Source organism: Sarcophilus harrisii, chromosome 3, assembly GCF_902635505.1.
Source record: "Sarcophilus harrisii chromosome 3, mSarHar1.11, whole genome shotgun sequence".
In the NCBI taxonomy this organism is placed as follows: Eukaryota; Metazoa; Chordata; class Mammalia; order Dasyuromorphia; family Dasyuridae; genus Sarcophilus; species Sarcophilus harrisii.
This window is the reverse complement of record NC_045428.1, coordinates 180,361,965-180,434,053: the sequence shown is the minus strand read 5'-3', so window position 1 is coordinate 180,434,053 and position 72,089 is coordinate 180,361,965.

Sequence of the window (72,089 nt, the reverse complement as noted above, 5' to 3'; positions counted from 1 at the left end):
TAAATAAAGTCCATAGGCAATTAAAGAGCATAGTAATATATTTAATGGACAAGCAAATGTTTCAAAGGAATACCTATAATTATTTATAAAGATTAAAAATCAATTCTGATCACTCTTATCAGCTGTTATTACTCTGGCCTGATGCCAAGAGGGTGAAACAGTGGCCACAGAATGGAAGTTCTGCCAATCCACCCAGCCTCCTGGACCCTCCCCCACCATAGCCAATGGGAAGTTTGGTAGCCCTCATCCAGGTTTTCATAGAGGCTCTTAGGGCTTAAGGGAACCAGTGATTCCACGTGCCTGAGCCTCCTACTTCCTTTCTGTGGAAGATGCCTAATAAGAGGAGGTCCAGGGCCCAGGCCTTGAACATACCTACATAGCCGTTGGGGCTATGAAGACCCAGAATCTAGCTGGGGAACAGGTTACAGGGACCATGCCAAGAATGGTACTCCCAAGGAATGGAGAAACCTCAAAAGGGACAATAGTCACTATTCATCTAAGAACATCCCCTGGTCTAAGAACACCCTTCAATTTAAGGATGAAGTCCAAGAAGGTGATAGAACAGATAGATCTAACCACCAGTCTGCAGACACTTTTCAAATGACCACTGCCTTTATTTTTATTTTTTACCCTTATTTTTATGTCAAATATAATATATGTATACATATCCATACAGTTATTTTGCCACACGAGAAAAATTGGACTTTGAAATAATGTACAATTGACCTGTGAAGGAAATCAAAAATGCAAGCGGACAAAAGCAGAAGGATTGGAAATTCTGTGTAGTGGTTCACACTCATTTCCCAGAGTTTATTCACTGAGTATACCTGGTTCTATTCATTATTGAACGAATGGAACTGATTTGATTCATCTTATTGTTGAAGAGAGCCATGTCCATCAGAATTGATCTTCATAGAGTATTGTTGTTGAAGTATATAATTATCTCCTGATCCTACTCATTTCACTCAGCATCACTTCATGTGAGTGTCTCCAGGCCTTTCTGAAATCATCCTGTTGGTCATTTCTTATAGAGCAATATTCCATAACATTCATATACCATCATTTATTCAGCCATTCTCCAATTGATGAGCATCGACTCAGTTTCTATTTTCTGGGCAATACAAAGAGGACTGCCACAAACATTCTTGCCCATACAGGTCCCTTTCCCTTCTTTAAGATCTCTTTGGGATATAAGCCCAGTAGTAACACTGCTGGATCAAAGGGTATGCACAGTTTGATAGCTTTTTGAGCATAGTTCCAAATCGCTCTCCAGAATGGTTGGATATATTCACAATTCTACCAACAATGTATCAGTGTCCCAGTTTTCCCACATCCCCTCCAGTATTCATCACTATCTTTTTCTGTCATCCTGGCCATCTGAGAGGTGTATAGTTGTATCTCAGAGTTGTCTTAAATTACATTTCTCTAATTAATAATGATGGTGCATTTCAATTTCTTCATCTGAAAATTGTTCATATCCTTTAACCATTTACCAATTGGATAATGGCTTGATTTCTTACAAATTAGATTCATGTGAAGACCGAGTTAGCACCCTGGATACCTTAAAATAACCAGAGTCAGGGGAAGCAAAAGTCCTTAGTCTTTATTCTTGGTCTTTAGGGGTACAAGTGAATTGGATGGACACAGTATCTCCACAAAATCTCCTCTTCATCTCCCATCCAAAACTGACTCTGGCTAGTCTTACTCCACCCCCTACTCCCTCCTACAATTCTCTGTATACACCAATTATTGAGCCAGAACAGAATAGTGGGAAGGGCCATTTTCCAAGCATATGCTAATAGAGTATTATCCAATCAGCAATTAGCCTTAAGTGCTTGGTTGTCTGACCTCAGTGCATCAACTCAAGAGTTTCCGCCCTTTACAGATTCAATTATCTATACATTTTGGAAATAAGGTCTTTATCAGAACCTTTGACTGTAAAAATGTTTTCCCAGTTTATTGTTTCCCTGATAATCTTGTCAGCATTAGTTTTATTTGTAAAAGAGCTTTTCAATTTGATATAATCAAAATTTTCTATTTTGTGATCAATAATGATCTCTAGTTTTTCTTTGGTCACAAATTCCTTCCTCCTCCACAGGTCTGAGAGGTAAACTATCCTATGTTCTTCTAATTTATTTATAATCTCATTATTTATGCCTAGGTCAAGAACCCATTTTGACCTTATCTTGGTGTATGGTATTAAGTGTGGGTCAATGCCTAGTTTTTGTCATACGAATTTCCAATTTTCTTAGCAGTTTTTTGTCAAAAAGTGAATTCCATCCCAAAAGCTGGGGTCTTTGGGTTTGTCAAACACTAAATTAATAAAGTTATTTACTATTTTGTCCTTTGAATCTAATCTATTCCACTGATCAAATACCTATTTCTTAGCCAATAGCAAATGGTTTTGGTGACCGCTGCTTGATAATATTGTTTTATATCTGGTACAGCTAGGATAAATTCATTTGATTTTTTTTCATTAGTTCCCTTGAAAGTTTTGACATTGTTCTTCAGGATGAATTTTGTTGTTATTTTTGCTAAGTATTAAAACAGTTTTTTGGGAGTCTGATTGGTATAGCACTAAATAAATAGATTAGTTTAGGTAGTATTGTCATCTTTATTATATTTGCTCACCCTATTCATGAGCACTTAATTTTTCCAATTGGTTAGATCTGATTTAATTTATGTAGAAAGTGTTTTATAGTTTTGCTCATATAGTCCTGACTTTCCCTTGGCAGATTGATTCCCAAATATTTTTCAATATCAACAGTTACTTTAAATGGAATTTTTCTTTGTAACTCTAACTGTTGGATTTTGTTAGTAATATATAAGAATGCTGATGACTTTTGTGGGTTTATTTTATATCCTGCAACTTTGCTAAAGATGTGGATTATTCCTAATAGCTTTTTAGTAGTACATCTGGGGTGCTCTAAGTATACCATCATATAATCTGCAAAGAGTGATAATTTGGTTTCTATATTACCTACTCTAATTTCTTTAATCTCTTTCTCAACTCTTATTGCCAAAGGTCACATTTCAAATACAATATTGAATAGTAAATGGTGATAGTGGGCAACCTTGTTTCATTCCTGATCTTATTGGGAGTGGTTCCAGTTTATTCCCATTACATATGATGCTTACTTATGGTTTTAAATAGATGCTACTGATTATTTAAAGGAAAAGTCCATTTATTCTTGTACTTTCAAGTGTTTTTTTTTAAACTGGAATGCATGTCAATCAACTTCTATTTGGAACAATTAATCATTCTGCTGATATTTCTATGGTTATATTGATCTTTCTGAAAATGTCCTTAATATCAAGTCCTTTCCTTCAGAAGATCCAGCCCTTTTTTATATCTTCCCTAACTCTTACTGTCCATGTTATGTTTTAATTTTTATAATTCCTAGAATTAGATGAAGTCTCAGCATTCTTTGGCATGGATTTTGTTTAGTCTGTGTAATGGAGGTCCTTTGGAAGGGCCTTGGTCTCAGCAGGATAGATACCACAAGAATGGACAAGAATAGAGTCCAAATTCTTTATTGTCTGTCACAGTCTTATCCAGTCTCAGTCTGATCCAGTTTCCTCCAGCAGTCTGACAGTCTGACAGTCTAACAGTCTCAACCAGTCTCTCTCTAAGTCTGACTTTGTCCCCAGTTTAAATACCCTATTACAATTACATCATTACAATATAGTGAGTATAAGCCAATCTAGAATGATTATATCATTATATCAAACTAGAGTGATTATATCATTATATCATACTACATATATGTGAACTAGAGAATCATTATCTCATCAATTCCACTGAGTTAACACTTTGTTTCAAGTATACTTCTCCAGAGTTCTAGCCCTCTAAGGTCTGGAAGTTTCTTATAAGGACATATTTCTAAATTATAATTTCCCTTATTCCAAACTTTTCATAAGGTGTAGTATAACTGTGCTATAGGTATTTCTGCATCTCATCTTTTTTTTCCCATTACCATTGTTTTTTTCTCTGAAGACAGCAATTATATTCAGTGAGTTCATAAAGTCCTTAAGAATCTAACAGTTTCTGCTGAGGAATTCAGTCATAAAATGAGTAGAATCTATTGGATTTTTTAAACATTTTTTGGCATTGTATTGCCAATGTCCAGCCATATGTCTGGAATAAAGTCCAATGTCATAAAAATTAATGAAGGCAAAGTAAAATAATTAAATCTCTTGATGTAAAATGCCCCTTAACTTTTTTTACATTAAAAAAACCTGAATGTTTAGAACATTCTCCTTTCTTGCAATCACTAGGTTTACAAGGCTTGACCTTTAGTTCACAAAATTTTGACACATAATTTTAGTTATTCATCATGAGAACATATTGCACTAGACACTGAGCATAATTTTGATGACAGTTCATTTTTTTTTCCTGGTTTATCTATCCTTCATTATAACCTAGAAGTTATTTTTGGTTTTGTTTTTGTTTTTTTTCCAGTGGTGCTTATATCCATCAAATTCCTAGATTAGGAAAGCATATTTATCTTAATATCTTGCATTTTTGATGTAATATAGTACTAGTTTAATTCTTATCTGATAATTACTGAAATTTGAAGATGATGAAAATGATGATTATAAATAGAAGTTATATAGCACCCTGAATTTTCAAAAGTAATTTAAAATTTTAACTCATTTTTATCCTTACAGCAACTTTGGAAGATTAGTACTATTATTTACTATCCTCATTTTTTAGATGATGAAACAGATGGAAAGATTAAGTAACTTTCTCAGAATCACACAGCTAATAAGTGTCAAAATTGGGTAAATCCAAAAACTTCTAAATTTAAACTTCACTAGCTCCTGCCAGGCTATCTCTAACAGGCCAGTGGAGTGATACTTTAATTCAATAAATAAAACATAAACAAAAATCAAATACAATCAATGAAGACATTTCTTTTTTAGAATAAAGAAATTAATATTGTTACATTATCATGATGAACATAAAGCAGTGAAGAAAAAAAAATTCTCTCCCTACCAGATATCTTAACCTAAACATCAAATTTTAATTTACAAAATAGTCAAAATATAATTTGTATGCTATATTCTTCAGTCTATAATTTCATAGTCCTCTGATAGGCTAAGGCAAGTTAAATAGCTGTGTTTAGAAAAAAATTCTTATTAGCTCTTATGTGATAATTCTTGGACTAAAGGAATATTACTTATGTTATCACTCAGAATTTTTTTGGTCCTGATTCATGATATTGAGAAATCATAGTATGAACTGTGAAAAAAGAAGAAGAAAAAGAAGAGTAGTTAGGAAGCTGTTTGGAAAATTATTCTTCAAAAGAAATATATAGAGCATTCAACATGTTGACTATAAGAAATGAATATGTCAGGAAAAGAGAATGACAAGGATTCGTGTTTTATCCAAAACTAATTAGGATAAAGGTGAAAGAATGTATGTAAAGTAAAAATAAATGTATATGACTTTTATTATGAATCTAGAATAGAATAGACTATTCTATTTTGTCACCTAGATAACTGACTGAATTATCCATTTCTTTTACCTAATCTTAATTTGAACTAGTTCAAAGTGATATATATCCTCCATTTATTCACAGAAATTATGATATAAATACTTTTTTAGGAAACAATGTGCTAAGGTAGACATTTCATAAGACTTGCATACAAGACCTGGTTTTGTTACCAGTTGGGTTACATGAAATATATCCTTTTCTAAGACTTTCTTTTTGTCAATTACCTCACTTTGAAAATGTGAATCAAAATAAAATTTATAATATTTGTTTCAGAGGGTTGCATAAACTGAATTGTTATAGATGATTGATAAATGTAATAGTGCTATTTTAATGAACTGCCTGAAGAACAAATACTAAAAAAATACAAACATTTTAAAGCACAATATTGATTTATGTTATTAAGTGAAATTATTTCATTTCCATCATAGCCTGGAATCCTTCTCAATGTCTGTCTATGTTGCATTGTCTTATAATCATGTACATACTTACTTGATGCTCAATTTGAAGGTTATAAAAAACTATATTAACTAATTAATAAACATCTATTACATAATTTATAACTGCCTAAGGGTAGCTCATTAACATTTTATATTATATATGTGTTGCCTAATGTTTTTAAATGTATATACTAAATATTTGGGGTTTTGATCATAGAATGTATTTTCTTTTTAATGTTTAGTGAATGAGCAAAAAAAAAAACCTAATAAGTAAAATGCAGATATGCAAATTAATTCTACAAAATCACAGGGAAAATATCTATTATCATTGAAACATTGCTTGTCATGAATATTGAACATAGTCAACAATTATATTATGTTGGGCATTGAAGGAAACCAGTGTTAAGCTGGCAAAAATGCTGCTTTGGCTGAAGTCTCTTTCAATTCTTTTATAAAAATTGGCCCCATAAGAGCTTCCATACACTGAAGCAAGGCTTTAACAAAATTCTATTTTAATCTTGATCATTTGTACATTTTGATGATGGAGATAAACTAAATTTGTAGAAAACAATCCCTCCATCCCAGATATCTTAACCAAATGACATTGAATTTAAATTTTCAATAATAGACAAAACATTCTCTGTGTACCATATGTTTCATTCTATATTAGTGACATTTGAGTTTGAATAAACATATGTTGTTTTGTGGATATATCTGTTTGGTCCTTCTTGAAGTATAAAAAAGAAAGTATACAGTTTGTAGTTATTGTTTTTCAGCATCAGAGTGAAGATCAAATGAGGTATGTGTATGTATGTGTGTGTACATATGTGCAGAAAGATACACATTGTGTATGTATATATTTCAAGATTTGTACAATTTTATATATGCATATATAAATACATAAATTTATTATATATTAACACACATATGTATATTGTGCATATATGTATGTATATGTATATATATATGTATGAAATGTTCTGAGAAAACCTTGAAATGCTATATAAATCATCACTGTCATCATCTTCATTATCTTATTCTCTAATTTTCATGGAGTTCAGAAGAAAATACTCATGAGACAAGCCATCATCTGTTATATTCAATATATTTAAATTGTTATATAAAATGAATTTTAATAATTGAATAAATGTATTAGAATTTTAAATTCATCTTCTGTAGACTCATGAAAATGATTGCAGTAGCAAGAAGTACAAAGGGGAAGATAACATGTTCCCCCATAAAATTGATTTCTTTTGTCAGGTCTTTATATTTTAAAGATTTTTCCTTTTTATTACCCAAAGCTCACGAGCACTTGGAATGACAATATCTTTTTTAAAAAATTTTATTTAATTTTCATGGAACAATGTAATTTATATCTGAGTGATTATGGATATGGATATGGATAATAGGGAAGAACTTAAGACTCAGAGAGCCCAGATCATTTGTCTGAAAGTATCAATGGCAATGCTAGAACTAAGATCTAGTCCTCTGATTCTAAATCTAATGTTTATTGTTGATTGTATTTTCATTCTATGAATGAAAATTAATAGCCACCCAAAAATATAATATATCAAAATAATACACGGCATGCATTTATTTCAATTTTTATACTACATATTATTAAATAATCACACATTGCATATTATGAAAGAAATCATACACTTAGAAATAATATTCATTGAATTTATATGTGTGTGCAGCAGCATATAGAAATCTTTCCTTTCTAGATGCCTACACAATTAATATCTCTGATCAAACTTTTGCTTAGAGATGTTCATGTCTAACACCTGAGTCAGAATCCTTCATATTGTTTTTACAATATCATTATGAATTAGCTATCATAGATTAAAGCAGAATACCTGAACACAGGATTTAACAGGATTTAACACATTTTAAAAAGTCTAAACTCAATCTATTTAGAAACTAATACATTATAAGTTCGTGGTGTATTCATAGGGTCATAGGAATAACAGAGAATTTGAGAATGAGATTATACAATTTCTTTATTTCTTGGTAAAAGTGCAACTGAAAAATCTCATAAAGATATTATCTATCATTTTTTAGTAATTACCAGAGAACTCCATATTATCATGATCTTTATACTCAACATATTTTTAAGATTTATACCAAATGTTCTTTTCCCATTTATGATGTTGTTTTCACTTGACCAAAGAAAATATAATAACTAACCTATATTGCACAGTTTATCACATAAAATTAAGACTCCCAAAATTGCACACTACCAAACACAAAGAAAGATTTCCCAGACCTTAACTTGCAGCAATTGCTTGCCAGAAAATAGTTGCAATTTCAGGTTAAGTTGATCTTAGACAAGTTTGCAACTGGGCTCATTATATCCAGTGTTCAATTCAATTTCAACACTTATATTGCAGGGGTTCTTTACCTTTCTGTATCAAGACTCCATTTCAAAATCTAAGGAAATCTATAGAAACCTCCGAACTTTTTAATGCAATAGTAAAATATATAACATTGCATTCTTTTGAAGTACAGTTATGTATTTAAAAATAAATTAATATATACCCAAAAGACTATAAAATAATGGAATACCTTTTCATCCAGCAGTGTCTCTATGGCTTTGTATCCCAAAGAGATCATAAATGAGGAAAAAGGACTGACATTAAAAATCTTTGTAGTAGCATTTTTTTTTTTGGTGGTAAAGAATTGGAAATTGAAGGGATGCCCATTAATGGGGGAATGACTGAATTATAGTATATGAATGTAATAGAATACTATTGTTCTATAAAAAATGATGAGCAATCTGATTTCACAAAAGCTATGAAAGACTTACATGAACTGATGCTGAGTGAGGTGAGAAAAATCAGGAATCCATTGTAGCAGTAAGATTGTGTGAGAGAACCAAGATGTCAGAGTAAAGGCAGGAAGTCACCCAAATTCTTCATCAAACTGCTTCAAATCCTTTAAATAATGATTTTAAACAAATTTTAGCGCACCAAGACAGACAAAAAGACTAAGTAGAATATTTTTTTCAGTTGAAGGCAACTTAAAAATTCAGCAGAAAAGGTTTGTAACACCAGAGTGCAAGTCCAGTATGCAGTCCCAGTGCAGGCCACACAAGTGCAGCCCTAGATCCAGGCCCGGCCCTGGACCCAGATTTGGCCCCAGCAAGATCTCTGAATCAGCGGCAGTATTGGTGGCTTCCAGACCTCTCAGCTCAGAGATACCAAAGAGAATCTGGAAGGTCAGCACAAGAAGTCTGTGGAATCAGGGTGGAAGTCTAGCACATAATCCCAGGGCAAACTGAACCAATGCAACACCAGACCTGGCCTGGCTCTGGCCCCAACCCAGGCCCTAGCCCCACTCAGACCCCAGTCCCAGTCCCATCCTGGACCCCAGCCATTAGTGAGGTAGGACCACTGAATCAGCAGCAATTCTGGAGGCTTCTGGACCTCTCAGTCTGGAAACAGTAGGGAAGACTTTAGAAGGTCAGCTGAGAAGCTCTATGGCAATGGGGTTGGGAGTCCATTGTGAAGTCCCAGAGTAGGCCACACTAGCTCAGTTAGGGCACTAAACCCAGGCTAAGCAACATAAAAGCAAAACTGTTGATTTAGCACACTATATCTTACAGCTATAATGGAGAAGGACAATTCTAACAGTTCCAGGACAGAAAAAAGTGCTTGTGGGTCAGATCCCTAGAAGGATTTTTGAAAACGGTTCCATAAAATCCCTGAAGCTTGAGACAAAGTACACTCTATCCTGGAATCAGAGGCCTACTTTTTACAAAGAGTTAAAAGCTGAGTAATAGGCTAGGAAAATGAGGAGACAACAAAAAAGTTTCTGACCATTGCAAGTTATTGAGGAAGATCAAAACACTTAAAAACTTCTACATTCAAAGCCTTCAAGAAAAAGAAGAATTGGACTCAGGCCATGGAAGAGCTCAAAAGGGATTTTGAAAAAGAAGAGAAACAGAGGAGAAATTAGAAAAACAGTTGAAAGTGGCATAAAAGGAAATGCAAAAAAGCTAATGAAGAGAAAAATGTCTTAAAAAGCAAAATTGGGGGATAGCAAGGTGGCACAGTGGATAGAGTACCAGCCCAAAAATCAGGAAGACCTGAGGTCAAATATGACCTCAGACCACTTAACACTTGCCTGGGCAAGTCACTGAGGAAAATAATTCCTTAAAAAATATAATAAAGCAAATAAAACAAAACCAAAATAATGAAAAAAAGTTTAAATACTTCATTGAAAAACAAAAAAGATCCAGGAGAAATAATTTTAAAATTGTTGTTCTACCTGAGAGTCATGATCAAAAAAGGAGCCTGGAAATCATCTTTTTAGAAATTATCAAGGAAAACTGTCCTGATATTCTAGAACCAAATAGTGCAATGGAAATTGAAAAAAAAAATACACTGATCTCTCCTGAAAGAGATCCCAAAATGAAAACACACAGGAATATTATAATTAAATTTTGGAACTCCCAGGACAAGAAGAAAATATTGCAAGCATCCAGAAAGAAACAATTCAAGTTTAATAGAGGCCCAGTCAGGACAACACAAGATTGACCAGTTTCTACATTAAACGACCAAAAGGCTAGGAATACAATATTCTGGAGAACAATGAATCTAGGATTACAACCAAAAATCACTTATCCAGCAAAACTGAGTATAATATTTCAGAGGAAAAGGTGAATGAATGAAATAGAGGTTTTTCAAACATTTGTTATAAAAAGACCAGAACTGAATGGAAAATTTGATTATCAAATACAGAACTCTGAAGAAGCATAAAGAAATATTATCAGGAAGATGTTATCATAAGGGACTAAATAAGATTTATCTGTTTGCATTCCTAGATGGGAGCATGATAATTGTAACCCATAAGAACTTTCTCAATATTGTGGCATGTAGAAGACTCCTTCTTCTGTCTATATATAGACAGAAGGCACAGGGGTGAGTTGAATATGAAGGTATAATATCTTTTTTTAATGATGAAATTAAGGGGTGAGAGGAATGTACTAGGAAAAAGGGAAAGAGAGAAGTAGAATAGTGCAAATCATCTGCCATAAAAAAAAAGGCAAGAAAAAAGCTTTTACATTGAAGGGGAAGAGGGAGAAGGGAGGAAGAGAACATGAAACTTAATCTCATTAGAATTGGTTCAAATAGGAAATAATATACATACTCAATAAGGGTATAGAAATCTATCTTACTCTGCAGGACAGTAAGAGGGGAATGGAATATGGGAATGGGGAGCAGGAAAGGTGATAAAAGAGAGGGCATATGAGGGGAGGGAGTGGTCAGTACCAAAATGCTTTTGAGGAGAGACTGGGTAAAAGTAGAGAAAGAAAAAATGGGGGAAATTATTAGTAATAGTAATTGTAAAAAAGAATTTTTAAAACCAAGCCTGTGAATAGTCTGATAGAATGAAACCATTCTCCAGCTCAATATAGACTGAAAAAAAAACTTCAAGAAAGAAGTTTCTCACTGGGGTGAAAATGGTGTTCAAGACAAATCATATAGACTCGGGGAAAATCAATGAGAGGGTCTTGACCACAGCAAAACAACAACTAAGACCCTCAAAACTGGCTCAATAGAAAAGCAAATAAGTGGGGCAGGCCCAAGTATGCTCAGAAGGCAAATTCTGGGAAACCAGGCTATTTCCTGCAAAGAGCAGCCAAGCTACCTCATACAAACACAAGGGGCATCTGTGCACAAAGCCAGCTCAGAGCTGAAAGGAACCTTGGGACAATGTCCCTTTTACCCCAAGAGCAGAGCTTGACCTTAAAAGTAAAAAAGAGGAACTACCAAAAGAAAAGGAAAGAAAATGATCAAGAAACAGAAAGGGAACTTGACCATAAAAAGCTACTATGATGTCAGGGCAGACCAAAACACAAGCTCAGATGAGAACAGAATATTAACAGAAAAAATCTCAAAAGGGTAGATAAATTGGTTTGGAGCCCAAAGAAGATTTCAAAAAACAAATAAGAGAGGTAGAAAAAAATGAGAAAAGAAATGAGAGGTATACATGAGAGAGTCAACAATTTGGAAAAGAAAGGGAAAAAATTGTCTAAAGAAAACAATTACTTAACAATAGAATAAACAAAATTGGAAAAGAGATAGAAAAGGTAACTGAAGAAAATCAAGCATAAAAAATTAGAACAGAACAAATGTATGCTAATTGTGAGACAGCAAGAATCAGTCAAATAAACTAAAAAGAATGAAAAAATGGAAGAAAATGTGAAATACCTCCTCGGCAAAACAGCTGGTTTGGAAAATAGGTCCAGAAGAGACAATTTAAAAATTTTTGACATACCATAAAAAGAACCTGAATCTACCTGAATTCTATCATTCTATAAGAGATCATTAAGTAAAACTGCCCTAATATTCTAGAAACAGAGGGGGAAATACTCATTGAAAGAATTCATTGAACTCCTTCAGAAAGAGATCCCACAAGGAAAACCCCATTTTTGCAAAACCCCAAAACTATAATCTCAAGAAAAAAATACTGCATCTGAAATGTAAAACTACATTTGTTTCTTCTTAAAAATATTCTTTCCTTGAAATTCTACAGAACTTCTACAGTATTTACAACCAGAGACAGAAAATTGCCTGCTGATGCATCTCATAAATTCAAAACATAGCAGTATATGAAATTCCCAATGAAGGACTTTCAGTGAATTTTAGTCTATGATTAGTAGTATGAACACAACAGAGGAAAAATTGAGTTAGATCAAAAATTCAATCCATTAAACCATTAAATAATTAATGAATAATTAAAATATCAAGGAACTACATCAGTCTCTACAATAAAGAATTGGAGAGTCTGGAATAACATATTCTGGAAGGCAAAGAACCTGGAGTTATAATCAAGAATTAACTGCCCAGAGAGATTAAGCATTATCTTTAAGGTGAGGAGATGGACCTTCAATGAAGTAAGAGACTTCCAATCATTTCTATTGAAAAAAAAAGAACCAAACACAAAATTTAATCTTCAAACTCAGAATGTAAGAGAACCATAAAAGCTAGATGGGGAAAATACATATTTAAGGGTTAAACTGTTTACATCCCTAGATAAGAAAATAATATGTGTAACTCTTGCAAACTACATCTGTCACTGGGGCAAAGAAGGGCATCCCATTGACTGAGGGTGTAGTTGTGAATGGACTCAGGGTGTAGTTGTGAATGAACTCTGATGTGATAACATCAAAGAAAAAGACATTAAGGGGTAAGACTGTTCTGGAAAAAAGAAAAAGGGAGATATAATAGGACATTTAGTTCATATGGAAAGGTGCAAAAGATCTATTATCACTGAGGAAAAGAAGGGAAAATGAGCACAGTGTAAAACTTGATCTCATAAGTTTTGACTTTAAGAAAGAATAATTTAATCATTCAATTGATTATAGAAATTTATCTAACCTTACAAAGAAGTAGGAGAAAGAAGAAAAGAAAAGGGAGAGACAGGATAGAAGAGAAGGCAGAAATACTAGAAACACAAAAGGGGCAGCTAGTAATAGTGGATAGAGAAGTAGCCCTTAAATCAGAAGGACTTGAGTTCAAATCTGGTCTCAGACACTTAACACTTTACACTTAACACAACATCGTTACTACTCCCAATTGGATCGTTTAGTGAGGTCCTCAGATCGGCCAGCCAAGATGGACCCAAGGCCCTGGCAGAGCCCTAAAAAAACGGTCAAACTTTACTACCTAGAGGAAGTAAAAGTCATAACACTTAACCCCAATTGCCCCAGCAAAAAAAAAAAAAAAAAAAAAAAAAAGACTTAGGATGGATCGAAAGAGAGAACAAAATTATATTTAGGGAAGAAAATAGGATGAAGGGACATTGTGCCTCTCCAGGCAACAACACTTACCTAGCAACACCTGCTTAGCTGCAGCATTCAAAATTGTCTTGACCTGACTCTGAATCCACCTTGAGCCCCTAAAATGTCAGCTGTAATGGGCTGAAGCTCAAGTTGATGCACTGAGGTCCCAAGCACGTGAGGCTAAATAGTAATTGGACCATACTCTATTAATATATATGCTTGGAGAAAGAATGGTCCCCGCCCACTCTTTGTGCAAGTCCTGATGTGTTGTATAGGAAATTACGATTTTGGTGGGTTGGAGGCAGAGGGGCACAGAGAGGAGCAAAAAGAGACGGCTGGCTGGCTTCTTGTCTGGCTGGCACAGACTTGCTGGCTTCTTGACGCAGCTGCACACATTGCTATTGCGATCCCCCCTTCACCTCCAATCCCCCTTCACCCCCGATCCCCCTTCACCCCCGATCCTTCTTCACCTCTACTGAGAATAAAGATTGAATATTTTCCCTTAACCTGAATTCCTGACTCTGGCTGATTTTAAAAGAATTCATATATAAAAAATTGAATAACACAAGACTATTCTGTATCCATTAAAAATTAGAGGGAAAACTGTATTGAGGTATTCCAAAGAGCAAAAAAGGTCAAACTGTAACAAAAATGAATACATTACAAACCTGAACTTGATCACAAATGAAAAAAAAGTGAACATATAATAAAAATACATTAGAAGCATTATTTTAAAGAAAGCCAAAATGTGGTTTATTTTTGAAAAAGAAACTAAACAATAGGAATTCAAGAAAAGTATACAAAAGAACAACAAAGGAAGGCACAGGAAATACAAGTAATTATCCAAGAACAAAAGGGAAGAAAAAATAGAAATAAAAATATATAGAATTCTGACAGAAACAATCACTACAAGAACATAACAAAAAGGAGGAAGGGGGGAACTGAATATTTTCCTTTTAAAACTACAAGAAGGAGAAAAGAGTTAAAGGGGAATGAAAATGAGAGAATTGAAAATGGAAGAACAGCTCTAAAACACCATGTACTAAAACTTACAACAATCTATCTAGAGATGAATTTAATCCCTTCCCCTGGGAAAATATGTGAATGCCATTTAGTCAGCAGTAAACAATGAGAGGAAAACAAGTACAGTCTCTCCCGAAGGAAAACAAAAACAAAAAAACAAGAAAATGGCATGGAAGGGATTGGATAAGGAGGAAAGAAAGAAGAAAATCTTAATTTAGTGATGGAAGTCAATCCCGCTGTAGAATAGTCTCTTGAGAGTAGAAAGAATCTATGATAAAAGTTAGTAACTTTACAATGGGAGGTATAATCTGCAGGAATTTGGTGCTCCAAGAGAGACTTATACTTCTGAGATGATATTGTTCCTCCATGAATAGTATCTTGTCTGGGTATGACTGACATTTACCAAAGTAGGAAGACATAGAACCATAGAGCTAATATCCAAATAAATGAAAGGAAATAGTCATGAGGAAGGAGCATTAATGAACTGCACAGTCAGTGACACAGAAAAAAAAAATTATACCATGTAAAAATACTTTTTTCTTTCTTTCCTACAGAACTTGATATTTCCACAAATGAGGCACCAGAGAAAAAGGAGGCAAGTGATAAGATCTATAAATCAATAACATGATGGTGCTTATTGTCTTTCATACTCAAAACCTATCAAAATAACACCACTATATTGGTATCAATATACAACATATCAAACTATGACTGATTAGACCAATATGAGCTTGGAAGGCTCTACCACAAGTCAGGCATAAATAGTCCATGTGATCATTGGTTGTGGATTCTCTAAATGTGTGCATCGCACATTTCTTTTGAGCAACTTCAATTCTGTTTTGTTCATACAGCATAGCACCTACTTTGATGAATGTAATGGGCTGAGGTTTGAGCTGATGCACTGAGGTCCCAAGTACATGAGGCTAGATAGTAATTGGGCTATACTCTATTAATATACATGATTGGATAAAGAATGGTCCCTGCCCACTCTCCTTGCAAGTCCTGATGTGTTGTATAGGAAATGACGATTTTGGTGGGTGGAGGCAGAGAGAGAGGGAAGAAGACAAGCTGGGCTCAAACCTCAGCCCATTACATAATGTATTTATTTTTTCTTGTCTTCCTTTAAGAATATAAAAATATAATAGAACTATGCCTAGGCCTTCTGATGGAACTTATATCTTCTCCTCTTGAAATATAAACACTTCATTATCCTAGTTTAATCTCTTTTTATTATTATTTATATTTTGTCTTCTTATGTAGAAGCCAAAGTTTCAAAATTTATATTTCATGATTTTTACTCAACCAGAGTTGAGTGTTTTTATCTTGAATCCCAGGAAATACTTTTTTTTAAATTAACACCCATGTTTTTCTTGTAGGCGTATACTTAGTTTTTCTGGGTAAGTAATTCTCAATTATAAATCCTATACATTTTGCCTTTTGGAGTTTCTTATTCCTAGAATTCCACTATATTTTTTGATGAAGGAATCAAATCTTATGTGGTACTGATAGTAATTCTTCATTATTTGCAATATTTATTTCTCTTGGATTGAAGTATTCTTTCCACTTTGACCTAGAAGTTCTGAATTTTGGCTATGTTATTGCTGAGAGTTTTAATTTTTAGTTTTCTTTAGAGGATGCTTTCTTAACTTTCCAGAAATCTATATTGATCTGGATGACAAAGTTGAAATTGCTATCTAATTCTCTCGATGAATAGCTGTTGAAATTGCCCCTTGTCTGGTGAATTATTTTTTTTTACCTTGATACAAACTGAGATAAAAAAAAAAAAGTTGCAATGCCAAGTGATTCTAGCTCACACAGCAAGTTCTATTGCTTACAATTTAAAGCAGTGAGTAGTTGTTTTTCAAGTTAATATTATGACCAACAAGTTTCCAGTTTTAACATGATATATGACAATAATAAGAAATATCCATTTCTTGTACTCATTAAGCTTTTTTAAAATTGAATTTCCTTTTTGTTTTTAACCCAAACTGGAAGTGCAATTCATTGTGCCACTCACAGACCTAGTTCTAATACTGTTAGACAAAAAGGATTAATAATACTCAATTTTTCTGTGAAGGTCACTTTTCCCCTCCTTAAACAGCTTACCATAATGGTACTGGAGTTAGTTCAGACATCTGTTCAGTTTTAGCCTTACTGTATCTCAGAACTTTTAGTGATTCACCAATTTCAGTCTTCCCAGAAGTATGGACCAATCTAGTACTCTGGTAAGTTTATATACAATTTTTTCCTAAGAGTTTCTAGAATGTCTCCTCTCTTCCTTGTTTTTTCACATTTAAATACATTTTTAAAAGCATAAAAATAAACTAATTAGTTGGAATTTAAACAGAATATAAACATTTGATCATTATAAGGGAGGAATATGGATTTGCTAAAAAATAGGAACACATTATTCAAGGTTAGCATTAATTAATTTAATTAATTTGTACCTTAATTCATATCTCTGAGGTTGTAAGGACTGCATGCCAAACTCTTTAGGTCAAATATCTTTTAAATAGAATCTGAAATCCAAGGTTGAAGGTCCTTGAATCCAAAGGCAATAAGGCACTTGGGTTTCCTGGTGAGCTCCTTTATCAGCAAATTTCAGGGATATCTCTTTCTTAGTGTATTTAAGTCAATATTCTAAACCTGGGTTATATAGCCTTAACACATAATTTCTCATAGGAATTGAAAAACTGAATATATTCACAAATGCCTTAAATTATTGTTTTCCAGTCATTTCTGACTCTTTGTGACTTATTTGGGCTTTTTCTGGCAAAGATACTGGAGTGGTTTGCCATTTCTTTTCCTAGCTCATTTTACAGGTGAGGAATTGAGGCAAACAGAATTAAATGATTTGCCCAGGATTACAAAGCCATTAAAGTATCTGAGGCCATATTTGAATTCACAAAGAGAAGTCTTCCTGACTGCAGACCCAGCATTGTATCCACTGTACCAGTGTTTTGTGCCATTTCTCAAGATCATATGACTAAAAGGATAAATAAGAGACTTTGGAATATATTACTCAATTTAAACCAACTGTCCTGAAACTATAGATTCTGTTGCAATTAGTAAACATTATAATCAATAGAAACTCATCAAATAAATAAATTATACATTGTATAACCTTTTTTATAAGGTTAAGACTTTTTACACTCACTTTGCACCCCAAATGAATCAAGACATGCATCTAATTCTCTATAGGAATTACCATAGTCTCATTTGGCAATGGGTAAGGATCTAGGTGTGTAGAGGACATTAGTTCCCATACAGGCTCATACTTAAATCTATCTATCAATCTATCAATCAATCTATCTACCACACACATATATGTATATATCATATGTGTATATATATAAATGGCTTATATCCATGTATCCTTTTAATACTATGTATTGAGTTATTTCAAATATTATAGTACTTATCAACATTACCAACATCTGGTGTTATCAAAATTAGGTCTGTAGAGTGTATATATATATATATATATATATATATATATATGAATATACATGTATATACAAGAAAGTTATATGGAGATACACATACATGAATAGATATGTTTCTTTCTATACACAGATATGTATGGATACATATAATATGTATAGAAAAAGCAGAAAAGAAAGAGACAGACAAGCATGCATGGTTGGTTATATATCTATATAAGATAAGGGTATCTATATATACCCTATATAAATAGGGCTTAAGTTTTATAACAAGGAAGATTCAGTTTATGGCACAAGATATTATTGTGTCCACACTTAGAAATAATCATCTGGATCTCAGGAGTAGAAGCAGCTTTGTGGGGTGTAAGATGTTTCTAATCACAGGTTGAGTAATTATATCTATCTATCTATCTATCTGAGGCAATTGGGGTTAAGTGACTTGCTCAGGGTAGGAATTGTTAAGTGTCTGAGGCCCAATTTGAACTCAGGTCCTCCTGACTTCAGGACTGGTGCTCTATCCACTGTATCACCTAGCTGCCCCTATTACCAATATTTTTTAAAGGAACTGGAATAAGGAAGATGTAGTTATTCCAGTTCTTGCTTCAGTTTTACATGGAGATATCCATCTAAAAGTGTGAAGATAGGGAGGATTCTGGAAAGATGGCAGAGTATGTCAGTAAATTTTAAGCTCTCCAGATTTCCCTCACAAACAGAACATTTACACCTCAGGGTAAACATTAAATGTGGAAAATCAAGAAGACTTGTTGCAGAACAGGGTACTATTCAAGATCTGAAGAAAGACCCCAGACCAGAGATTAACTAGTATGAAGTACAAATATTTCCAGACAAAAACACCATTGTAGGGAACTCTGGGGCTAGCTGGGTTTGGTCACAGCCTCAGCAGGGACTACAGAAACTTTCATCTTCCAGGAATGCCAGGTTCAGCTGTGCTGTGGTTTCTGTGAGAAGAAAGAACACAGTCATAGAACTTACTATGGGTACAAGGAAGACAAGAGCTCCTCTTCAAAGTAGGACAGTGAAGTGAAAACAAATTTTTTTTCTTCTACCTCAAAGAGTAATGTTAAATAACTCCCTATTGAGAGAAAATTTATTGAAGAACTCAAAAAAAAAAAAAGAATTTAAAAATCAAATGAGATAAATTGAGGAAAAAAAATCAGAGAAATAAATTATGAAAAAAGTTAACCAACTAGGAAAGAAGATGCAGAGTCACTAAGATGAAAATAAGTCTTTGAAAATAGAATTGGGCAAGGGGAGGCCAGTGATGCTACGAGAGACCAAGAAATAACAAAACACATTATAAAAATGAAAAATAAAAACAGATCTGAACTACAGATCAAGATGAGAAAGTGTAAGAATAATTGGACTAACTGAAAGTTGTGACCAAAAAAAGGACCCTGAAATAATAATGCAAGAAATAATCCAAGAAACCTATCCTGGAGTGATAGAACATCAGGGGAAAGTAGAAATAGAAAAAATCCACTAATCACCAGCCTCAAACAGATTTGTGTGTGTGTGTGTAAAACACATAGGAATATTACTGCCAAATTTTGAAACCCAGATCAAAGAAAAAATCTACAAGAAACAAGAAAAAAAACTTCTAATATTCAGGAGCTAAAATTAGAATTGTACAGGATTTATCAACAGCCACAATAAAAGATCACAGGTCCTGGAATCATGAACTTGGCCTGTGGCTAAAAATATCATATCCAGCTAAATTACCTATTATTTTGAATGAAAAAAATGGACATTCAATGAGTATGCAGATTTTCACGACCTTCTTTCTCTTTTAAAAAAAAAATTTAATTTATTTATTTTTAATAGCTTTTTATTTACAGGTTATATGCATGGGTAACTTTACAGCATTGATAATTGCCAAACCTCTTGTTCCAATTTTTCCCCTCCTTCCCCCCACTCCCTCCCCCAGATGGTAGGATGACCAGTAGATGTTAAATATATAAAAATATAAATTAGATACACAATAAGTATACATGATCAAACCGTTATTTTGCTGTACAAAAAGAATCAGGCTCTGAAATATTGTACAATTAGCCTGTGAAGGAAATCCAAAATGCAGGTGGGCAAAAATATAGGGATTGGGAGTTCAACGTAATGGTTTTCAGTCATCTCCCAGAATTCGTTCACTGGACGTAGCTGGTTCAGTTCCTTACTGCTCCATTGGAACTGATTTGGTTGATCTCATTGATGAGGATGGCCAGGTCCATCAGAAATGGTCATCATATAGTATTGTTGTTGAAGTATATAATGATCTCTTGGCCCTGCTCATTTCACTCAACATCAGTTCGTGTAAGTCTCTCCAGGCCTTTCTGAAATCATCCTGTTGGTAATTTCTTACAGAACAATAATATTCCATAATATTCATATACCACAATTTATTCATCCATTTTCCAATTGATGGGCATCCACTCAGTTTCCAGTTTCTGGCCACTACAAAGAGGGCTGCCACAAACATTCGTGCACATACAGGTCCCTTTCCCTTCTTTATGATCTCTTTGGGATATAAGCCCAGTAGTAACACTGTTGGATCAAAGGGTATGAACAGTTTGATAACTTTTTGAGCATAATTCCAAATTGCTCTCTAGAGGAGCCATCTGGGAGCCAACCCAGAATGGTTGGATGTAATCATAGTTCCACCAAAAATGTATTAGTAGGACCTTCTTTCTATCAAGCAAACCCGAATTCCATAGAAAATTTAACACCTAAAGACTAATATCAAAGATCAATTTCAAGGAACTTAACATGGACAAATTTTTGGTTTTTACATGGGAAATGTATAAGATACATTTAAAATTGACATCAGGAATAGGGTAATTCAAAAAAAAAAGATTGGGGCAAAGTTAAGGTAAAAAGAGTAATTAGGTTTTGCAAACGAGGTGCAAAAGAAAAATACACACAGAGACATTAGAGTAGGGGGGAGGAAGATTCATAATTCTGAAAACCTACTCATATCAGAAATGGGTTAAATAGGTCACAGTATATTTAAACCATGAAGGGTATAGCACCCTCCAAAATCTAGAAAGAAATAAATGGAGGAAGCAAAGCAAAGGTTGTGTTGTGCATGCATTCATGTGTGTGTGTATGTATCTATATATGTATAAATAAATATATCCTTGCTGAACTATTGCCTGGATAGGTGGAGAAGAAATTGGAGAGGATAAAAGGGGAAAAAATAATTTTAAAAAGTGCAAAAATGTTTTTTAAAAGTGCATAGTAGAGAATAAAAGAATAAACTACAAGGAAATAAAGAAAAGATGGCCATCATGAATATAATTTTTCTTCTAATATATGTCCTTTCTTGAACTGGTAATTTATTGTTATATATTTTGAATCCTCCCTGATGTTCTGCTGGACACATGACAACGTTCAATTTTGTTTAGTTTTGTATTCTTTTATTTTTTTTTTAAGAAAATAAATGTTTTTTTTTAAAGTTTCATGTGACGACCACACTAGCACCCAGGACACCCCAGAATCAGTCAGAGTCAGGATAAGCAAAAGTCCTTAGTCTTTATTCTTGGTCTTTAGGGATAGAAGTGAACAGGATGAAAGCAGAATCTCTTCAACTGTCTTCTTCCTTGTCTACCACTAAAGTGACCCTGGCTTGTCTTACTCCACCCCCTAGTCCCTCCTACAATCCTCTGTATATACCAATCATTGAGCCAGCACAGGATAGTGGGAAGGCCCATTTTCCAAGCATATGCCCATAGAGTATTGTCCAATAAGTAATTAGCCCTAAATACTTAAACCGACCTCAGTGCAACGACTCAAGAGTTTCAGCCTTCTACAATTTCAGAATAGTGTAAAAGAAAAAAAAGACATAACTAGGAATAAATGGAAGAATCTAGAGAAGAAAGATGAATGGTAATTGAATAGAAAAAAGCAGATCATGCATGTTAACATCCCCTTTAAGAACAGATATCTTGTTCTATTTTCTTGGGTTTAGCTAAATATTCTTTGAAATCTCATGCCTCTGAGAAACATTTTTTTTTTTCTGGGCAATTCAGAGTTTAAAGGGTCTGTCCTGAAACACTATCTACAAATTGCTCACTTTACTTACTTACACTGAGAAATATTTTATCTGTGAATTAATAGCCTAGAATTTTAAACTATGATTCAGTTGTACCAAGGACTGACCTTTCCATCTTGTTTCTGGGACAGATTTAAAGAAGTATTTCTTATCACTGTATGCCTTCATCTGTAATGGGCTGAGGTTTGAGCTGATGCACTGAGGTCCCAAGTACATGAGGCTAGATAGTAATTGGGCTATACTCTATTAATATACATGATTGGATAAAGAATGGTCCCTGCCCACTCTCCTTGCAAGTCCTGATGTGTTGTATAGGAAATGACGATTTTGGTGGGTGGAGGCAGAGAGAGAGGGAAGAAGACAAGCTGGGAGAGATTGGGCTAGGTTCGAGACTCCGAGCTGCTGGTTGTGTGGCTGCTGGTCGAGCTAGCTTCTTGACTCAGCTGCACACATTGCTATCGCCGATTCTCTTCCACCTCCGATCCTTCTTCACTGAGAATAAAGACTGACGATTTTCCCCTAACCTGAATTCCTGTCTCGTGCTGATCTTAAAATACACGATCTTAACAACATTAGAGGAAAAGAGAGGAATTGTGGAAAAATTTAACTCATATAATTGGGGTATCCAATATATTAAAATCTACACATATGAGGAGAAAAGATGAAATATGCATATATTATTTGATTCATAAAAATAGCCTAACTTTCTAAAGGAATGTAAAATTAACACACATACACAAAACCCACACAATCACATAAAGAAATAAATTTTATTCAACTGGAAACGAGATGGGAAAAGGAAGAGCTCTGAGTCATTATGGTGGGTTTCATAAAACAAAAGAAAGAAAGGAAGAAAGAAAGAAAAAAGAAAGAAAGAAGGAAAAAAAGAAAGAAAGAAGGGAGGGAGGGAGGGAAGGAAGGAAGGAAGGAAGGAAGGAAGGAAGGAAGGAAGGAAGGAAGAAAGGAAGGAAGGAAGGAAGGAAGGAAGGAAGGAAGGAAGGAAGGAAGGAAGGAAGGAAGGAAAGAAAAAGCAAGAAAGTGAGAGTTAAGTTGATTTTTTAAAAGAAGACAAATATTCTACTGAAAAGTCATGATAGTACTACTACCCCCCCACACACACACTTTCACAATTATATCTCTAAAATGTGGTTTTTAGAATCAAGAATTTTTTGATGTGTAAGTAGGATAACTATTGAATAAATCAATGTTTAGACCCTAAAAATGGCAATTCAATTAGAGTATTCCATTAACTTCATTATATGGATGTAATAGAAGTATAAGTAACCTTGATTCAAAAGCATCATTTTTGATCCTGGATGAGCTGCCTATAGTTTCTAACACCTCAGTGCCTCACAATTTTATCTTAATTTGGGGGGTGGGGGGAGGAGGAGCAGGGCTAATCAAATAAGAGTTAAGGTTTCTCCTTCATCAGGAATATCTAAGTTCAAATTCAGTTTTAGATGTAAATTAGCTATGTAACCTTGAGCAAATCATTTGCTCTCTGATTGCCTCAGTTTTCTAAACTACAGAATTTGGATAATAATATCATCTATCTCTTAGAGTTTTTGTAAGGATTAAACGAGATAATACTTTAAAATTATTTAGAAAAGGATCTAGCTCACAGATTGCTTAAATAGTTTTTCTTTCCTTTCTTACTTCATTCCTCCCTCTCTTCCTTGCTTCCTCCCTATTTTCTTCCTTGCTCCAATTTAACATTGCCCATCCCAATTTATCATAAACATAGAGGAGCCAATCATAGATGTAAACCAGGTATAAGCAAGCTTTCATCAATTTGGCAGGAGTAGTACCCACTGAGCATTGAATAAAAACTTAGATCTTAGATTCTCATTAACGTTAGTTAATAGTAGTAGTTTTCTTGTAGGAAAATAATGATCAGTGTCTAATGGCAGTGTCTGAATTTTGAAATGAGAGGCATCTAGAAAAGTTCACAAGTTCATTAATATTCAGAGCCCGAGAGCTACAAAGAAGACATTCACGTTGACTCAAGGAAGTAAGAATAGAGAGTGTTTCTAGTAACCAAGAAATGTGAGTTTACCCTTTGGTCATATGTACCCTATAGGTTTGAATCTATTCACCTCAGGGATCTAGTGTATGTAAGGAGGTAACATATGCTTGATTTGGGCAGATGTTTCTGTAATAACCATCCTTGCTATGTATCCTTATTAATACCTATTCTAAAAGCAAATTAACTCTTTCAGATAATCAATGAGAAGCACTCCTGATGGAGATTTTTGAGAAAAAGAAACCTTAACCTTGAAGAAAACTCTGGAACATGACCCTCTGGTGATCTATACTACCAGAGCCAATATAAGATGAGGGAATAAATCTGATAAGGGATGTTTGATAGCAATTTAAATATGTTGGATTGCTTACCTTCATGCAGTTTGAAGGTTGTGAAATTCTGAATTTATGAAATCACAAAATAAAAGAATTTAAGAGTTTGAAGGAAACTGAGCTGTTATTGAAAGCAATTCATTCATGGAAAATAATGTCACTATAATATATCTGAGAAAGAATCATGCAGCCCTCATATGAAGACTTCAAAGAAGGAAAAGCCCACCATCTCTTTGAGGCAACTAATTTTACTTATGGACAATTCAAATTTTAGGAACTTAAACTCTTTGACTCATCAGGTTAAATGGATTAAAATGAGTTCTTCCTTCATATTACAGATCTTCAAAAACTTAATAGTTAATACATTTTATGAGTCTTCCCTTCTTCATGTTAAATATCTTCAATTGATGAGGATATGATTTCAGTTTAAAATATTTTACCATCATCCTTGTCCTCTTTTGAATATTTTTGTTTTACAATGCCTTTTTCAATTTGTTTAAGAGTTGCTACCTTCATACTGCTTCTCCCGTTTTGCTAAGTAAATCACTTTCCAAGAAGATAAGTTCAAATCATGCTTTAAAGATCATAAAGAAGGGAAAGGGACCTGTATGTGCACGAATGTTTGTGGCAGCCCTCTTTGTAGTGGCTAGAAACTGGAAACTGAGTGGATGCCCATCAGTTGGAGAATGGCTGAATAAATTGTGGTATATGAATATTATGGAATATTATTGTTCTGTAAGAAATGACCAACAGGATGATTTCAGAAAGGCCTGGAGAGACTTACACGAACTGATGTTGAGTGAAATGAGCAGGGCCAAGAGATCATTATATATTTCAACAACAATACTATATGATGACCAATTCTGATGGACCTGGCCATCCTCATCAATGAGATCAACCAAATCAGTTCCAATGGAGCAGTAAGGAACTGAACCAGCTACGCCCAGAGAAAGAACTCTGGGTGATGACTAAAAACCATTACATTGAATTCCCAATCCCTATATTTTTGCCCATCTGCATTTTGGATTTCCTTCACAAGCTAATTGTACAATATTTCAGAGTCTGATTCTTTTTGTACAGCAAAATAATGGTTTGGTCATGTATACTTATTGTGTATCTAATTTATATTTTTATATATTTAACATCTACTGGTCATCCTGCCATCTGGGGGAGGGGGTGGGGGGTAAGAGGTGAAAAATTGGAACAAGAGGTTTGGCAATTGTTAATGCTGTAAAGTTACCCATACATATAACTTGTAAATAAAAGGCTATTAAATAAAAAAAAATCACGCTTTAAATATTTGCTAGCTGTATGCCCAGTCACAGTTCTGTTCAAATCACTTAATCTGTGCCAATTTGTCTTCATCTGTAAAATGAGAATGCTAATAACAATATGTATTTCAGCGTATTGTTAAGAGAATCAAATGAGAAATAACAGTAGTGATTTGTAAACATAAAGGTACTACATGAATCCTAATTATTAAAAAAAAGATTTTATATTACTTGGTAATTTACAAAATATTCTTTGAACATCCTGTAAAGAATGAAGGACTTCTTTTACAAATGAGAAATTTAAGACTTATAGAATTTATGTTAATTTGTCTGTGATTATCCATTAAAAAAGTATCAAAAACAAGATTCAAACTTAATTGTCTTGAATATAAATGGAGTTTCCTTCAAAAAAAATCCTTCAATTCAGCTATCACTTTATATCCAGTACTACTTTCTTGCAACTGTTGATGATAAAGATGAGATAAAGATTTAGTAGTAAAGTTCTAGTTTAAAATAAAGTACTTCAGAGTATTAGTTATTTAATAAATATTTGTTGAATGAATGAGTTTAGAAGTGAACAATCTTCTACTCAGCTGGAATGAATCATGGGAAAAATTGTATTATAAACACACTTGACTAACTTTCATCTGTATTTTATGAACTAATCATTGTTTTCCATTTTTTCTGTTCCTTTTGAAAATGTTTGTCCCTCAAGACTATGTCTTCTGGAGGTCAGTTGATTTACTTTCAAATTATAGATTAGATTTTGAACATTACTGACTGCTTTCCTTCTAAATCATCTACTGTAGTTGAAGCTGCAACAAACAGCAAAACATCAAGTTGAAACATTTTTGTTTTGGCTTTTAGTATACAGAAATTTGGCATTATTCTTAATTATAGGTAAGCTAATATTATAGAAGACATATAATTTATTTATTTATTTTTCTTCCTTGAAGTTTTTATTTTTTTTATTTATTATAATAACTTTTTATTGACAGAACCCATGCCAGGGTAATTTTTTACAACATTATCCCTTGCACTCACTTCTGTTCCGATTTTTCCCCTCTCTTCCTCCACCCCCTCCCCTAGATGGCAAGCAGTACTATATATGTTAAATATGTCGCAGTATATCCTAGATACAATATATATGTGCAGAACCAAACAGTTCTCTTGTTGCACAGGGTGAATTGGATTCAGAAGGTAAAAATAACCCAGGAAGTAAAACAAAAATGCAAACAGTTTACATTCATTTCCCAGTGTTCTTTCTTTGGGTGTAGCTGCTTCTGTCCATCATTGATGAATTGAGACTGAGTTAGGTCTCTTTGTCAAAGAAATCCACTTCCTTTAGAATACATCTTCATACGGTATTGCTGTTGAAGTATATAATGATCTCCTGGTTCTGCTCATTTCACTTAGCATCAGTTCATGGAAGTCTCTCCAAGCCTCTCTGTATTCATCCTGCTGGTCATTTCTTACAAAACAATAATATTCCATAACATTCATATAGCACAATTTACCCAACCATTCTCCAATTTGATGGGCATCCATTCATTTTCCAATTTCTAGCCACTACAAACAGGGCTGCCACAAACATTTTGGCACATACAGATCCTTTTCCCTTCTTTAGTATCTCTTTGGGGTATAAGCCCAGTAGTAGCACTGCTGGGTCAAAGGGTATGCACAGTTTGATAACTTTTTGGACACAATTCCAGATTGCTCTCCAGTATGGTTGGATTTGTTCACAACTCCAACAACAATGCATCAGTGTCCCAGTTTTCCCCGCATCCCCTCCAACATTCATCATTATTTTTTCCTGTCATCTTAGCCAATCTGACAGGTGTGTAGTGGTATCTCAGAGTTGTCTTAATTTTCAATTCTTTGATTAATAGTGATTTGGAACACTTTCATATGAGTGGTAATAGTTTCAATTTCATCATCTGAAAATTGTCTGTTCATATCCTTTGACCATTTATCAATTGGAGAATTGCTCGATTTCTTATAAATTAGAGTCAATTCTCTATATATTTTGGAAATGAGGCCTTTATCAGAACCTTTAACTGTGAAGATGTTTTCCCAGTTTGTTGCTTCCCTTCTAATCTTATTTACATTCGTTTTGTTTTTACAAAGGCTTTTTAATTTGATGTAATCAAAATTTTCTATTTTGTGATCAATAAGAAGTCATATAATTTATTTAAAATATTTTAAAACATAACAAGTTGATGGCAATTTTACTGATGATTCTTTCTAATCTAATACATCTGTACAAATGCCTACTGTTATATCTCCATTGTTTTTTCTTCTTTAATACTTCATCCAAAGATTTAGCTTTTACCTTTTTCCTTATTGATATATCTTGTGAGTTTTATAAATCTATTTGATGTATACTAATTTCATGAAAAAATGCAATCCCTCTATGTTCTCTTTCCTTTCTTGCTTTATCAAATCAGATTTCAACATTCAATTTCTGGAAATAAACATACCAAAATTATTATACTATGAGGTTACAGTCTCCAAAGATTCATGTAACTTGTAGTTCCTCCTCTATATAATTTATATTTTCCACATTCTAATAAATACTCTTAAGATTAGTACCTGACATCAAGTGTTTGCACTTTAATTTTACTTTTTTCTCTTTGCTTCAGAGTTTGAAATCTGTTTGTTTTTAATCCATATACATTTAATAAGTGGGCCAAGGATATTGATTATTATTGCTACCTATGTTAGAATATTAGCCACTAATTCAATTCTTACCTCCAACAAGGCAAAGATCACATCTTATCTAAACTTTATTCATCTATCTAATTTGTATTAGAATCTTACAAGGTTCTAAGTCAGTGAAATTGATAAGAGACACAATAATTATCTAATTTAGCATGTACTTAACAGTTCTCTAGTTCACTAATGTACTTAGTACTTATTAGAGTTCCACAAGATTCACACCTTTAAGAGAGCATATATAAGGAGGAGCCCACTAAAGGACAAGCCCTCTAAGAGACAAGCCCACTGTCAGAGGCGGAGACAGATTCATTCCATATTCCACCTTTGTGCTGGCTGGAGACTTTTAGAGGAAACTAAGGGCTGAAGCTCAAGATTTTGAAGGACACAATAAAGGATTTGGATTTTAACTCCTGACTGCATTTGGGGTGATTACACTGAACTGAAAAGAAGGCTGCCCCTAGAAGCCCCCCAAGAAACTTGCTCCCAGAGAACATTACACTTTAGAGAAGAACATTACAAATTTGTCCCAGTTCCTAGAACACTTCTTATATAGCAGGTACTTGTCCTTTATAAACATTAATCACATGATATTATATTTTAATAGATAGTATATCAAAATATATATTTAAATGAATTGGATGATCTATTGATTCATTTGTTAATATGCAATTGTATTTCAGGTTTTGTCATTGGTATAAATGGCAAAGACAGCTAGGTTGCTAAGTACATAAGAGCTGTGGGCCTGGAGTCAGGAAGACTGGAGTTTAAATCTGGATCATATACTTCAGCTCTGGGACCTTGGATAAATCACTTCTCTTCTGTTTACTTTCATCCATTGGAGAAGGAAATCCAGGAACTTTGCCCAGAAAACCTCATGGACAGTATGAGTGAAGTAAATTGTGCAAGGGGGGCCCTTTAATTTGTAAAAGAAGGGTGATTTGGGACCTAAGGCTCTCCCTTGGGAAAAGCATATCTTTCCTAGATAACACCAAGTTAAGTGATCTTATTCAGTTGGAGATCTTAGCCTGATAGTCATGTTTCAAAAGTAAAAGGAAATTTATCAGACACATGGGAAATATTAAGGGATTAGAAATCTAAAAACAAAGGTGAGGTTAAAGATAACAGTCTTCTTGGTCTATATTTTGAATGTAATTTAATTCATGCTCATTAAGGAACTATAGTAAGTATGTACCTACTTTAAGAGGGTAATATACTAGGTTCCAAAGGAGATATCAAAACAAATAAGATGCCATCATTCAATTTTTAATTGAAGCCCAAGCCTCAGATAGCTAATAAAAGACAAGTATGAAGCCCAAATCATTGTAGAAGTCCTAAACAGGATTATGTTTGCCAAGGAAGCTCTCTTCTTGGCAAGCTGTCCCGCCAGGACTTTTGCCCACCTGTGAAGATATTCTCTTCTCATTGTTAACCTTTGTTATCTTCCTAACAGGACCTTTTTACCCACTAAGAAGCCTGTCTTCCTAGCAAAGCTGGCTTCTCAGTGAACAATAAAAATCCCTTTTTGCCACGCAGATTTTGGGTTTGATAATTCTTTTTGCATAGGACCTGTGGCTCCGACCAAGGGGATTTCCCATCCCAATTCTCCCACCTCTCCATTAATTTCATCCACTAATGTAATGGGCTGAGGCTTGAGTTGATGCACTGAGGTCCCAGGCACAGTGAGGCTAAATAGTAATTGGACTATACTCTATTAATAGACATGCTTGGATAAAGAATGGCCCCCTCCCACTCTCTGTGCAAGTCCTGATGTGTTGTATAGGAAATGACGATTTTGAGGGGTGGAGGCAGAGACACAGGAAGAGAGGTCGGGAGAGATTGGCCTGGGTTGTATGCTGGTAGCGGCTGGTCGTGTGGCTTCTGGTGTAGCTAGCTTCTTCAGCTGCACACATTGCTATGCCCATTCCCTTCCACCTCCGATCTTTCTTCACTGAGAATAAAGATTGACAATTTTCCCCTAACCTGAATTCCTGACTCAGGCTGATTTTAAAATACGCGGTCTTCACACACTAACCTCATCATTTGCTCTCATTATTAGTATACTAAGGTCCACCCCACCAGGATATGAAAAGTTGAATATAATTTAAAACAAAAAATATTGTTAGTCTCTTTTCATTTTGTTTTGGCACTTCTCTGAAATTATTTTATAATTTTATGCCAATTTGTATATATGCTTTTTCTCTCTTATCAAGATTGTAATATTCCTAATAACATAAATGGTATCTATTTGTTTAAATATCTCCTTTGGAACCTAGTATATTACCCTCTTAAAGTAGGTACATACTTACTGTAATTCCTCAATGATCATGAATTAAGTTACATTCAAAATACAGACCAAGAAGACTGTTATCTTTAACTTCACCTTTCTTTTTAGATTTCTAATGCTTTTAATATTGCCCATGTGTCTGATAAATTTCCTTTTACTTTTGTCAACAACAATAATAACAGAAGCTCACATATGCAGTTACTATTTACCATTTACATGTTTCTTCTTAGTGACCTTGGGAGATAAGTAAAATGAGTATTATTCACTCCTTCCTCTCTCTGCTATTTCACAGAAGAATAAAGTAAGGCTCAGAGATGTGACTTCCTCGTGGACAAATAGCTAAACTAGCTGACTTCAGATCCATTCTATGAAGAATCAATCTCTAGGCGAATGCAAATTAGTACATGTTTAATTAATGTATGCATTAATGTATGTAATTAACTTTTTTCAGCAATGTCAAATATACACAGAATTGATAAGTAGTTTAAAAGAAACAATTATTTTTCAACAAAAATATAAAATTTAAAAATACTATATTCCTTCCTAATGGATTGTTTGAGTAGCACACTTGAGTGCAGGCTTAATTTTACTTGCAACTTTTATAGATGTTTTTGTTAACTACAATCAGTTGTTATTATCATGATCCAAGGATATAATGGACATCAGTTTCTGACATGGAATTGTTGTCCTTGAAAACTACACTGACAATATGAGGGAGTCCAACAGTATTTTAAATAGCAAAGAATAAATAGATCAATAATACTCCTATAATTCTAGGAATCATATGTATTAGGATTTAATGATTATTGTTTTACATGCATTTATTTATTTAAATCTTCATATACTTATTACTAGGCTTCAGTATCCAATATTAATGAATTATAATGTACAACAATAAGTTTAGAAAACAGTAACCATTTCATCAAAGATGTATAGATCACACTTGTTTTCTAAACTACAAGAGATTGGATTTAAGATTCTTAGCTTGCTATGTGCATGCATTAGGTTTTTGTCCAGAGAATACTAGTCAAGAAATTGAATTTTAATTGTGCTAGTGGGCTCGTTTTTGTTTATTTCTTTTCTCTTTTAATGCTACAGATGTTTGCCTGTCTATACATTTCTGTATAAAACTACTTTCATATCCAAATTTTATTAATCCCTGTAAAAATCTGAGTGGATAAAACACATTCTCTCATTTTTAAATGAATTCTCTTCAAATGTGGCATACTTAGTTGTATTTTAAATTTGCATTTAGATTGTAAAATGACAATACTCTGTAAGGATTGTCTTCTTTGTGTGATGTGATTGTTTAATAAAATAAATTGCAATCAGTTCAATAAAATATTTAAGTACCTATTATGTTCAAGATTCTGCACCAGGCACAATGAAATCAAAGACAAAAATGAAATAATCTCCAATTAAGAAGCTTATATTTTTCCAGATGGTTATACAAAGTTTGCATGAGAAAAAATGTTGCAATTCTTTGAAAACATTTTTTCTCTTAAATCCCCACAGAGTTTATTGATGACAGTGAATAATATAAAACTACATTATAACCCTATAACAACAACTTAAGATTTGGAAAAAGAACATATTGGCTAATTTGAGACATGCTCAACATTAACCTAAAATCAAGTGTACGTGAAAATATAGATATGTATTAGCATCCTCATCAGATATATATTAACAATGGGAAATTGCACCAAATAGTCTGTGATAGAATCTAGTAGTATCTTTTCTTTTAATATCGTGTTTGGTAATAACTTTGCACCTGTGCAGTATAAGAAAATATTTCCCCTTTTAATGCTCTAAACCTTGGAAGAGATTTCTTTCTTCACTGCTCAGACAGCAAAGAGTTACATTCTGCTCCCAACAAGGATACAATCTGCAAGTTAGCTCTGGAATGCAACAAAAACCTGGTCTTGAAGTAACACTTCTGTTGTCAAGGGTTACTCATATGGGGAATGGGAGATTGTACACATGAGGAAAAGATTGTTTCTATAGTACACTGCACACATTCAAAGGATTATTTCCAAATATCACAAATATTTTAAATATCTTCATTTTACTATTCCCTAATCTTTTTCATGTTTTGGTATTTATTAACTATATATTAAACAGGTCTTATTGGTGAATTTTGACTTGACAATTACATTATTCAACAAAAAACTTTTGAATAACATTCACCTGAAAAGTGAAGACATAACTTATGAAATAGATGGTTACCATGAGTATTCACAGCTAACCTATGAAGAATGTGTATGATTACATATTTTATTATTAATAATCAACCTAAGTAGGACCTATTGTATTCTTCATAAATCTTTCCATTATATTCCCAAAAAATTAGTGTCAAGAATCTGGGATTTATTTAAAACCTTGTAGCCAATCTATTAGGTATAAATTATCATAATTATGGACAATTATAGTGTTTCATTCCTTCTTAAATATTTACATACAATGCTTCATTGCTTCAAATTGTCAATTGTTACATCTAGTTTTTAAAATTTTACATTATAATGACAAAACATAAACAAGCCATTTTGTAAAGTAACATCATAATTAATACCAATATTTAATTTTTTATGCCAATATAGTCTTTTTGTTTTCAGTTTTTATTGTAGCATGTTTGTATCTATCTATATATAAACATGTACATATTTATGAATTTAGAAGAATTCAATCAACTTGATGAATGTGTTTCTTGTTCTTCACTTAATATATTATTTTAAACCTGTGTGCCTGATTTATTCAGATACCACTAACATCAATAACAAAATATTGTGTTTTTCTAACAATTACTTTGGTTTTCAATTTGTCATATTCATTACATTTTGCCTCTTTATTATTATTGAAAAGGGATAGTTTTTTTTTTTAATCATTAATGTAATTTGAACAGAAATCTAAAGGAATATAACTAAGAATGTAACTTCCCTTATTAAAATCTGAACCTTACCTCATTTAAACATTACATTGGAATTTTCAGGCAAAATTATTGGTGTGAATATTTCCTCAAAATTTCCCTTTTTAAATCTGTGTATTATTAAACTCATACCACATGCTGACAAGTATAAGCAGATATGAAATGATCAACAAATGAGTTTAAAAGTGTGCTCTTTTTCTTGGTTAAACATCTAGATAGTCATTAGAAAGCCAGAGGTAAACGAATCAATTAAACACATTTCCCCGTTCCCCCTCCCCTTCTCTTCCCTAAAGCTGCTTGTATAGTGTTGTTTTGTAGTTCCTAGAGACAGAGGCAGTAGGACCCAGGGGCCTTCCTCAGCCACCAATAGAAGCGCATACTTGGATCTATTTGTATGCAATGCCTTCTGCTCTGCGCATTAATAGTAATACCGATAAGGGGTCTGAAGAATTCTCTTCTGAAGGACTGGATTTTTCCACGGTGCTGATATTGTGAAGAAATCCGGATTCATCTTCTCCTTATGAGCCGCCTCTCCCAATGTTTAAAAGTCCCAAATAGCTTTTGCCTCTTTTCAACTCGGAAAGGCTTCTATGTACAGTAAAGTTGCAAGGAATATCTGAATCATGGAACTGCTAGTTGTCTAAAAAAGAATCTTATATTAGGGTAAGTGCCCCAAATAAATAAGAATCAAGTGAGTGACAATAGTAAGATGTTAAAGGGAATGTATTTAATTGTATGCTTGTGGCTATGCGGTTATCTACTGATGTACATGCTATATACACTCTTCAGTTTGCTAAGAAATTGGAAGTGATGGAAGAGGTGTATATATGTATGTATGCATACATGAGTGTGCATACATTATTCTACATCCATGTGTAGATATGCACACAATCGTATATATGCATTGCTAAAATGATTATTTTTAATACTGAAGAAATATGACTAGAAAGAATTCAACAAGTTTTATTTTAGGCACTAAAAGGTTTGCTAATGCTCTGAGAAGTAGGTACTGACAATATGTATGTGACTGTGATTGTTCAACAAAGAAGTTTGAGGATGTGTATTTTGTGCTAATGGATACGAGGGTTTGGGTTAAATTCGGGGACGGGGAAAAGTTCATGTGCATTTATCTTTTATGTGGCATCAACACAAACAGGAATTTGTAATTTGACAGCATGAATTTCAGTAGCACGTTCTGTTGAGGGCAAACGCAACTTTGCAGGATAATCACGCCCGTACTAGATGGTTAGTGGTTTGAAGTAAACAAACGGAATAGAGAATCACGCTCTCAAACTTTAAGTACAATCCCAAACCACTAGAATGAGATGTATTTTTTTTGTTGTTGTTTATTTGTATTTGTTTCCGTAGTTACAGCGATTATGTCATAATTATTTATATTGCACGACTTTCACCTGTCAATTAACTCCTGACTCCCGAGCACTTCAGTAACGAGATTGCTCACTAACTACATTGCAAACTTCATCGCGGTAACTGCATTATCTTTTTGTATTTGGAAATGCTATATTTGTTTGAAGAAGATGAGAGATTCCTATAAAAACCCTTTGTGATCTGACTTTTCCAATGAGAAAAGAAAGGGTGCCTCTCTCCGCCCATATTTTACACAGAGAACACACGTATGATGCAAGCTGGAAAGTAATGCTGTTGGTGGCATTTTGCTGGGAAACATATTGCAGGCAAGTGGAGGAGCCTCTGCATTATTTATGAAGTGCTTGCATGCCTCTAGGGACAGTTCTTTCTCCCTCTCCCCACCCCCTCCTCGGGAGGCAGGTTGGGGGCTGGAGATGCTGTGGAGTGGTTCTGTTGCTAGGCTCTGCAGTGCTACTCAGACAATAGAGGTAAAGAAAAGCAGACCCCTGTGGGCTGGGCTGGTGCTAACAGCTTACTCCGGCTTCACGGTTGCAGGGGCTGCTGCTGCTGCAGCCTTCGCCGCTGCTGTTGTTGCTACTGCTGCAGTGCTGCAGAAATCCGGTTCCCTTTTCCTTCTCTGTACGCAATAAGTGCAGGCACAGCTTACTAGAAAGATGTAAATCTGCACCAGAAGAGGCCCAGCCTTACTTTTTGGAATATTTATTGAAACAAACGCGGGAGTCCTGAAGGTGGAGAAGGCTTAAGCTTTCATTCCTTTGCCTCCTTCAGCTTGGAACCTGGAGATTCCTATTAGCAACCCAAACCTGTATTAGCTGAGTAATGCAGCTTTGGAGTGCCCTGGTTTAAGTCGAAGAGAGGTAAAAGAAGCTGTGGGCGAACAAATGTAGGGTTCATGAAAAGGTGAGAGAATGAAGGGGGATACTTGAACTTCTTCGATTTTGCTTCCCTTCTCCCTTTCCTCCTCACTTCCTCTGTTTTCTCTAATTAGAATTTTGAAACGGGAGGAAGGAGAAGCATTTGTCTCGAGTCTTTCTTTACAACAAAGAATAGGTCACCCAATACTAGGAGCTTGTAAAATCAATGAGGACCAAGGGTCCCTTCATAGTGTCATTGACACTGACATCACACCTCCTTATAAAATCTCCTACAGAGAGAGCAATGATCTTTCAGCCTCCCCCACCCCCAAATGCATGCATAGCCTTTATTTTCTCATTCTGTTTGAACTGCATTCTATTCGGTTTTTCTCCCTATGATCTGGGTCTCACCTAACTGAAGGTTTTGTTAATGGGATAATTTATGTGCCTGTGAATAGTGGGATTTGTTTAATTTTTAGATTGATTTCCAATTTCTGTAAAAATGTGGGGGAATATGTGTATATGCAAGATGGTAGAGTGGTTTCTGATATTAGTCAGTTGCCTCACTAATAAAGTTGGCTTCCTGTGTCTCAGGTTTGTGAATGATCCTATAAAAGAAACATGCTCAGATAGAGGAAGGGAAAGGCAGTTGTGTGCTGGTAGTGCACTCTTTTCTCATCTTCCTTTGGTCCTCATCCATTCTGATTTATTTTGCAATTGTTCACTAACTGAATCCTATCTTAGAGCAACCCAACCCACCCTTACTTAAAAGAGAAACCATGTGAGAGGTTAATTTCAGCATAAATCCAGATAAGGAATGATATAAAGGAGGAATTATTTAGGGCCTAACAGAAGACAGGAGCAAAAGTCATCACTGATTGGAGCCAACATGAAATTTGCTGTTTCATTTGAAGAAGGAAAAGAAAACCTGAAAACTATTCTTCAACCAAGTAGTGATTTGGAAAGACTGAGAAATGGAAGTGAGGAGACTTGGACTCTATTTTGGTCTGGTCTTGCTATTAACTTGCTATGTTAAAGCTTGGATTTTCTTATCTGTAAAATAAGGAAGTTGAGCTAGAAGTATAGTTTCTCTCAACTTTCAAATTCAATGATTCAGAGATTTAGTTTAGCTTTAGGAATTATCTGATTCAGTAGAATGTAAAAGTGTATATGTGAGGTGAAGTTTGCTAGGGCATTTGGCTCAGCATGTTATGTATCACTATATATTTTATGTATCACGATATATTCTTGAAAACCACATTTATACATCTTAAAATTTTTTAAAACTGAGGAACTAGAACACAAACACAACATACACACATCATGAAAAGGGTTGCCTCATTAAGAAAGGTTTGATCATTTGCTACAGTTATTCCTTTACTTCTTCTTCCATTTCATCCCTAGTTCTATGCTCAAATCACTGTTAGCACCTTAAACAACATATCCTTTGAGATGTTCAGTGTTATCAGTTTCCAGAGTTATAGATCATAATGTAGAGTGTGAGAGGGCAATGCAGGGATACAGTAGCCTGCTACCTGACAGCACACATCTGCTTTATTCTGTTTGTTCCTCTTGACAAACACTGAAGTACATAAAACAAGGAGTAAATATTGCAAAATCATAAGGAAAAAAATTACATTTGTCGATGTTCATACTTTATGGAATACTGATTCATCAATCCACATGGAAAACACAATCATTTAGAATTGAAATGGGCCTGATAGATTCATGCAGTATTTGGAGGCTAGTATATTTAGAAAACGGAAGTTCACTTTCTGGCATATGCTGATGCTAGCTACATTAAGGACTATTTTTATTTATGGAGAGATGTACCTCGGCCTGAAAACTACCAGAAAGCTTTGATACAACTTAGTTGTATAATGACACAAACAACTCCAACAACTGTGTGAAATGTGGGTTTTAAAGAAAAAAGCCAAAGAACAAAGCAATCCTATGGCAGTTTGATGAATGAGCAGGTGCAATGCACCACTTGAAAATGTAACTTGAGGTGAGGTTCCATGCAATCAGCTACAGAATGAGCTTTTCACAGTTGCATGGAAAACTACACTCTTTTCTTGTTCTCTTTGACTTCAGAAACAAAATATCTAAATTAAGCAAAAGCTGTCAATTAGACACATAGTTGAAACAATTACTGTATTTGTTAGTGTTCCTGGACCTGCTATTGTAACACATTAGCTTACAAAATGATGAAAATTTTGCAGCTAGAGAGAACCTTAGAAAACCATTTCATTATATAGTTGAACATTTTAATACCCAGAGAATTTGATTTTCCCAAGGGTATACATATAGTTTTTTTTATAAGATTAGGAATTAGAATAAAAAATATGCCTACTGATTCAGTCCAGAATATTCTTTTGGAAGTGCTTGCTGATATAATATATAATATATATTAAGCAGATATATGGCAGAAGGAATTTTGGTTCTTTGGAATATTTTATTCCTATAACAAATTAATATTCACGATAACATCTGGTGCTTTATCAATATATACTATATAAATAATATACTAATATATTAGAGGCAGCAAAAATTTAATAGATATAGAGTGTTATATTTGAAGTCAAGCAGACTTGGATTCAATCCTGACTCAGATATTTTCTAGACACAGCCAAGTAATTGAATTTAGACAATTTCATAGTATTTAGGAGATCTTAAAAAAATTTTTAAGATTTTTTTTAATCTTAAATTAAGATTTAATTTAATTAAATCTCTATGCTTCAGTTTTCATATCTGTAAGAAAAGGTGGTTGCGTTATTCGATCTTATATTTATCTTTCTACTCCTTATAAGGTGAAAGCTAAATTCTGCTTTTATATTAGTTAGCAGAATCACAGATTCTTTGAGATTTTATGCCATATTGTAATAATAGCTAACATTCATATAGTGCTTCCTTTATGCTAAATAATGTTATTTTATAATTATTACTTCATTTTATTCCCACAACAACCTTGACACATAGGTGTTATTATTATTATTCCCATTTTAAAAAGGAGGAAACTGTGGCAAAGTTAAATGACTTGCCCAGTGTCACATAGCAATAAATATTTGAGGTTGGTTTTGAACTCAAACTTCAAGCCCAGCATTTTATCCAATGCACCATCTGGTGGCTTCATATAACTTTTTATGTGAACAATTATATAAGAACCTTAGAAGACAATGCTTAATCTCATTGATATAAAAAAAAATATATATAGCTATGTCATAGTATCCAGCATTGGTAAAGAGCAAGCAATTTTCATTAATAATAAGAGACCATTTGGTCTAAACTGCTAAGCTTAGCTTTTAAGTCCTCCATCATAGACCTCCATTATATCTATCTTGTTTTACTTCACTGCTTACCCAAATGCTTTAATCTAACCTTGACATTGCTGTCTAATACCTATTTTTTATGCCTTTGTTCATGTGGTTTTCCTCACACAAAATTTCAATGAATCCTAGATGTAGAGCTGGAAGGAACTTTCAAAGAGTAAGTGATTTACCTAAGGAAATGTAGTAAGTAGCAGAGTCGAGTCTTAAACCTAGGTTTTCTGACTTCCTGTCTTTCCATTAGTGTGCCTGTGTGTCACTTCTCTTCAACCTTTCTTTTCTTCTTTTGTGATTCAAGATGCCCTAAATTCCAGAATCATGTAGATGAGTCACTAGATTTGTATTTGGAATATATTCTTGCTGGGTTTTTTTAATTGAACCTCTCTGGATCTTATTTATTTATCTGTAAAATAAGATGGGTAGGCTAGGATGATCCTATGATCTTCATGAAATTTCCACTGATTAGTATAACCCTCACTGTTAAATATCTCCAAATTCTTAAAGCATTTATAATTTTCAGATCCCATATTGTATTTTGGCTAGAAAATCATTTTATTATTGTAGTACTGAGACCCAGAGTCATATAACCAGTAATATTTGAGAAAGGAGTTGAAACAGGTCTTCTTGACTCCAAGGCCAATTATCTATCTACTATGTCGTGCCATCTCTCAAGCAGTGAAATTGTTTGAAATTGTAATACCATTGTTTATCACTCTACTTTTTGACTCATAAGCTGGCCAATATTTTGCTTCATGTGAGTCAAAAGTAAAAGCACTCTCTCATGACAGTGTTCCTCACAGTACTTCTATTCTCCCTACTATATTTTTATAACAAGCATCATATTATTTTTACCTTCCAGTCTTTCTGTCTAGAAATATGTTACTGATTCTCTCTGGATTGCTCCCCATATATTTGACTATGTCCGTCTTTTTTTCTTTCATATATATTTTAATCCATAACATTTTCTCTCAAAGACATAAATTAGGCATGCTTTAATTGAATTAATTACATATAACATCTCATGTGTATCACATGGAATTCCAAGGTTGACCTAACTTTTCCCAGAGAAGAAAGAAAAGGAGGAAACAAACATTTATTAAATATCTACAATATGGCAGGCACTATGATGAATGTTTTACAAATACCTCATTTGATTCTCACTAACTCTGTGAGTATGTACTACCCTTATCCCAACTTTACAGTTGAGGAAACTGAGGTAGATAGAGATTAAGTAACTTGCCAGAGCTACACAACTAATTAGTATTTGAGGTCAGGTTTGAATGCAGATTTTCTTGACTCTTGACCTATGATTCTATACATAGATGCAATATTAATTATTCATATAAATGGATACTTCCTCCATTGTTTTAGATCCTAGCTCCTCTATAACTTAGAGGATGATCTACTACCACGACTAGGATTAAAAATTGTCCACCCTGAAGTCCATCTTGTAATGAATCTCTTTGAAATTAGCTAAACTGGTGCTTAAACAACAGACATGGAGCCTATCGCGGGACTCAAACCCTTTCTAATTTACTAGGACCTGCCAAAAGTCCTCTGCTGACATAACCTTTAAGAATCTGTGGACAATGCCATGTCTCTTTAAAAAAGAGAGAGAGAGAGCACTATTCAAAGATAAATTTTTGACAATGCTTTTATGTAAAAGATTTTACATTTTTCAAGAATAGAATCAGTAGCTCTTTAACTTTGATTCAGCATTAAAGCAAGTGATGGACTATGAGCTACCAAGATGTCAAATACAAATTGTACTCTCTGTGGAATCCTACCAACTAATTGCTCAAACCCTCTTTACCTGAGAATGCCATTAGACCAAATGCTATCTTTTGGAGCACATGTAAATACATATAAAAAGACACGTTATTATTCCAAAATAGTGTCTCCCAAGAGTAGACTGTTAAAGAATGTTACTATTCTCACTATTGTCTTAAGAGCCTGTATACATATAAAGAGTGAATTAATTGCTAAAATACTTTGCGAAATAGCAGAATACCTGAAGATTGGATGAAAAAATAACCTCTATCTAATTAATAGGATTGATATGAAAGGGAAATTAGTAAACCAAAAGAAGAGTTACTGAATAATCTGATATTCAAGACATTTGCTACACTGGAATAATCAAACAACTTAAGTAGCAAAAGAATCTTAATGGTTGGAATTATGCTTGTGAATGTGACAGCTGGTAAGGTATGATGGGGTTATGGAATGAAAGACTGAATGAATAACTGAATGCATTGAAAGGGATATGAATTCTCAGTAGGAATCCTGATGGGGCTGATACAAAGTGGGCAATATGGCAAAGATGTAACCAGCTAAACATGAAAACAGATAGATCAAGGATGAACATAATCAAATGAGATTATTTCAGTGACACAAATATATGCAAGGACAGTGAAATGCAGATAACAGTGCACCTGCTTGTTTCCTATTTCTTTAGAAATTTGAGTACAAAGACAATCTGAACTTTAGTAATGGAGAGAACATTGATTATATTTGGTGCTGTTGAAAAATGTCTCTCTGGAAAAAAAGACACGGAATTTCCCTGTGTCACATTATAATGCTATCAAGCCCATTCTTGTCTTTGTTATCCCTTTTAAACTAAATAGGCAGTAGCTTGATGTTCTATTGACATTCTGTTCCCCATATGTAATTTTTTTTTGCAAATGTATCATATCACACATGTATGGGACATGAAGAGAAAATTACTGAAGGTGGTAGGGTTTTTTTCTTTGTTTGGTTGGTTGGTTTGGAGGAAAAGGGGTTGTTTGTTTTGTTTTGTTTTGTTTTTTACTTCCAATGGTAAAGATGGATTTCTATTGATTTAGCCATGGCTTTGAATGATTCTCTCTGGGTTCATTCTTTGGTCATAGAATTGAGTAAATCCAAATGACTCATAGGAAGCAAACCTCTGGCCTTCATCTTATTGACCTCATTAACAAAGTTCTGTAAACAACTAAACTAACAAGACACCTATCTGTCATACTAATAGATTGGTTGTATTAAAGGAACATTGTAAATCTGCCCTGATTTTCATTGTTATAGATGAAGGTGCTGATGAAACTGAGCAAAAAGATTTGTGGAATCTTGTTAAAATCAAATCTCATAAAATTTTAAGTTAGGAATTATTAGCATGACTGCAAGTCATCTGGTTTAGCATAGATCTTGATGACAGATTCATTTTCTTTTAAAATTTACCATAATTTCAAGATTTCTCAATTTCACTTGAGTCAAGAAATGAAGTTAATAAGAGTTCAGTGTCTATAGAGTAGCACCTCTCTTACTGACAGCATACTATTAATGAAAATCTTCAACTACTTAATTACTTGTTTAAAATTGATCTGCAACGTCTCTGTTTTCAAGCTTATTGTCTATGTACAGGGCTACTATAACTCAGAGCTTATGGATCAGTTTTCAGCTGAATTTTTGCAGGTTTCACTTTATTTAATACAGGGTGTCTCAAAAATCTTAGTGTTGTTTAAGATTTAATAAATTAAAAATTAACTGATGCTTGTGTCATCCAGCATACAAATGGCAATCTTTATAAATCCTGAGTATTCTTATCCTAATTCTCCCTTTCAAAATGAGCTGGGTCCCTAGAGTTCTGCTAGCTACAACTGTCCCGGAGGATTCTAGAGATGTCCTTGAAGAGTTGTAAGTATATTTCTCTAACATCATCAAATGGAGGCATATTTCACTATTTTTCTCAATTTTGATCAACAGTGATTACAACCCAAGATTCTTAACCAAATAATGTCAATTAGCTTTTTTTCCCACAAAAGGCTGTTTAATGCAAAAAAAAATAATATGAACAAAAGTTATAAAATATTATTTCTCAATAGTTGAGAGTACATTCTCCCCTGTTCACCAAATTCTCTTCAAATTTGGAGTAATTAATGGATGGATCCCTACAGCCCTTTTTTGGTGACTTTGAGCACATACTGGATCAAAAATGTCATGCTGAGCAGCTCTACTCATTGTTTTACATTCTGCCAAATCCAGACATGGACATTGGTGGTTTGCCATTCTGACCTTTTTGAAGTTCATAATATTGTAGCTATTTTACACCCTAAGTTCAAAATTCCCCAGAAGATCAGGAGATTTAAAACAAAATTTGAAGCACTTTTGAGTTTTGTTGGGGGGGTTTTAATGTGCTTTCTTGAAAATAATCTAAGTAATACTGAACATATTTTTTCATCCAGTTTCACTTGGGATGGGGGATAGAATGAGAAATTCATTAAGCAGCATACATTAAATTGTGTAAGACTCCTTACTCTTTACTTTAATATTACATCTTGAAGGAATATAGAAGGAAGGAATGAAATGAAAGAGCTAAAAGAAGAGATACATAAAATTATCTGCCATGTAAAAAGAAAAGTAAGCTCTGGTTTGTCAAATCACTTATTTCTCTTCCATCTCGATCATGACTACTCTTAAATTCTACTTGACGTAGTTCCTGAAATCTAATACTTTTCATGCTAAAGCCTTTTTAAGTCTTCAGTTATGACAACAATTCCATAAATGCAGAGTTGTTAACATTCCATGGGAGAAAGCCTGGGAGTTCTCTGACCAGTAGCTTTCTAGAAATGACTACTAACATTTTGTAATAATGAGCTTTCTTGTCTTTCTTTGTGGGGATTGGGGAGGTAGTTATAATTCTGCAACATTTCATTAAGCATTCCCCTGCCAAAAAAAAAATTTTTAAGTGGTTTTTAACCAGACTTGTGATTTCTTCAATGTAGACATCCCATTATATATAAATTTAAGATTAGTTGTATGTTATTTGTATTTTATTTACATATTTTATAAAGCATTTGCGTTGCTGAAATATCCTTTTAAAATTTTACTTGAGAGGAGGTTTGGTGTAGTTGATACAGTGTCAGAATGATCTGCATTCAAATTCTATCTTATTAGACATGGAACTATGGGAAAAATTATTAATCTTTCTTGACCTCAGTTTTCTCATCTGAAAAAAGGGAGAAAAAGAAGAATAGAAGTATTTGAACAACATATCTTGTTAAGTTCTTAACTAGAATCTTTAACTAAAAAATATCCAAGGACCCATCCAGCTGTAATGTAAGGTATAATCCAGACTTATATTAGAAATATTTCAAGGATTCATTTAGTTTTTTGTGCCAGTTTGGAACAATGGAGTAAATATCAGAAGACTAAGAATATACTCCTAGATCCATCATTAATTGACTTTATGATTAAGTAATTAAACTTTTTAGGATACAATTTCTTCATCTGTAAAATGAAAAATGTGGACAGATTGTCCAGTCAGATCCATTTCATTTCTAAATACTTATGTTTCTTTTATTAGTATAATCATCCACATCTAGTATTGTATGGCACTAACCTCTTCAATTTGAATCAAATATTGAACATTAAAAGAAATTATGTATCATTTTAACATAGTTTTGGTTTTTAATTGACTCTATATCTGTTCCATATTCTCTCTTCCTAGAGGCAACATGGCATAGTGCATAGAAAATCAAGAACTGGGTTCATATTCAGCCTATGCAATACTAGCTATATGCCCTTGGGTTTCCTTGCTTCTCAGTGCCCAAGGTTTTCTTTAAAATTATAATTTTATAATTACAATTATAAATTGTGTTATAATTATAACTATAAAATTGTAATTTATGAATGAGTTACAGATTTATATTAGTGGATGGTGTTTTCACTCTGGAATGGTAGCAGCCATAGACCCAAACAAATAAAACTCTTCTCCACATAGCAGTTGTCCAGAGAGGACGAATATTAACCACCACCATTGGTATATTGCCCCTAGCATCTGAAGATTGCACTTAGTTGTAGAACTTTAAAAAGAAGAAACATTATTTTCATATCTTCCAGAGGACTGTAGGGGAAAAAAAACCTATGAAGATAACAGAATTTCATCTTTGGCCATATTCATGGTGGAAAAATGTGCATATTTCTGTCTTTATGAAATTGGAGGCCTACTGCCTCAAGTATATAAGGAGAATTTGAATGAACAGGAAAATATCGAAATCACACTGCTGTCTTGCTTTCTAGGGATCTGTTTCATTCTCAACCTAAATGTTTCTGACTCAGTTCCAATAGATAAATACAATAAAATTAAAGTATAGATTTAGTCCCTAATGATGCTGTAATTCTTTTGTATCTCCTCATGATTTTAGATGAGTAACCAAATTCCCTAAATATATTTCTATGAGAAAAAAGTGGAACAGCTTGATTGTTACTTGAATTTTTTATATTTTATTTTTTAAATACATGTATAGATAGTTTTTAACATTCACTTTTGCTATTACTTGAATCTAATAAAATTATGGTACATAGAAATAGATCTATTGTCTTTCTGATTTGGGTATTCCTTTTAATGATATAGAAAGCAACCCATCCATGCCTATCAATTCTATCTGACTTCTGTCCATGTTTTCTCAAAGGTATAGCTAAAAGGGGTCCTTGCACAATATGTTTCAGGTTTTCCTTACTGTTTTTCCAGCTGTTTACCTGTAAATCTTCATTTTGTTATTAGATTAAACTATCTTCTCTTAATGTCATACAATTCTTGATGAAGTCCTTTATTACTATTCTTCAGAGTTCCTTGTTTGGTTAATTTGTAGGCTGCTTCTACTCAATATTCTTTCTTTTATCTTTATGATCCTCTTCTTTACTTTGGAAACATTGCTGTTGCATATCTGATTATCACATAGCAAAACTGGTAAAATGTTACCATTAAAAAGAAGCATCCTTACTTTTTTAAAAGAAGTTTGCTGTCATTAAGAAAGTTTTTCAATCCCAAAAGCAATTCAACCCACTCCTGCTCCTTTTTAAATCAAGACCCAATTCATTATCCATTTACATTATCTGTTCCATTTATACATAAAGTTGGACAAACTCTAGAAGGTGTATGTCTATCCAAGTGTATGTTAAAATAAGAATAATAGAAATCCATCTACTTGGTCTTTCCTTTGTAGATGGGCATGTCAAAGTTGTTTAATTGATTACAAATCTCTTTTATGTTGTGTTGCGTATCATCCATAAACAATATTCTCAGGGAAAAAGTCCTTGAATCAAATTCTATATTATTATCTCCTTCAGAATGACAAAAACCTTTGTCAAACACTGTTCGGTCATATCAGACTCTTCATGACACCATGGACCATACTTTCTATGGGATTTTCTTGGCAAAAATATTGGAGTGGTTTGCCATTTCCTTCTCCACTTGTCAAACATATACCTCCCATTTTTATGCCTTCCATGATCTGCATTGTCAGAGATTGTAAGCAGAGATATACATCTTGCTGTGAAAGAATCTGTAAACTGGCATTTTATTCTATTGAATCAGTATGAGGTGGGGGTGGGGTACAATTAAACAATAAGTATAGTGGATTCTTACTTTTTTCCCCATTAATTATGAAATAGAACAGAAGTAGTTCATTGTTTAATATTATTTGTAAAAGACTGCTAGAGAATTTCCATGATTCATGTATAGATATCTCTCATAAACATTTTAATAGATTGCAGACATATAAATTAGTAGTTCTTGATTTTCTCTCAGTTACCATTCTTGGTTTTAACATGGTATAAATTGTTACTATAACTATAGTATTTTTTTCTCATTTGAATACTATGTATATCAGTACTTCAATGACTTCACAATTACATCATCTTCAGAATGTATGTCCTCTTGGACATTTTCCCCTTCTTTTTTCTTTTCTATATAAACTTTTGATACTAGGGGCCAAGTATAGTGGTTCCATTATTATTAATGGGAGACAAAAGTTCCATGAGGAAGTTGCTGAAATGTTTTTTTCTGAGTATTTCCTTTTTTGTCTGTTTATTTGTCATCCCTCCTTTCATTTTCACTTTGAATATTCTTGTGAGAAGGATTGGAGCATAAAAACCAGTTTAGATAGCCAAATGAACCTAATCATCTCAAGAGGAAATCATGGAAATTCTAGTTGAAATTTTAGTTCTTCATCTGTTTAGTAAAGTAAATATAATTCTTACAGTTACTCTTTAAATAAATCTAACTAGCTTTATGTAGTTGGAAAGTTTTCTTGGTACGAATTCAGAAAGATGACTCAGGAGTTTCACCAATTGATGAAATTAAAAGTCCAGATTTTAGCTTACTCCTCGTGAAGATTCTGAAATAACACAAAACTTAAAAGTTTTGAGGGTCAAGGACATGTTCTTTTCATTTTAATCACATTTTATCTTAATAATTATTTATTATTTAAATATAGAAATAAGGATTTAAGTTTGCTAAAAAATAGTTTAGAAACATTGACTTATCAGAAATAGCTGATGTACTTTGAAAGTTAATAAAATTAAGCATGCATATAAAATAACAATCATCTTAGAAACATTAACTGAGTTGAAGAATTTCATAAAACTTTATTTAGTTTCTTAATTTAACAAATCATAGAATTATTAACTGAGTTGAAAGAATAGCTAAGGCATAAAGACATTTATGACATGACCAGATTTATAAACCTAATTAATAGCTGATCAAAGATAAATGACATTTAATTTGATTCAACAAGTATTTATTTCTTGGGATAATAAAATTAAATATGGGATTGTGTCTAGCAGGAAACTGAAGGGTAATTTAAGTATTATTATAAATAGTATTTAGCCTGTTGTGTGCTGAGCATTGAACAAATGTGGACTTATAAAAATTGTTGTGACCTTAACACAGCATGTACACAAATAATTAAGCATATGTGTGTGTGTGTGGGGGGGGGGGGAGGGAAGCAGGAGAGGGAGACACCTAAATTTTGAATTGAACCTTGAAGGAAGTTGTTTAGATGTAGATGAAGAAATGGTGCATTGCTTCCTGATACTCCTTTCCCTTTATTTTCTGCTTTTCAAATCCCCCTATCTCAGGGTGAGCAATAGAACAAGGTACTCCTTAGTAGGAAATTTCAGGAAGGTATACTGTGGGGAATTAAAAAAAAATTACTGCTCACCAAATTGTTTATCATTTGAAACAAAAAAATTTTCAGCTCTCACACTTAAACCTTTTCCTTCTGAATATAAATGCAACTACATACCTTTTTTTTTAATAACCTAACTGGAAGGCTGGTGCATAATCTTAGCATGGTTGAACAGCAAATGTTTGAGGATAATTGCATTTGAAGCCTAAGGTGTTTAGTATGAATGTTGAAGGTTGCATTGGAAGATTAATTTGTAGTTAGTTTATATTATGCCTGATAAATCTGGTCATGTTATTTGTTTGTTTGCTGTTAAGCATTAATATTTAAGTCATGATGTAATTTGCAATTTTTTTATGGATAACAAGTTACCTTTAATATTCTTTAATGGTCAATCATTTTTACATGCTAGAAAATAGTTTGATAAAGATGTTGAAAACCTCATAGTGTATATTATTGGATTTAAGAGGAAAACATCATTTTCTAAAGATTCAAACTCCTTCAATTATTTCAGAGGGTCTATTTCAAATATATATTAGACCTGGGGAAATTCTGTGCATCCTCTTCTTGATTTAAAGAGTATACTGAACTGACAAATTACAAAAGGAACTTGTAATGCCGGAGAAACTGAGGCAGGAGAGATATTAGAGAGTTTTTAATATTTCATTAATTAAAGAGCATAATTGACTGGACAGGACTTTCTTCTCAAAGTGTCCAGCCAGACACTTTCAATTCAATAGTTTATTAAAAGGACAGAGATACTGAGACCAGTGGATGCATGTTGGTCCCAGGTCTGGACGAGACTGTCATCTCAAAGAATCCAGTGATCAAAGGGAAAACCCCAAATCCTTAAATACCTTTTACAGACAAAGAAGGGGACAGAAGCGGGAAACTTCTTCACAGAACCATTTGGCTCTGTCAGGATGGGAGGAGGCTATAAATTCCTACTAAAAGCCAGAGTCAGGATATCTGAATAAACAGAAGTAAATTCTTGAGGACCGAAGGAGTTAGGAAGTCTGAACTCCCTCTTACCTTGAGTCTTACATTAGCAATTTATAACCTTAGAGCAAATGGTCCTCAGTCTTAATGGATCAGAGTGGGGTTTTACAACTAAGGGGAACTGAGGCAGAACTGAGATAGAACTCAGTCAGGACTAGTGCAGGGAAAATAGTACAGGGAAACTGAGTCAGGACACAGGAAACTGTGACACAACAGAACCCAGTCTGGATTTGTTTTATTTTTGTTTTGTTTGTTTGTTTGTTTTTGGCTACAAGGATGGCTATGATACAAGATTTTATTGTATATGTGCACAAAGGTGAGAAAAATCAATGTAAAATCTTATAGAAAAGGAAGAGTTTTTTTTTTTAAGGGAGATTCTAAGGGCTACAAAAGTCCAGTTGGGAAAACTAGTCCAATAATTTTTGTTTTCATTTCTGAATAAAGATACTTCAAGGAAAATCAGGTGGATTTATTCCAAATACTGACATTGAAAATATTAAAGATATTACCAGACTATGAACTCCATCAAAACAGGAATTATGACTTTATTATTTTATCTTTATTTGTTATCATTAGTGAAATAAGTGAGAAAAAGCTATTTGCAATTTTAGGAAATCATTAACATTATTATGGCTATGATTTTTCACACTGCTAAAATATTCTAAATAATTATCAATGTCTTTGTTTTAGCATTGATTTCATTGTTCATAAGTTGCATGTCCAGCAACTATAATTTATTGATCTTAGGACATTAAAGAATATGTGTATATGCATTTGGATGCGTGGATGGAGAGAGAAGAGAGGAGATAGAGAAGAAGAGAGAGAGAGAGAGAGAGAGAGAGAGAAATGTAATTATTTAAAAATAGGTTTTTCCAGTTTCTTAAATTAATATTTGAATATTTGAAGAAAAAGGTTTGAGGCTCTGAGTTTAGTCATGATAATTGAAATTTTGTAAATTAATGAGAAAATATATAAGTATATCCTTAGATCCCTAGATTACCCTAGGGTATGGGATAAGATTAAATATGGGAATATGTCTAGCAGCAAGCTGAGGGGTAATTTATACATGGACTTGGTGACCCTGTTACAGGTTGGACCAGCCCTCAAATGCTTCCTACATGAAAACTAATAATATTAATCTAGACTAAAAATAAATTAAAAAGGAATAATGTATAACAAATCTGAAAAGATAGGTTGGAACCTTTACAAAGGAGTTTGAATGTCAAAATCAACTATTTGTGTTTTATCCTAGATGTTTATTGAGCACTAAGTTATCCACAATAACCAGTTATCTCTTCTTGTTTAGCAACTAAGAAGTCTCTGGGCTTAGAAGTAAAGTAATATTAGACAGATGAATTTTTGTTATTGTTTTGTTTTGTTGACAAAGAGCTTCAAACCAATCACCCCACAATTACAAAGAGTAATAGTAGAGTTGAAAGAGAATTTATGAATCATTAATTCTAACTTACTGATATCACAATGAAATAAATTGAGACCTCAGAAAGGGGAAACAACTTCTTCAAAACAAAGGAAAAATATAGGGTTATTGAATTCTTGTTTGTATGTTTTGGGCAAGACACTTGCACAGTATGTTATAGTTAGTATGTGTTAAGTGTCTGAGGACCCATTTGAACTCAAGTCTTCCTGACTTTAGGCCTGGTTGTTCTATCCATCTAGCTGCTCAAGGCCATTTAATTCTTACTGAAATTGAGAATAAGCTAAAATAGAGTTAAATGAAGTAAATTTTCATACCCATAGTTTGCCAGAAATGAAAGATTCCTTAGAGACAAATTTGTTTGACCCTATCATTTTTCAGAGAATGAACAGAGAACCAAATTCATTATAGAACAGTAGTTAGTGCTTGATTCACCAAATACGCAGGGCTAAACTATCAGCGTGAATGTCAAAAAGTGGCCCTCCTTGTGTAACAGGATGCTTCCAGAAAATCTGCTTTGACTAAGGACAATTATAAAATAATTAGATGGCCCTCAGCCTTCTCAGGGCCACCTTAGCTGTTTTCCTTCCCCATCTTTTTCTTACCCAGACTTATCCTTGTTCAAGCTGATTGTAATTAGGGAAAATGGAGGCTCTTTCTAGTCTGCCTATGATGCCTAGGTAGCAAAACATGCTAAGAGGCAGCCCCTAAAATCCCTACTATTAGCAATGACTTGAGTGATTTAATGCTCAGGAAGGGGTTTCCTTCCCTTTGGGTTTGGCCAGATGTTGAATCTTACCAATCTCAGATTTTTCCTTAGGAACCACAGGAAATAATCAATCTAATTCCCCAACCTCCAGGACTCTGTTTCAGATTCTACTCCTGCTGACAGGGTTTTATATTCAGCCTGGAACCAAGTTCCACTCTACCTTCTGGTTCCTTGTTCTTTCATTCTTCCTTACTTGTTCTTTCTGCAAGGAAAGAATATCCTATCATTCTGGGCCAAGTTTAGGTTTCCTTGTTTCCCTACCATTTTTTGTCACTTACTATACACCCCTCCTTTGTTTCCTTTATTTGAATCATCCTCTATTCCCTGACAAAGTTCTATATTGATGATTTCTACCTACCCTTTTAGGCCTAATTCAAAAACCGCATATTTGCCATAAAACTCAGAATCTAGAATTAATCTCTGCTTCCAATGGGGGTAAAAATGGTGATGAGCATAGGATTGTGTATCATTCATTTTTATGAATTGTATGATAATCATTTATGAACATGTCTATCTCCTTTAATAGCATGTCAATTTTATGACCATATTTCTTTTATTTTTAATGTTTTCATAATACCATGTTCCACTGCTAGATAACTAATAGTATTTGTCAAAGTGATTTAATCATTATTTAGGAGCTGTCTACTTCAATACTCTCATTTTTCAGATAAGAAAAATGAAACTCTAAAAAGAAGACTTAAGTTCATATCAAATAGAAGTTAGAACCCAGTTCACCAAGTGACAGAGGCAGGATTTGAACCCAGGTTCTGTTTCAATTATATATACCTCTACAATAGTTTTGGTGTTTTTTTAATCAATCTTAACTACAAGCATTTTTTTTTAAAATTCTGCTCTACTCTGTTTTATTTACTGACTGGGAAAAATATTTTAAGTACTGATAATTACTTTTTCTTAGTGTTATCATTAAATTAAATATGCTGAGTGAAAGTAATAAATAGCATCCAGTATAAATTAAAAACAAATAAAAATAATCACGAATAATGAAGCATGCTATTTTCTTTTAAAATTAATTCATAGTTGGGCATCATGAAAGAAAAAGTTAATATTGTATAGGACAAAGACCACCAGCTCAAATAAATCAAATAAATTAAAGAGATTTCTCAAGGTAAAAGCAGAAAGGAATTTTGTTACGATCTCACAAGAAAAGGCATCTTCCTCCCCATAAGCAGTTAGGCAAGAAGTGGAAAGACCCAGTTAATAGACAAGAATTATATAGGGATCTGGGCTAACACTTCCTATAGAACACTTACTATAGGCTGGATCTTTGCCCTGAGTAGCTAAGACAAATGACCTCACATTCTAAGTCATAAATGAGGAAAAACTTTCAACCCAAACACATCTTTAGCATTTTTAAATTATCTTTTATATGAGTTTAAATGCCAAGATAGACACAACTTAGTCTCACAAAGCAAAGGTCCCATTCCTTGTAAACCGTGTGATCTCTGGAGAAAGAAACCTGGTGCTGAGGCACAGCTGATCTTCACTCAATTTTTACAGCAGTCTCCATCTTGTGAGACAGCTTTCCCTTGATTATGTAAATCTTAGCAATCTCAAATAATAATCATAGAGGTAGCAGATGTTCTAAAATAAAAATCACAGACTGCAATCCAAAGTTTATGGATAATTTAATAAACATTTAATCACGTGATATGAGCAAAGAAATATAGCATTCCCTCACATTCATTCTATTGTGGAGAAATGCCATATACACAGATAATTTTATAGTCACAAGATGGGGAGAATAATAATTAGAATATTAGCTGGAAAAGCTTTGTGATTCATGACACTTGGATTTTTCTTTGAAAGAATCTAAGATTGGTAAAAGTGAATAATGAATGCATTCTAGATATAAAAGAATATCTGAGCAAAAGCAACAAAATGGAGAATTGAATATCATGGGAAGAATGCAACCAGCAGGCCAGAAGCCTGAAACAGAACATTGTCTTTTTTTTTTCTTTTGCATCTCTGAACCTCTCAAGATTTCTTGGGGTTTAATAGATAGATTTCTTTCTTAAGGAGCAAGCCTTAAACCAAAACCAATCTGATTCTAATTTTCCACCAACAGATTGTAGGCCAAGCCCCATTTAGTCATTATTTGGATCTTCCTTGACTCAGATTGAATGTAAATAACAGTCATTTCTGCTTTGGTCAAGAAACCTTGAGAGCCTTCTCCTCCAAGATTCATTTATTCATGTATTTATTTATTTATTTAGGGGTTATTTTTTTTTAGTAGGTGAAAGAAGAAATTGAATTGCTATCTAGCCTTAATCACTGAATGAATCACTGAATCCTCAATCAAATTGAGACTTGTTGAAGATCTTAGCTTAAAAAGACCAAAGTCTGCCATTTCATCCAGGCCCATCTCCAGGTCTCTTGTTTTATGTCTTGCCAGTGGACCCAGATGGCTCTGGAGGGAAAACTGAAGCAGGTGATCTTGCATAGTCCTCCCTCATTTAAGTTCAATTTATTTGCATGTCATGGCAGCACCTTGCTGATAAATCTTGTAGAGATGATCTTGTAGAACAAAGGATAAATAACAACAACAACAATAGAATACTACAAAAAAGTTTAAAGTATAATCTTTTGTTGAGGACTTTCCATGCTAATATAAGACGTTTTTGTTTTGGAGATGATCAGGATACATTGGTAATTTTTGTGCAAGTACATCTGTGTTTTAGGAATATCATTTTACAACTATGTCTAAACTACATTGACAGGGAAACACATAGAAATAAACTCATGAGGAGGCTATTGCTTTAGTTGAGATAAAAAGTAAAAAGAATCTGAAATAAGATAATGTCTTTTTAAATGCATAAAAGGAACAAGATAAGAATCATTGTGGACATGATAACAATTAGACTTGACATCTGGTAAGATATTCAAGGTTAGTGAGATGGAAAAGTTAAGGCTCTATTCAAGATTGTGAATTTGAGTGACATAACTGATGAAAGTGTTGAACAAAAATATGTAGAGGGCTATAGATAGTGGGGGAACTCTGGGTAAGGTATACTCTTCAGCCCAGAGGGAACCTGCTGACAGTGTCTGATTTGGCTCCACACGTCCCTTTGGTGCTCTCATCCTTCCTGAGAAGTCAAGGAGGGTATGGCCACCTCCGTTTGGTGTTTTCACTCTTCCTGAGAAGTCAAGAAAGGCATAACTACCTGTGTTCTACTTGAAGCAAGGGATACTTACAGTAAAGAGAGGCATTTACATATCAATAGCAGGGTGCTTATAGTTAGCACTTGCTCAATGTAATATTATGTTATAATGGTTCTCTAGTTGGCACATACTTACTGTGCTGTAATGATATAATCATATCAAGATATTTAAGGGCCAAGAAAACTTGAAATAAGGACTCCATCTTTGAGCATCTTTGTGAGTCTCCTGCCTTCTTCACTCCTCTACTAAGACCAAGGCTGGTCCTGTGATCCTCCAGAGAGCTAGTCCAGACGGTATATTTTGGCACCCCAATTTGGGGGCTCTGAAAACATACTACTTTTGGCACCTGAACAGGGACCTCCAAAGGACACTATATTTTAGCACCCAACATGGGACGCTAGAAAGCAGGACACTTCATTTTGGTGCCCAAACAGGAATAGATTTCAGCTCTCTAGAGGATATCTCAATAGTCCTGGATGCAAACGGCTCTATTCTCCCTAATTAAAATCCCCTTTCTCCATCAGGTTGCTGTGGATTGCGATTATATGTAAAGGGCTATCAAACTGGGGATACCCTTTGAGCCAGTCGTGTTATTACTGGGTCTATATCCCAAAACTGATCATAAAAGAGGGAAAAGGACCCATATGTGCAAAAAAGAAATGTTTGTAACAACTCTTTTTGTGGTGGCAAAAAAATGCAAACTGAGTGGATCCCATCAAATGAAGAATGACAAAATAAATTGTAATGAAATACTAATATTATTAATATTATGATGAGCAAGCTCATTTCATAAGATCCCGGAAAGGCTTACATGGACTGATATTAAGTAAAGTGATCAGAATCAGGATAATGAGCAGGACTGTGTGATAATCAACTATGATAGATTTAGCTCTTCTCAGCAAAACAGTGATTGAAGACAGTTCCAATAGATTTGGGATGAAATGTCATCTGCATCTAGAGAAAGAACTATAAAGAATGAATCCAAATGAAAATATCTTATTTTCACCTTTGAGAAAGAGAGACAGAGAGAGACAGGAAAAGTTAAGTTCATTAGTAACATTTTATATAAACCTTTGCAAAAGAAATTTTGGGAGCCTGAAATAGCATAGTACTTCCCAGGGTCAGACTTTCAAAGACTAATGATTTCTGGTATATTGGTAAAGGTTAAGGTTAGATTTAGGGTTAAGGTTACAGTTAAGCTAACTCTTCACTGAAGTTGGAATTTATTCTGTTTTGTCTTTTTTTTATTTTATTTTTATTGTAGCTTTTATATGTAAAACATAAGCATAGGTAATTTTTCAACAATCATCCTTGCAAAAACTTCTGTTCCAACTTTCTCCTCCTTCCCCTCACCCCGTTCCTTAGATGGAAGGTAGTCCTATACATGTTAAATAAGTTGAAATATATGTTAAATACAATATATGTATACATATTTATACAGTTTACCTTGTTACACAGGAAAGATCGAATATAGAAAGAAGGTAAAAATAACCTGAGAAGAAAAAAAAATGCAAACAAACAGTAACACAAAGAGTGGAAATGTATGTTGTGTTATACTCATTTCCCAGTGTTCTTCCTCTTGGTGTAGCTGATTCTGTTCATTACAGATCAATTGGGAACTGATTTGGATCCTCTCATTGTTGAGGAGAGCCATGTGCATCAGAATTGATCCTCACATAGTGTTGTTGTTAAAGCGTATAATAATCTCCTGGTTCTGTTCATTTCACTTAACATCATTTCATGTTATGTCTCTCCAAGCCTCTCTGTATTCATCCTCCTGGTCATTTTTTATATAACAATAATATTCCATAACATTCATATACCATAATTTATTCAGCCATTCTCCAATTGGTGGGCATCCATTCAATTTCCAGTTTCTAGCCAATATGAAAAAAGGCTGCCACAAACATTTTTGCACATATGGGTCTCTTAGCCCTCATTAATATCTCTTTGGGATAAAGCCCAGTAGTAACACTGATGGATCAAAGGGTATGCACAGTTTGATAAGTTTTTGAGTATAGTTCCAAATTGCTCCTTAGAATGGTTGGATCCATTCACAACTCCACCAACAATGCATCAGTGTCCCAATTTTCTCACATTCCCTCCAATATTCATCATTATCTTTTCCTGTTATCTTAGCCAATCTGACAGGTGTGTAGTGGTGTCTCAGAATTGTCTTAATTTGCACTTCTCTGATCAATAATGATTTGGACACTTTTTCATATGACTAGAAATAGTTTTAATTTCTTTATCTGAGAATTGTCTGTTCATATCCTTTGACCATTTCTCAATTGGAGAATAGCTTGATTTCATATAAATTAGAGTCAATTCTCTATATTTTGGAGATGAGGCCTTTATCAGAAGCTTTAGCTGTAAAAATGTTTTCCCAGTTTATTGCTTCCCTTCTAATCCTGTCCACTTTAGTTTTATTTCTACAAAAGCTTTTTAACTTAATATAATCAAAATTTTCTATTTTGTGATCAATAATGACTTCTAGTTCTTTTTTGGTAACAAATTACTTCCTCCTCCATAGGTCTGAGAGGTAAATGATGCTAGTTCTTCTAATTTATTTATAATCTCATTCTTTATGCCTAGATCATGAACCCATTTTAATCTTATCTTGGTATACAGTGTTAAGTATGGCTCGATGCCTTGTATCTGCCATACTAATTTCCAATTTTTCCAGCAATTTTTGTCAAATAATAATTTCTTATCCCAAAGGCTGGAGTCTTTGGGTTTGTCAAAGACTAGATTGCTATAGTTATTGACTATTTTGTCCTCTGAACCTAACCTATTCCACTGATCAACTAGTCTATTTCTTAGCCAATACCAAATGGTATTGGTCACTTCTGCTTTATAATATAGTTTTAGATCAAGTACAAGTAGGCCACCTTCATTTATTTTTATTTCATTAGTTCCCTTGAAATTCATGATCTTTTCTTCTTCCAAATGAATTTTGTTGCTATTTTTTCTGGTCATTAAAATAGTTTCTTGAGAATCTGATTACTATAGTACTAAATAAATAAATTAATTTAGGTAGTGTTGTCATCTTTATTATATGTGCTCGCCCTATCCAGGAGTACTTAATATTTTTCCAATTGTTTAGATCTGACTTTATTTTGTGTGGAGAGTGTTTTGTAGTTTCATTCATATAGTTCTGGACTTTTCCTTGGCAGATAGATTCCCAAATATATTATACTATCAACAGTTATTTTAAATGGAATTTCTCTTGCTGTTGGATTTTGTTAGTGATGTATAAAAATGCTGATGATTTATGGGTATTTATTTTGAATCCTACAATTTTGCTAAAGCTGTGGATTATTTCTAATAGCTTTTTAGTAGAATCTCTGGGTTTCTCTAAGTATATCATCATATCATCTGCAAAGAGTGATAATTTGGTATCCTCATTACCTACTCTAATTCCTTTAATTTTTTTTTTCATCTCTTATTGCCAAACTTAGTGTTTTTAATGTAATATTGAATAGTAATGGTGATAGTGGGCAACCTTGTTTCAATCCTGATTTTACTGGGAATGGTTCCAGTTTATCACCATTACATATGATGCTTACTGATGGTCTCAATAGATGCTATTGACTATTTTAAGGAAAAGTCCATTTATTCCTATATTCTCAAGTGTTTTTATTAGGAATGGATGTTGGATTTTATCAAATGCTTTTTCTGCATCTATTGAGATATCATATAGTTTTTATTAATTTGATTATTGATATAGTCAATTATGTTAATAGTTTTCCTAATATTGAACCAGCCCTGCATTCCTGGTACAAATTCTATTTGGTCATGGTGTATTATCCTGGAGATGATTTTCTATAATCTTTTTGCTAAGATTTTATTTAAGATTTTTGCATAGATGTTCATTAAGGAGACTGATCTATAATTTTCTTTCTCTGTTTTCATCTTACCTGGTTTAGGTATCAGTACCATGTCTGTGTCATAAAAGGAATTTAGTAGGACTCCTTCTTTCCCTGTTTTTTCAAATAGTTTATGTAGCATTGGAGTTAATTGTTCTTTAAATGTTTGGTGGAATTCACATATAAATCCATCTGGTCCTGGGGATTTTTTCTTAGGGAGTTCATTAATAGCTTGTTCTATTTCTTTTTCTAAAATGGGACTATTTAACCAATTTACTTCTTCCTCTGTTAATCTGGGCAACCTTATATATATTTTTGACAGTATTCATCCATTTCATTTAAGTTATCAAATTTATTAGCATAAAGTTGGGCAAAGTAATTCCTAATTATTGCTTTAATTTCCTCTTCAATAGTGGAAATTTCTCCCTTTTCATTCTTAAAACTAACAATTTGATTTTCTTCTTTCCTCTTTCCTTTTTCTAATCAAATTTACCAAGGTTTTATCTATTTTGTTAGTTTTTTCATAAAACCAACTCTTAGTTTTATTTATTAATTCAATAGTTTTTTTTTTTACTTTCAGTTTTATTGATCTCTCCTTTTATTTTTTAGAATTTCAAGTTTAGTGTTTGATTGGGGGGGTTAATTTGCTTTTTTTCTAGCTTTCTTAATTGTAAGCCTAATTCTGTGTGATGGGGACCAGATCATATCCTCCTTTGTATCTAGAGACAGACTGTTTTTAGTCTCCTCAGGGTCTGAAGTCTGCTTTCTTTCAATATAGAAGCTATCAATAGTTAGAGCACACTTTCGTTTTTTGCTCATTTTTTGTATGTATCACCCTGTTTCAAGTGTGATTCCTGTAAACAATATATTGAAATAAAAAAAGAAACAAAAACCTATGGTCTGCTTATTGGTTTTTCCTTATGGGGTATTCCCAAGCTGTCTGTACAGACAACAGGAAGTAGCAGTGAAGGGGCAGTGGAACAGCACTCACTGGCTGCTCCGGGACCTAAAGTCAGGTCCTGGAATCAGCAGCAATGAAAAGGCAGCTACTAGGGTTGCCCTGGGACCAACTATTGCAGCTCCTACTGGATCATGCTGAGTCCCTCTGGGCATTGGGTGAGTGTGGCCAGGTCCCTTGAGACTGTAGCATTTTGGGATAGTAGTCTTTACCCCCATGTTTATAATTTCTCTGCTGATCAACTGGCTTGCTGCCAGGGTAAAGTAGCTCACACTGTGGTAAAATTCTCCCCAAAGATTTTCTGCCAGCAGAGACCATACCTTGCCCCCCTCCAGTCTGCTCAACTGTGAGCTGTTTCCCGAGCTCTCACTGCCTGCCCCAGGGCTGTGCCTGGCCTACCCCTATTCCACCCCAGTTCCATCCCCATCTGTGAACAAAAACAGACCTTTTCTAATGAATTTTGAGAATATCATTTGTTGGTAATGTGTTATATTCCCAATATTTGTGAGTTTTGGAAGTGAAGCACTAGTTCTGCAGCTAAATATCATTAAAATAGATTGAAGGAAAAAGAGAGTTTAGAAAGGTGTGTTTATCCTCTCTGCCATCTTGGCTTCAGCCCTCGGAATTTATTATACCAAATTAAAAAAGCCTTTCATTTCACAATTAGAGTCAATCCTCATAATGTAAATACCTTTAGAATTACAATGATATATCCAAGTCTGAAATTTGTTGCTATTTTATATCCTTTCCTGAGAATAGGTTTTAATAGGAAAGTATATACTAGGTGGCTGCATTTGAACGTTATCCCCAAGGAAAAGGAAAATTTAAAAGAAAAGGGAAATTGGAGGTGTTAAAAGAAAAGCACAATACACTATTTTACCTAAGACTGATTTTGACATCACTCAGTCTGCTAAAAACAGAGAGCATTAAATTTTACTCTTGTGTGTTTAATAATATCACATAGAGTTTATATAGTTGTTTTATAAAATTTTAAAAGTACTTTATATCTTATTTTTGACCTTGCAAACACCCTACTAGGTAAATGGTATTTTTATCCCTACAGATAAGGAAATTGAGTCAGATAGAAGTTACTTACAGATTTGAACTCAGATCATTTTAACTCCACATCTGGTACTCTACTTGCTATGTCATCACTGTTAATATGCCATTATGTTAGAGTTTGATTATATGGGTTTAGTTTCCTGTATATTTTGGTTATTGTAAATCACTGAAATAAAATATACCAAGAATGATTATCTGATGCATTTTGAACCAGTGTCTCATTGTAAAATAATGAAAGTCCTGGACTTCAAAATCAGGAAGGCCAGAATTAAAATCCCACCTTTGACACTTACTCTGTGGTCATATATAAATCTTATGACCTTTCTAAACCTTAGTTTCCTAATTTATAAAATGGAGGTGCTACTTGTAGTATCTACTGACAGGGGTATTGTAAGTCTCAGAAGAAGTAATGTATATAAAATGCTTTGAAACCTTAAAATGATATATAAAAGTCAATTATTATTCTCACTTTCAGAGAGGTAGTTCCCATTTAGTAAAGATGGCAATGATGATGGTGGTGATTATTCATAAATTAAAGGCTTTTAGTCATCTAATCTCTTTCAAGATTTCCATGAACGAAGCCATCACAATCTTTGTTTTTATTCCTTAACATCACTTTCCTTTATCCAGCCCAAATACCAGATGTTTGAATTTGTCTTTTTCCTCTTATTAGAGAGTCTGTATAGCTATTCTTAATAGCTATACCTTTAGCTTAAAATATTTTTGTCATAATCACTATATTTTTAAATCAGAAGCTTTTATATTGAACCTATTTTCCTGAGAATTTACTTGGTAAGAAGAAATATATTTTATGTATGTATCATTTTAGTTTTCTAGAAAGTCAGAGATAAATTTTATCATCAGTCATACTTTAATCCAGAAGTTATAATGTTATATACAGGATGTATTTAATCAACATAAGTAGTAACGGTTTCATCTGTAGAAAGTCCCATGTATGAAGCTTTGGAAATGATATATAACCTTGCCTTCAGGGTTAACATCTATTAATATCTTTGCTAGCTTGCTTCTAACATTTGTGATTGAAATAGAAGTTAGAAATTCTGCCACTGGGGATGGAAAGGTTCATGGATTAAAACCATATTAAAATTTTAGCTGCTTCATCTTCAGTTATCTTACCTTGAAACTCTGACCAGATTCTAGTATAATTCTTCCACTGATTTCAATACAAGGTAGGTAGTAGAAACATACATACATGAATACATGAATAATTATATATAGGTATCTATTTATATTAGTGTTAGTAAGTTTGTAAGATTTTCTGTTCATTATTTCACTTCATGTCACAGGAGATGCAAAAATATGAAATTTTTTAAAAAGACAAGAAAAGAAAGAAAACATTTTTTTTAAAATAGGGAAGACAACAAAACTAACCTTGGGAAAATATTGTACTGATTGTTTAACACTTTACTAATTGTTAACACTATTAGAAGGGCATCTGGAATCTTAACAGGGAAATATTTATTTCATAAATTAGGCTTACTTACCTACTACTTCTTAAAAACAATGTTTTTTTTTTCTGATGGATGGCTTTGTCAGGTTTTTGATAGATTGAATTTCTGAAATCTATGTGAAGAAAATTCCATTTTTCACTGAAGTCCATTCTGTAGTGGAAGACTTGATTTGTAAATTTTGTCATATAGGCAAATTTTCAATGACAAAGAAAAACACAGAGAAATAAAAATTGAGAGGGAAATAGAAAGATAGCTAATTCAGAGTACAAATGAAAGATATGTCCAATAGTAATTTTTTCAGATATTTCTAGTTATAGAGTCTGACATTTTACTAATTAGACTAAAGGCTAGAATCCTATAAACCTCCTTAAATGAATTTTCCAACAACTGAAAAAAAATCCAATTAATCAAATGCTCTGGTAAACAAATAGATCATAGGTTTAGAGGGCCTTAGATGCCATGTAGTCCTGTCTTCTCATTTTATAAATGAGGAAATATAGTCCAAGTGATTTTAAGTGTTTTGTTCACCATTACATAGGTGGTAAGTAATTTGGATCAACATTTAAAACAAGATTTTCTGATTCTAAATTCAACATGCTGTTCACTATATTGTATTTCTTCCTATTTAATCCAAACTATGGTATATGGCTTCATTATAATTTCATTGATTTAATAAATTCTTTCTCTCTCTCTCTCTCTCTCACACACACACTCACACACACACATACACACACACACACACATACACATTTTACTTTGAACAGGAATTCCATATGAATAGTTATTTACTCACAACATTATATAAGAAAAAAAGAATCATTTGGATCATGTTTAGGAAACTATGTGCTGATTTAAATGGTATCAAATTTCTCTCTGCCACAATATTTCAAATCATTAATCCCACTGATATTGCATGACTATGAATCATGCTTCACACCACAGTGATATGACACTGTTAGTAACCTAACAATCAACAGGAAAATACAGTATTTCTTTTTTTACTTCCTTCCTTTTTTCCTTCTTCCCTTTTTCCTTCCTTCCTTCCTTCTTTCCCTCCCACCTTCCCTCTCTTCTTCCCTTCCTTCCCTCCCTCCCTCCCTCTTTCTTCTTTCTTTTTCTCTTTCTTTCTTTTTTTCTTCCTTTCTTTATTGAACTGCATACAAAATAAGAAAAAATAGAATAGAAGAAGAAACACAGAAAAGGAAAATTTTTAAAATGCAAAACAAAACTTTTTTTTGTTCTAATAAATTTTACTTCTGATCCTTGTTATAGTGTTTATGTATATCTCTTATTTCCTATCCCTGCAACTTGTTCACTTTAATTTTGCTCTTTAACTTACCTTTAATTAACATACTCCAACCCATGGGTCCTTCTCTTATCTTCTCCCCCCCCACTCTTTCCTTCCCTCTTCATTCCATCCCTGATAATCTAAACACTTATCCCACTTCTGTTAATCTAAACACCCTTCTGTACTCTACCTTATCCTGTGCCAGACTTCCCCCCCATATATTCCTTTTCCAATAATCTATGGTTCTTATCCCTCTACCATAATTCTACACATCCTTCTATACTCCACTTCAATCTTTAACCCTTGCCAATTAATCTATATGATTTGGGACACTACCATAAATCTCTACATTCTTCTGAACTCCACTTTATCCTATTTTCTCCTTCTTATTTTTCTTCATACATTTTTTTTTTTTTTTGGAGAGTGCTATATCCTTCATGGTATATATGTAGCGTTGCCTATTTAATCCATCCCCAATGTGAGTAGCTTTTCAGAATTATGAGCCCTCCTCCCTTCTCCAATGCTTCCATGTATATTCTTCCATTATACCTAATTTGTATAACATACTATGTTTACCTTTTCCTTGACAGTTTTGCTTTTTGGAGTCAAATCATACTCATTTCTGCCCCAATCTTTCTTTTGAGTTAACTCAATTGCTGATGTTAGTTTTAAACATATGTTAAATATGTCCATGTTTTTAAAAAAAAACAATATAAATGATTTGCACTTGTTAAGTACCTTGAAATTAATCTTTGATATTGACTCTTACATGTTAAATTTTCAATTAAATTCAGGTTTGGTTGAGATAAAATCCTGAAAATATCCAAGTTTGTGGAATGTCTTTTTTTTTTCATTCAATATTATGGATAATTTTGCTAGATATGATATTTTTGTCTGTAGGCTTAGTACTTTTGATTGCCAATAGATGTGATTCCAGGACACTAAGGTCTTTTATTTTGGCTGCTAATAAGTACTGTGCAATTCTAATTGTAGTTACAGCATATTTAATTTTTTTCCTTGCAAAATTTACCTTTTGATCTGGGGTTTTCAAAATTTGACAATGATATTCCTTTTTTTTTTGCTCACATAGTTTCTGATTTTTCCCTTGGCACATAGATTCCTAAATATTTTATACTACCAGTAGTTACTTTAAATGGAATTTCTCACTGTAACTCCAGCTGTCGGATTTTGTTAGTGATATATAAGAATGCTGATGACTTATGTGGCTTTATTTTTTATCCTGCAACTTTGCTAAAGGTGTGGATTATTTCTGATAGCTTTTTAGTAGAATCTCTGGAGTTTTCTAAGTATACCATCATATCATCAGCAAAGAGATATAATTTAGTTTCCTCATTACCTCCTCTAATTCCTTTAATCTCTTTCTTGACTCTTATTGCCAAAACTAACATTTCTAATATAATATTGAATAGTAATGGTGATAGTGGGAAATCTTGTTTCACTCCTGATCTTATTGGGAATGATTCCAGTTTATCCCCATTACATATGATGCTTACTGATGGTTTTAAATAGATGCTACTGATTATTTTAAGGAAAAGTCCATTTATTCCTGTACTCTCAAGTGTTTTAATAGGAATGGATGTTGAATTTTATCAAATGCTTTTTTTGCATCTATTGAGATGATCATATGGTTTTTGTTAATTTGATTATTAATATGATCAATTATATTAATAGTTTTCCTAATATTGAACCAGCCCTACATTCCTGGTATAAATCCTACTTGGTCATGGTGTACTATCCTGGGGATGATTTTCTATAATCTTTTTGCTAATATTTTATTTAAGATTTTAGCATCAATATTCATTTGGGAGATTGGTCTATAATTTTCTTTCTCTTATTTTCAAGCTACCTGGTTTAGGTATCAGTATCATGTCTATGTCATAAAAGGAATTTGGTAGTACTCCTTTATTCCCTATTTTTTCAAATAGTTTATATAGCATTGGGCTAATTGTTCTTTAAATGTTTGGTAGAATTCACATGTAAATCCATCTGGTGCTGGGGATTTTTTCTTAGGGAGCTGATTATTAGCTTGTTCTATTTCTTTTTCTGAAGTGGGAATATTTAAGCAATTTACTTCCTCTTCTGTTAATCTGGGAAGCCTATATTTTTGGAGGTAGTCATCCATTTCACTTAGGTTATCAAATTTATTGGCATAAAGTTGGGCAAAGTAAGTCCTTATTATTGCTCTAATTTCCTCTTCATTGTTGGAAAGTTCTCCCTTTTCATTTTTAAGACTAACAATTTGATTTTTCTCTTTCCTTTTTCTAATCAGATTTACCAAAGGTTTATCTATTTTATTTTTTTCATAAAACCAACTCTTAATTTTATTTATTAATTCAATAGTTTTTTACTTTCAATATTATTAATTTTTCTTTTAACTTTAGAATTACAAGTTTAGTATTTGATTGGGGGTTTTAATTTGGTCTTTTTCTAGTTTTTTAAGTTGTAAGCCCAATTCATTGATCTTCTCTTTCTCTATTTTATTCAAGTAAGCCTCTAAAGATATAAAATTTCCCCTGATTACTGCTTTGACTGCATCCCACAAATTTTGGTATGGTGTCTCATTGTTGTCATTCTCTTGAGTGAAATTATTAATTGTGTCTATGATTTTCTGTTTCACCCAATCATTCTTTAAATGAGATTATTTAATTTCCAATTACTTTTTGGTCTATTTACCCCTAACTTTTTGTTGAATATAGTTTTTATTGCATGATGATTTGAAAAGAAAACATTTACAATTTCTGCCTTCCTACATTTAATTTTGAGGTTTTTATGTCCTAATACATGTCAATTTTTGTATAGATTCCATGAACTGCTGAGAAGAAAGTATACTCCTTTCTATCACCATTCAGTTTTCTCCAAAGATCTATCATACCTAATTTTTCTAATAGTCTATTTATCTCCTTAATTTCTTTCTTATTTGTTTTGTGGTTTGATTTATCTAATTCTGAGAGTGCAAGGTTGAGATCTCCCACTATTATAGTTTTGCTGTCTATTTCTTCCTGCAACTCTCTTAACTTCTTTCGGAAGTTAGATGCTACACCACTAGGTGCATATATGTTTAATATTGATATAGCTTCATTGCCTAGGCTATCCTTTAGCAAGATATAGTTTCCTTCCTCATCTCTTTTAATTAGATCAATTTTTGCTTTTGCTTGATCTGAGATAAGGATAGCTACTCATACTTTTTTGACTTCACCTGAAGCATAATAGATTCTCCTCCAGCTTTTTACCTTTACTCTGCATGTATTTCCCTGCTTTAAATGTCTTTCCTGTAAACAGCATATTGTAAGGTTCTGACTTTTGATCCAGTCTGCTATCCACCTCTGCTTTATGGGGAGAGTTCATCCCATTCACATTTTCAGTTAAAATTACTAATTCTGTATTTACTGACATCTTATTATCCCCAGATTATGCTTTTCTTTTTCTTGTCCCCCATTACCCCGTTCCCTAGTATTAAAGTTATGGGCCCCACTTGCATCACACAGCTCTACCTCTTTAGTATCCCTCTCTCCCTCCTTTGAATCCCTTCCCCTTTCTTGTACCCTTCCCTTATTACTTTTTTCCTTTTCCCTTTTCCTCTCCCACTTTTTAATAGAATGAGAGAAGTTTCTCTGTAAAACAAATATGTCAATTATTTTCTCTTTGAGTCAACTCTGATGAGAGTAAGATTTACACAATATTCCTCCCCCTCTCTAAATTCCCTCAGATATGATAGGTTTCCTTTGCCTATTTGTGGGATGTAGTTTCCCTCTTTTTATCTCCCCTTTTCCCTTTTTCTGCCACTATCCCCTTTCTATTTCTACTTCCCTTTTTTATGTTATATCAGTAAAATCAAATTATATATGTACTCTTTATGTATATCCACAACAGAAATACAGTTCTCAAGAGTTCTTTTTACTTTTTTCTGCATCTCTTGAGTCCTATGTTTGGAGATCATATTTTTTGTTTAGATCTGGTTTTTTTCTTAGAAACAAATGGAATTCATTTGTTTCATTAAAAGTCCATCTTCTTCCATGGAAGAAAATGCTCAGCTTAACTGGGTAATTTATTCTTGGTTGCATTCCAAGTTCTTTTGCCTTTTGGAATATCAGATTCCAGGCCCTCTGATCCTTTAATGTGGAAGCAGCCAGATCTTGAGTGATCCTTATTGTGGCACCTCGGTATTTGAATTGTTTTTTTCTGGCTGCTTGTAATATTTTTTCCTTAGTTTGATAGTTCTGAAATTTTATCACAATATTCCTTGCAGTTTTTATTTTCGGGTCTTTTTCAGAAGGTGTTCACTGAATTCTTTCAGTGCCTATTTTACCTTCTGATTCTCTTACATCTGGGCAGTTCTCTTAGATGATTTCCTGTAAAATAGTATCTAGGCTCTTTTTTTCATCATAATTTTTGGGAAGTCCAATGATCCTCAGATTGTCTCTCCTAGATCTATTTTCCAGGTCTCTTGTTTTTCCAAGTAGATATTTAAAATTTTTTCCTGGTTTTTAATTTTTTTGGTTTTGCTTGATTGATTCTTGATGTCTCAATGAATCATTCTTTTCTATTCAGTTCTGATTTTTAACGAATTATTGTCTTCATTAGCTTTTTTTTACTTCTTTTTGTATATGTCCAATTGAGTTTTTAAATGAGTTGTTTTGCTCTATGGAATTTTTTTCCATTTCACTATTTTTTTTAACTGAGTTATTTTCTTTTTCCAGTTCATGAATCCTACTTTCTTGAGAGTGCTTTATATTTTCCAATTCACAAATCCTACTTTCTTGGGAGTTCTTTATCTTTTCCAGTTCACAAATCCTGCTTTCCTGGGAGTTCTTTACCTTTTCCAATTCACATTTCTGGAGATTGTTGCTCTCTTGCATAGCTTCTCTTTCCTTTCCCCATTTTTCTTCTAGTTCTCTTTTACAATTTTTATAGTTTCTTCTAGGAAAGTCTTTTGTGTTGGGGACCAAGTTATACCCCCCTTTGGGGTATTATCTGGAGACTGTCTACTATTAGTCTCCTCAAGGTTGAAAACCTGCTCTCTTTCTGTATAGAAGCTATCATTTGTCCTTTTTTTTTTTTTTTTTTACTAATTTTTTTTTTTAAAGCCTTTAGGGTCTGCCTTTGAGGCAAGATGGTTACCAGCTTCCTCTGCAGAGCAGAGTATATGGACAATAGCTGTCTTGTCAGTGGGCTGCTAAGAGTGGCCATGGTGCTGGAGTGCTCTGGGAAAAGTTCTACCCAGAAGTGACTAGGCTTGAGTATCACAGATTGAGTTGTAGAAGTGCAAGGAGCCCCACTGTGAGGATTAGCGACTGCCTTGGAGCTAGAGGCTGAGCAGCAAAAGTATCACTGTCTCTCCCCTTCCCCCCCACAAAAGCCCACTTTGTGTATTAGCAGTTGCCCTATCCCTCACAGCATCGGAAATGTCTCTGCCTGGGGAGCATAGTCAAGCTAGGGAAATTCCACTGCCCAAGGCCAAGCCCCACACTGTGCAGATTATAGGCTGCCCCAGGCTATGCCCCATGCCATGTGAATTTGAAAGCCCCTGCTGCAGAAGACCACTGTCGAGCTGTGTTATGGTCTGTGCTGAGTCACTTCCGCTCTGGGTGGGCACAACCAGATCTTGTTAGGCTCTGGTGTCCTTCAGAGTACTCTCTACCCTAGGCTCTAATTTCTCTGCTGGTCTACTACTCCACAATCAAAGCAAAGCAGTCAGGCTATGGCAGAGAGCTCTCTATAAACCTTTCAACCATGAAGGCTGCCCCAGCTCCCATTCGCTCCAAATGCTAGCCTCTCATTCTATCCCTGCCTGTGCTGGTCTGTTCCCCATTCAGGACAAACCTTTTCTGGTGATCTTCCAGATTATCTTCAGCTGGTGAGTTGTTGTACTTCCAGTCTTTGTGAATTTTACCAGTCAAGTGTTATTTTTGAGGCTGATTTTAAAAATTGATAGTGAGGGTATGAGAGGAGCTTAGAAAGTCGCATGTGCCTTCTCCACCATCTTGGCTCCACTCCTTCAACAATGATATTCCTATATGTTTTCCACAAAGGATTTCTTTGAGGGAGTGATCAGTGGATCACTATTTTTCCTTTCTGCTTTCTGCTCATATTCTATCATTCTAGGACAATTTTCCATGGGTTGTGTCAAGGTTATTTTTTTTTTTTATCACAGCTTCATATAGTCCAATTATTCTTATATTTTCTCTTTTTAAATCTGTTTTCTAGAGCTATTGTTTTTTTCTTATAGGACATTTCACATTCTGTATTATTTCTTTTTTTTATTCTTCATATTTTGTTTTGTTATTTTTTGGTCTCTTCATTAGTTTTCCCTTTCTCAGTTCTAATTTTCAAAGAATTATTTTCTTCTTTAAGATTCTGTATCTCTTTTTTTTCCCATTATCTATTTTTTAGCTCTTTTATAAATTCTCTCTGGGCAGCTAATCATTTAACTTTACTTTTGGTGTTAAAGAGACTTTTTATACTTTAGTGTCTTCCTTTGAAGATGAACATAGGTCTTCCCTATTCCTACAGTTAAATTTCTATGGTTGAGTTCCTTCTTCTTTTCCTGTTCTTTTTTTTTTTAATTAAAAATATTAGTGTAGGCACTTCTAATCCTAGAGTGGGAAGGTTGATATCACTGGCTTCACTCCAGCTCTCCCTCTCCTGGCCCCTCAAACCAAAAGCTCACCCTTGCCTACAGCCTGCAGCATCCCTGTCCCACTGCTTCTGCCTTTACCCAGTGTATTGATTCTTTTTCACCCAAGGCAGTGTCTCAGCAGCACAGATGGGTCTGCTTTTCCTGATCAGCAGAGATTCCCTCATTCTCCAGATTCAGACCCCCCCCAACTCCCCAGGCCATCTGGGACATGAAAGTTCTTGTGTTTGAGGCTGAGGCTCCAGCCAAACCCAGTCAGTATTAGGGTATCTGCTGCTATAGAGCTAGCCTGAAGGTTTTTGTATTTCACAGTGGTTAAGTGCTGAACCTGGAGTCTTTCTTATGTGCCTCTTAAATTGTCCTAGGAGGACCCTTGTTCTGCCCCAGTTCTTTATTTTTCACTAGTCTGTGTTCACCCTGAAGTGCAAAATTATTCTGTTTGTGGGGGGAAATCTTGAAAGCTTGAAATTTTCTCACCTACGCTATCATCTTTCCAGAATCTTCCTACAGTATTTCTTTGGGAGATCAATGTCTGGTATAATGATTAATTGAAAGCTTTAAGTTTCAAATAACCAATCATTTTATTCCAAATATTTTCAAATATCCCCAGTTAAAGTAGTACCCAAGATAGAAGGAAGATATTACCATATAAAAACAGTTCTCAAGATGATAGAATGATAAAAGATAATGGGAAAGAGGTTAAAAGAAATGTAATGAACAAAGAAGTTGAGTAGTGTTTTGAAAGATCTCTGCTAGAATCTTACAGGTGACTTTATATAATCCTTGTGCAAAATTGCTCACAGCTAAGTCCTAGATTAGTACTCCTTGAGTTATCGAAAAGTAAAATTACCTCAGATTGTTTCAAATCTGTTCCATTGGTCCTTTGTCAGCCTTCTCATTTCCACTATTATCCTAGTCCCCAATACATAGTGAATAAGAAGAGCAGATTGAAGGTTAGAACATATTACCAATGATGACTTGCTTATAAGAAATATCATAAATGGCATTATCAAGAAAATATGTGACAGAAAGAGAAGTGGGTATGTCATATAATAACCCTAGTGCTAAATAGCAACTTGCTACACTGATGGGAAGGAGAAAGGTTATTGTTAAAACCAACTCTTGTTCATCACTACAAAAACTGAGAATCAGTGATATTTATAACTTTTAAAAGGAATTTGTTTTCCACAAATTTCTTTCTCTTCAGTTTTATGACTATAGATTAGGAAGAAGGCAAAAAACTATTTAAACCAAAGGTAATAAAATATTTCAGGATAGTGTATAATAGAGCAAATGGTTAGAGAAATTCCTGAAAGTTTCTGGATGATAAAGAAGGAGGAGCTAAGAGGACCTCAAAAATCAGCAATGTGAATAGAGGCATGGGTGGGTAATTCAGAATTTCCTATATATTCAGGTCTTTAATAGAAAGACTTAGAATGGTATGCATTTTAAACAAACAAACAATTTAAACAAACCAGAAGAGTAACTGATAGAAAGAAAAAGGACCAGGGGGAAATAATTTATAGGAAGTAATACTTCTTATTAGTTCTAATCCATCTGTAATTAAATCTACATATGCAGCACTAAAATATATCAGATCATCAGCTGATGCATATTTAGTCTCTAGACTCAGTGACATTTAATTAGTGCAGACAGCTAAATGCCAACCTTCCTTTTTATTGGCAGGGTTTTTGTGTGACTGTCCTACTTCAATAATATAATGAAGTTTCACATAATTTTTGTAATGATATAAGAAATTTTTAAAAATTCAAATATATGTAAAAGTTGTGAACTTCAATACTAGGGAAAAAAACATGATGAAATTTGTATATGAAAAGCCCAATTACAAATTGGGGAAATTCATCTTGATTTTTAGAAATATGTTCCTCAAGAAGGATTTTTTTGAAGAAAAATTTGCTTGGTTTTGTAAAGCTTTTATTAACCAGTGTATGCAATTATAATGCCTTAATTTTGCTGTAGTGTGTGCTCCTTTAAATGGGAGCAAAATTAACATTCATAAAATCTCATGTGGGAAGAATTCCTTTTTGACAGGAAAATAAGAAATCTGACTTTGAGTCATT